This window comes from Leishmania mexicana, chromosome 30 (assembly GCF_000234665.1).
Source record: "Leishmania mexicana MHOM/GT/2001/U1103 complete genome, chromosome 30".
NCBI classification, from domain to species: Eukaryota; Euglenozoa; class Kinetoplastea; order Trypanosomatida; family Trypanosomatidae; genus Leishmania; species Leishmania mexicana.
In genome coordinates this window covers 1,180,577-1,246,486 of record NC_018334.1, presented here as the reverse complement: position 1 = coordinate 1,246,486, position 65,910 = coordinate 1,180,577, and the positions used below count along the sequence as shown (strand labels likewise).

General features: G+C 59.5%; 20 protein-coding genes and 2 pseudogenes across 20 annotated transcripts, besides 2 other annotated features; all 22 read left to right on the top strand.

The window, feature by feature from the left end:
• Positions 1–748: 748 nt before the first annotated feature.
• LMXM_30_2650 (acetoin dehydrogenase e3 component-like protein) lies at positions 749–2,386 on the top strand (the record flags this gene model as incomplete). Its single annotated transcript, XM_003877734.1, has 1 exon — positions 749–2,386. One exon carries the CDS (start codon positions 749–751, stop codon positions 2,384–2,386), a length of 1,638 nt encoding a protein of 545 aa, XP_003877783.1.
• Positions 2,387–3,934: 1,548 nt separating this feature from the next.
• Positions 3,935–5,863, top strand: LMXM_30_2640 (2-oxoglutarate dehydrogenase, e3 component,lipoamidedehydrogenase-like protein; the record flags this gene model as incomplete). The annotated part of the gene is made up of 1 exon (XM_003877733.1): positions 3,935–5,863. One exon carries the CDS (start codon positions 3,935–3,937, stop codon positions 5,861–5,863), a length of 1,929 nt encoding a protein of 642 aa, XP_003877782.1.
• An 888-nt stretch (positions 5,864–6,751) lies between these two features.
• LMXM_30_2630 (serine/threonine protein phosphatase pp1(5.9),putative) lies at positions 6,752–7,849 on the top strand (the record flags this gene model as incomplete). Its single annotated transcript, XM_003877732.1, has 1 exon — positions 6,752–7,849. One exon carries the CDS (start codon positions 6,752–6,754, stop codon positions 7,847–7,849), a length of 1,098 nt encoding a protein of 365 aa, XP_003877781.1.
• Positions 7,850–10,213: 2,364 nt separating this feature from the next.
• On the top strand, positions 10,214–10,981 carry LMXM_30_2620 (conserved hypothetical protein; the record flags this gene model as incomplete). Its single annotated transcript, XM_003877731.1, has 1 exon — positions 10,214–10,981. The coding sequence occupies one exon, from the start codon at positions 10,214–10,216 to the stop codon at positions 10,979–10,981; it is 768 nt and encodes a 255-aa protein (XP_003877780.1).
• Positions 10,982–11,916: 935 nt separating this feature from the next.
• LMXM_30_2610 (RNA polymerase ii largest subunit) lies at positions 11,917–16,905 on the top strand (the record flags this gene model as incomplete). Its single annotated transcript, XM_003877730.1, has 1 exon — positions 11,917–16,905. One exon carries the CDS (start codon positions 11,917–11,919, stop codon positions 16,903–16,905), a length of 4,989 nt encoding a protein of 1,662 aa, XP_003877779.1.
• Positions 16,906–17,963: 1,058 nt separating this feature from the next.
• On the top strand, positions 17,964–19,154 carry LMXM_30_2600 (putative calreticulin; the record flags this gene model as incomplete). Its single annotated transcript, XM_003877729.1, has 1 exon — positions 17,964–19,154. One exon carries the CDS (start codon positions 17,964–17,966, stop codon positions 19,152–19,154), a length of 1,191 nt encoding a protein of 396 aa, XP_003877778.1.
• A 1,741-nt stretch (positions 19,155–20,895) lies between these two features.
• On the top strand, positions 20,896–23,679 carry LMXM_30_2590 (conserved hypothetical protein; the record flags this gene model as incomplete). Its single annotated transcript, XM_003877728.1, has 1 exon — positions 20,896–23,679. One exon carries the CDS (start codon positions 20,896–20,898, stop codon positions 23,677–23,679), a length of 2,784 nt encoding a protein of 927 aa, XP_003877777.1.
• Positions 23,680–24,593: 914 nt separating this feature from the next.
• Positions 24,594–25,001, top strand: LMXM_30_2580 (ubiquinol-cytochrome-c reductase-like protein; the record flags this gene model as incomplete). The annotated part of the gene is made up of 1 exon (XM_003877727.1): positions 24,594–25,001. One exon carries the CDS (start codon positions 24,594–24,596, stop codon positions 24,999–25,001), a length of 408 nt encoding a protein of 135 aa, XP_003877776.1.
• Positions 25,002–26,799: 1,798 nt separating this feature from the next.
• Positions 26,800–30,135, top strand: LMXM_30_2570 (hypothetical protein, unknown function; the record flags this gene model as incomplete). Its single annotated transcript, XM_003877726.1, has 1 exon — positions 26,800–30,135. The coding sequence occupies one exon, from the start codon at positions 26,800–26,802 to the stop codon at positions 30,133–30,135; it is 3,336 nt and encodes a 1,111-aa protein (XP_003877775.1).
• Positions 30,136–31,849: 1,714 nt separating this feature from the next.
• On the top strand, positions 31,850–34,945 carry LMXM_30_2560 (conserved hypothetical protein; the record flags this gene model as incomplete). Its single annotated transcript, XM_003877725.1, has 1 exon — positions 31,850–34,945. One exon carries the CDS (start codon positions 31,850–31,852, stop codon positions 34,943–34,945), a length of 3,096 nt encoding a protein of 1,031 aa, XP_003877774.1.
• Positions 34,946–37,284: 2,339 nt separating this feature from the next.
• LMXM_30_2550 (hypothetical protein, unknown function) lies at positions 37,285–39,651 on the top strand (the record flags this gene model as incomplete). The annotated part of the gene is made up of 1 exon (XM_003877724.1): positions 37,285–39,651. The coding sequence occupies one exon, from the start codon at positions 37,285–37,287 to the stop codon at positions 39,649–39,651; it is 2,367 nt and encodes a 788-aa protein (XP_003877773.1).
• Positions 39,652–41,004: 1,353 nt separating this feature from the next.
• Positions 41,005–43,476, top strand: LMXM_30_2530 (conserved hypothetical protein; the record flags this gene model as incomplete). Its single annotated transcript, XM_003877723.1, has 1 exon — positions 41,005–43,476. The coding sequence occupies one exon, from the start codon at positions 41,005–41,007 to the stop codon at positions 43,474–43,476; it is 2,472 nt and encodes an 823-aa protein (XP_003877772.1).
• Positions 43,477–45,156: 1,680 nt separating this feature from the next.
• Positions 45,157–47,631, top strand: LMXM_30_2520 (conserved hypothetical protein; the record flags this gene model as incomplete). The annotated part of the gene is made up of 1 exon (XM_003877722.1): positions 45,157–47,631. The coding sequence occupies one exon, from the start codon at positions 45,157–45,159 to the stop codon at positions 47,629–47,631; it is 2,475 nt and encodes an 824-aa protein (XP_003877771.1).
• A 1,908-nt stretch (positions 47,632–49,539) lies between these two features.
• On the top strand, positions 49,540–50,088 carry LMXM_30_2510 (ferredoxin, 2fe-2s-like protein; the record flags this gene model as incomplete). Its single annotated transcript, XM_003877721.1, has 1 exon — positions 49,540–50,088. One exon carries the CDS (start codon positions 49,540–49,542, stop codon positions 50,086–50,088), a length of 549 nt encoding a protein of 182 aa, XP_003877770.1.
• Positions 50,089–50,953: 865 nt separating this feature from the next.
• LMXM_30_2500 (adrenodoxin-like protein) lies at positions 50,954–51,379 on the top strand (the record flags this gene model as incomplete). Its single annotated transcript, XM_003877720.1, has 1 exon — positions 50,954–51,379. One exon carries the CDS (start codon positions 50,954–50,956, stop codon positions 51,377–51,379), a length of 426 nt encoding a protein of 141 aa, XP_003877769.1.
• A 774-nt stretch (positions 51,380–52,153) lies between these two features.
• On the top strand, positions 52,154–52,591 carry LMXM_30_2490 (adrenodoxin-like protein; the record flags this gene model as incomplete). Its single annotated transcript, XM_003877719.1, has 1 exon — positions 52,154–52,591. The coding sequence occupies one exon, from the start codon at positions 52,154–52,156 to the stop codon at positions 52,589–52,591; it is 438 nt and encodes a 145-aa protein (XP_003877768.1).
• A 697-nt stretch (positions 52,592–53,288) lies between these two features.
• On the top strand, positions 53,289–53,771 carry LMXM_30_2480 (ferredoxin 2fe-2s-like protein; the record flags this gene model as incomplete). The annotated part of the gene is made up of 1 exon (XM_003877718.1): positions 53,289–53,771. The coding sequence occupies one exon, from the start codon at positions 53,289–53,291 to the stop codon at positions 53,769–53,771; it is 483 nt and encodes a 160-aa protein (XP_003877767.1).
• A 300-nt stretch (positions 53,772–54,071) lies between these two features.
• Positions 54,072–54,890, top strand: LMXM_30_2470 (annotated as a pseudogene).
• Positions 54,072–54,890: a sequence feature.
• Positions 54,891–56,076: 1,186 nt separating this feature from the next.
• Positions 56,077–57,414, top strand: LMXM_30_2465 (annotated as a pseudogene).
• Positions 56,077–57,414: a sequence feature.
• A 2,422-nt stretch (positions 57,415–59,836) lies between these two features.
• LMXM_30_2460 (putative lipase) lies at positions 59,837–60,928 on the top strand (the record flags this gene model as incomplete). The annotated part of the gene is made up of 1 exon (XM_003877717.1): positions 59,837–60,928. The coding sequence occupies one exon, from the start codon at positions 59,837–59,839 to the stop codon at positions 60,926–60,928; it is 1,092 nt and encodes a 363-aa protein (XP_003877766.1).
• A 1,000-nt stretch (positions 60,929–61,928) lies between these two features.
• Positions 61,929–62,516, top strand: LMXM_30_2450 (hypothetical protein, unknown function; the record flags this gene model as incomplete). Its single annotated transcript, XM_003877716.1, has 1 exon — positions 61,929–62,516. The coding sequence occupies one exon, from the start codon at positions 61,929–61,931 to the stop codon at positions 62,514–62,516; it is 588 nt and encodes a 195-aa protein (XP_003877765.1).
• Positions 62,517–63,878: 1,362 nt separating this feature from the next.
• Positions 63,879–64,538, top strand: LMXM_30_2440 (hypothetical protein, unknown function; the record flags this gene model as incomplete). Its single annotated transcript, XM_003877715.1, has 1 exon — positions 63,879–64,538. One exon carries the CDS (start codon positions 63,879–63,881, stop codon positions 64,536–64,538), a length of 660 nt encoding a protein of 219 aa, XP_003877764.1.
• Between the last annotated feature and the right edge of the window lie 1,372 nt (positions 64,539–65,910).

The following is a 65,910-nucleotide window of genomic DNA, read 5'->3' as shown; positions in this document are numbered from 1 at the left end:
GCGTGCGTGTGACGGACGTGCTCGTGGGATTCCCTTTGGCTCGCGGCCACGCGCACTAGAGAAGAGCAACAAGTGATCTTCATCGACGTACTGTCCCCCCACTTCTCCATCTCCGCAGCTGCACTTTGGAGCTTGTGTATGAGCGCTTGTCCTTTGCAGAGTCCGAAGGAGGGTTTCTGTGTTGTTTTCCGGCAGCAACAGGAATCACACAAGAGCATCGATTCGCATCTGCACTGACCGGGCATAACTCGGTCGCGCTAGAGTCATGCCCCCATAACTCCTCTACCCACGTCATTGTCCCTGGCTGCCCGCTTCGACCTCGTGACGCGTCTCTTTTGCATCTGTAAAACCACAGGAAGGCCAACGTCTATACGGACGGTCTTCGTTCTCTTCGTCCAGTTCGGCGGAGCCCCGCTAGTGCAGCTCCTCACGCACGCATCGTCACCTCCTCCGCCCTCTCGTTTTATGGGTTATTCCACCACGGACAGCACCACGTACTCTGTAGACCGAGGCGTCGACACATCCCTCTTCCACCCCCCTCTCTGCCGCGGCGGATGCCGTTGCCACTGTGTTTAGGGCTCACCTCCCCGGAACATGCAAAGTGTCCTCGTCTTGCTTGCCTCTTGCTTCTCTCTCTTCGCTCGTGTGTGACCGCTGTGGCTTCCTCTCGCTCTCCATCATCTTCTCCCGTTTCTGAATCTCCCCTCTCACGTCCTTCTCCGTACTAGTCCGCTCTCCATCTGTCGTGATGCTGCGCCGCACACTATACACTCTCACCCGCCCTCGCAACTTGGCCGCTGCGTCGCGGGACAAGGCGCACTTCGACGTGTGTGTCATCGGCGGTGGCCCTGCCGGGATTGCGGCAGCACTGCGGGCGGCCGATTATAACAAGCGCGTCTGCATCGTTGAGAAGGCGCGGCTTGGAGGCAATGACTTGTGGGACGGCGCACTGCAGTCGAAGACCATGTGGGAGTGCTCGTCTATCATGGCCAAGATGCGCGGCGATGCAGCCATGCGCCTCTACGGCGAGAGCCTCGATCGCTACCTCGAGATCGACGAGGTCAAGATGCGGCAGTCAATGGAACAAGTGAGCCGCATCCGCGAGGAGCAGATCCAGGCAGCACTCAACGCCTCGCCGAACGTAGAACTCGTGTTTGGCAGGGCGACCTTTAGCAGCAATCACGAGATCCAGTGCCATAACAAGCGGACGAAGGAGTTCCGAAGCATCACGGCGGACTATTTCATCGTCGCCACCGGGTCGAAGCCACGGAAGCACCCTTTCGTGGCAACGGACGGGCGGTTGGTCATGACCTCTGACCACGTCATGCGAGCCCCGCTGCCGAAGAGCTTGGTGATCGTGGGCGCTGGCGTGATTGGCTGCGAGCTTGCCAGCATCATCGGCCGCCTCGGCAAAACGAAAGTCTCCATCATCGACAAAGCGCCGCACATCCTGCCGCGGGAGGACCCCGACATTGTTCGCGTGATCGAGGGCGGTATGGATCGCGCCGGGATCGTTGTCCACCACAACTCCGACCTCTATGATATGCAGCCGTGGGAGGAGACGGAGGAGGAGGCGAAGGCGCGGCACCCGGCCGACCCCGCGCCGCAGTCTGGCGTGCAGTACACTGTAATGGATCGAACCACGCGGAAACTGACAACGTTCCAGGTGGAGCGTGCCCTCATCTCGATCGGCCGCGTGCCGGACTACTCCCGCCTCGGTATCGAGAACACCACTCTCAAGACGCGTGGCAGCCAGCTGCACGTGAACGAGTTTGGCCAGTGCGTTGACACGCCACACATCTTCGCCGTCGGCGACGCCGCTACGCACATGCAGCTCGTCAGCATGGGCGAGGCCCAGGCGAAGCTCGCCGTGGACTATATCTACGGCACGGAGCCAAAGGTAGTGCCGAACTTGATGGAGACCATGTCCAGCGTTGCCTTCTTGACCCGCGCCGTCGCCTCCGTCGGGTACAACGAGTCGCAATGCCAGGAGAAGGGCATTGCCTACATTGCTGCGCGGTACAGCTACGAGGTCGTCAGCCGCGCGGTGGCTGCTGCCAACACGAAGGGCTTCGTGAAAATCATCTGTGCCGACGACCCGGAGCGGCGCATCCTCGGCGTGCGGGCGTTGGGCATGAACGCGAGCACACTCGTAGATATTGGTGCACTGGCCATTCAAAACGGCCAGAGCGTGTTCGACCTCGCGGGTCGCCTGACTGCGTATCCAGCCGTCTCGCAGGCCTTCCAGGAGTGTCTGCGGTCCATCCTAGACCTCCCAGCACAGCTAAATGCAGATCCGGCGCGCGGCGTTAAGCTGACGAAGTGGACGCCATCTGACATGAACAGGGGGGTGGCTTACAAGGGAAAGACGGCGGCGTCGGACTAGAGCGGTCCCAGGCAAAGAGGCTGGGCGAGTCACTAGCGCAGCGCTGTGGGGCATCACCCGCTTGGGCGGAGGCTACCAGCAGTGCGACCCGCCACACAGACAGCGGTGTTCCTTCCGGGGAACGCAACCCCGGCACCTTCTTTGGTCGGTGAACAGGCTACCTTGAGTGCCAGTGGAGCGGAGACTAGCCGGCGTAAGGTATAGGTGTTGCTGGTGAGAGGTAAATGCGGGCGCAAGGGCTGTGCACGCCGTAACACGTCTCTTGCGGTCCTCCTCTCCTCAGTCGCGCCGCTCTATACGGCAGGTCAGATTGTGTGCGCGTCGAAGTCGGTCCAGAGCCGCCCGCCGCGCCTCAGCTCGGCTTCTGTCGTTGTTTTGAAATCGAGAGTGGCCACCTCTGCCTGTGTGCCCTTGGATGGGCAGAGGAAGAGGAGGCGTCTGTTGTGTGTGTGCGTGTGTATATCGCGCGGCCCTTATTCGCCACTCCACCCCCTCTTCGCTGAATGAATCAGAACGAAACGCACGACGACGACACGTGCATGCGGAGTTTGCCGGCTGTATCTCAACTCTCTCTTTATGTAGGTACGCAGACGCGTCGCAGAAGACTCTGTCAAGGTTGTCGACGTCTTCATGCGAGAGCTGCGGCGTGCGAGCACTCGGTGCGCGTAGTGTAGCGATTCAAGGAGGTGCCCTCCCCCTCCCCCACCGGCACACCGTTTGAGTCGCTGAACTGCGCTTGTGCTCTTCTCTTACACCTCTTCTTCGCCCCTCCTTTTGGTTGCATACACGCCACTCGTGGTCGACAGAGCACACAGCAGCCGTGCATGGATGCACAAGCACACGTGTCCACGCCTGACGGACACCGCGCTCGAGCAAGCCTAATCGTTTCACCAGCAGCTCCTCATGCCTTGCGCTCTCCCTCTGATGTAGTTGGACTTCCACTGATGCACGAACGCTCACGTCCAGCCTTCGTAGCGTCATCTCCTCCTCTCTCCTCGCCCTTCCTCATGGGCGCGATCATTTCTCTTTCGGTGTCTCTGTGCACCCCGATGGCGAGAGGACACACACCTCTCAGCGCGTGGTGTCTCAGGGTTCTGTACACCCCCCTCCCCCACCCCTCCCTCGTCGCTCTGTGAGGGGAGGTCAAGCAGCCTCCCTCTATAACGCTGCCAAATGCCGCACCACTTCCTGTAGTGACAAGGCCAAGCACCTACGACGTCGAGGGAAGGTAAGATCTTTTTATCGCTGCTGCTGCTGTCGGCGGTCAGGTTGTGGGTGGCGTTGCATCGGACCACATCTGCGGCCGTGAACACGCTTGCAGTGTCCGTATGATGAGGCAAAGTGTCAAGACCACTCGAGCGCATCTCACGCAAGCCTCGCACTGCCTCCTAGTTAGGGAGCCTGCGTGCCACCCCGAGGGATGCAGTACGGCGCCACCTGCGAAGCAGGGAGTGGGTAGGTAGCGTTCGCGTCAGATGCCATGCTCTCCAATGACCGAGTCCGCGCATTTCTGTACCGCGTGTGTCTACCACGGCACTGCAGCACGCGATGGGGCCTGGTGACAGGGCTGCCCATAGCGTGGAGGCGACCGCATGCGCTCGGTGGCAGAGAATGGGCAGGTCGAGGCGAAAACGTCTCGAGGGACCTCAAAAGCCTCGCCAGCACTCTTGTAGAACTGACCGCACTTTTTTCCCCCGCTCTCCGTCTCAGCCCACGCACACCGTTGGTGCCACCGTTGCTCTCGGTCCCTCTCTGCCTTTCTTCACCAAGCAACTCGCCGCGGTGGGGAGAGAGCCAGAGCCGGCCAATTCGTCTTTGATCCTTACCTGGTACCAGTTACCAGCCTCGTCTTGTCCGCCTCGCTGCACCTCCCCCGCCGTCGCGTCATCCTTATCTTTTTCTCCTCTCTCAAGAGTGAAGATGTTGTTCCGCTCTTCTGTTCCGCGTAATGTGCCGTTCCCTGTGCTCCGCAGCGCTGGGGCCTTTCCTCGGGTGGACCTCTGCATCATTGGAGGCGGCCCCGGCGGCATCGCAGCTGCCATGCGCGCCATCGGCTATGGCAAATCGGTCTGTATCGTCGAGGCCGGCCGTGTCGGTGGCGCGGACTTATGGGGCGGGACTGTGCCGTCTAAAATGATGTATGAGATCGCCCACTTCGCGGCCTCCCTGACGGACCCGGAGTTTGTGCGGGACTTGGTGAGGTCGGATCAGATGCAGAGTATTGTCGACAGCATCCCCAGCGAGCGCATCACGCAGCTGCTGCAGAAGACGTGTGCGGAGAAGGAACGCGAGTATCGCGCATTCTTGGAGGCATCTGGGGTGCAGCTGATTGAAGGTAAGGCAACATTTGCCAATCCGAACGAAATCGACATCCACACGGAGGGCACGGGCGAGTATCGCTCTCTTCAAGCCGACAACATTGTCATCGCGACCGGTGCAATCCCGCGCAGCCACGCCTTTGCCAAGTGCGACCACAAGCACATCCTGAACTCCACTGACGTCTTTCAGCTGCCGATACCGGCGAGTATGGTGGTGATCGGCGCCGGGGCGATGGGGTGCGAGGTGGCGTCGATGTTCGCCAAGCTGGGGCGCACCAAAGTCCGCTTGGTCGACAAGGCCTCACGTATTCTTCCGAAAGAGGACGAGGACGTCGCGTCGTATGTACAGAGCCACCTCATCCGTCGTGGCGTCGTCATTCACCAGAGCTGCCGACTTTTCGACCTGGAGGCTGGCGAGGAGGACTGCCGGTACTCTTTGCGCGACATCTTCAGCGGAGACATCGAGACCTACCACGCCGAGCGCGTCATGGTGGCGGTGGGACGCAAGCCCAACCTTGAGGCACTGGGTCTGGAGAACACGAAGATGCGGGTCGAGAACGGGCAGCTCGACTGCGACGAGTACGGCCGCTGCAAACCGTACAAGCACATCTACTGCATCGGAGACGCTACAGGGAGGCAGAAGACGGTAAACGTTGCCCAAACGGCAGGTCAGGCAGTTGTGGACACCATGTTTGGCTGCTCCCCCAAACTGAGTGTGGGCAACAATGCACTCGCGAACATTGCGACCGACATGTTCCTGGAGGATGAGGTGGCAAGCATCGGCCTAAGCGAGAAGCAGTGTCGTGCGAGGGGCATTGGCTACATTGTGGCGAGGCTCGAGTACAAGCACCTCACCCGCTCCATCGTGATGGGCGCGAAGGACGGGTTTGTGAAGATGATCGTGACAAATGACCGCGAAAAGCGCGTGTTGGGTGTGCGTGCCGTGGGGCCGCATGCCGGCTCCGTCGTGGAGGTGGCCTCTTTGCCGATCCTCAAAAACGAGTCCGTGTACGCGATGCTCAAGCACAACCCCGCCTACCCGTCGCTGGTGTCAGGGGTGATAGAGTGCGCGGCGATGCTGGTCGGTCGCGGTGCGCGGTGCTCAAACGTGGTGGAGGGCATCTCCATAAAGAGCTGGACCCCTGCCGACAAGGCGTAACGCTGCATGCAGCAAGGGTAAGCGTGATCGCTCTGTGTGTCCTCTGCCTTTTGGCAACAGAGCTCTTTGTGCAATGCAGGCCCCCCCTCCGTGTGCGGCGGCGCGCCTCCTGAAATCACGGGAGGGAGTTGACGGCGCGCGGCAAGGGGGGTGCAATGATGCGGAGGGGAGACCAGCGCCTGCTGTGACACAGGCCATCGCATGCCACTCCTTGCGTGGCGGTTCTGTCAGAGCGGATTACGTATGGCTGCCTTCTCCTCTCTTTGTGTCGCATCTCGTGGGACGTTGTCGGATGCGGGCTCATATTTCGTTTACGGGTGCTCTGTGAAGCAGGATGGAGGCGGAGGAGGGTCGAGGCTTGTGCACGGGCGGCGAACGGACACCATGCCGAATTTTCCGCCGACGCACAAGCTCCGCCACAACTTTGCTCCTCTGTCTCGCACATACACACATACACATACACACGCATATATATATATAGAAGGACAAACAAATGATGTACGTTGCCGTGGCACTTTTCTGCCCACGTCGCTGCGGAGAGGAGGAAGATGCCAAGAAGTCGGTGCGACTTGACATGCGTCCCTTCCTGCTCCCCCCTTTCCCTTCCCTTGCGCACTCTTCTGCTGACGGTCATTAACACCCTCTGCTTCACCGCATTGTTTCTGCCCGGCTGCCTCACCATGCTGCACTCTGCCGTCAACGCTGCATGCGCACTCACCCGGTGCACGCATCGGTCCCCGTCACCCTTGTTGAGTGGGTGGCAATCACCTAATTCTCATTTTTTATCGCTTGGTAAGGTGCTGGTGGCGATTTGCGAGTTTTCGCACTCGTGCACGTGCAACATTGAGCAGCCTATAGGCGCCATAATTCTCGTTGCCCTGTGAGACAATGGGTGGGCTTTCAAAGGTAGAGGTCATTATCAGCAAGCTGCTGCTGAGCCCGACCCACAACACGGCCGCGCCGAAACGAGATGCGAATAGCCCTCCCTCGTCCTTTGCAAGACAGTCGCGGCTGCAGGCCTTCCAGGCAGAAACGGCAGCTGCAGCCGCGGCTGCGGCACCCAAGGCAGATTCGACCAATCGCACCGGTCACACTCGAGGCCGCAGCAGTAGCGGCATCTCCGACCCGCGGGAGTTCGCGACGGGGGAGATGACGGAGGAGGAGGTGGTGTACCTCGTGATGGAGTCGCGAAAGTTGTTCATGTCGCAGCCGATGCTGATTGAGATCGGGGCCCCGGTGAACGTGTGCGGCGATGTGCACGGACAATATCATGACCTGCTGCGCCTGTTCGAGCTTGGCGGCTACCCGCCGGATAGTAACTACATCTTCCTCGGCGACTACGTTGACCGTGGTGAGCAGTCGCTAGAAACCGTTTGTCTGCTGCTCGCCTACAAGCTGAACTTCCCCGACAACTTTTTCCTTCTCCGTGGCAACCACGAGAGCAGCAGCATCAATCGAATCTATGGCTTCTTCGACGAGTGCAAGCGGCGCTACAGCGTCAAGCTCTGGAAGCTTTTCACTGACACCTTCAACTGCATGCCGGTAGCCGGTCTCATCGACGGACGCATTTTGTGCATGCACGGCGGCCTTAGCCCGGAGCTGCACAGCCTAGATCAAATCCGTTGCATCCTGCGGCCATCTGATGTGCCGGATAGCGGCCTCATCTGCGACCTGCTCTGGTCGGACCCCGCCGATGACCCGATCACCGGCTTTGGCGAGAACGACCGCGGCGTGTCATGGACCTTTGGCGAGAACGTGGTGGAGAACATCACTCAGGCGCTGGACCTGGACCTGATCTGCCGTGCGCACCAAGTCGCAGAAGAGGGCTACAAGTTCTTCGCGAAGCGAAGACTCCTGACCGTCTTCTCGGCCCCCAACTACTGTGGCGAGTTCAACAACTACGGGGCCTTCCTGTGCGTCGATGAAAACCTCATGTGCAGCGTGAAGCAGCTCGTGCCGCTCTTCGAGATGGACGACTTCGAGTGAGAAGGGAGAAGACTGGATCCAGGTGAGGGGGTGATCGAGTCGTGCCCTGTTGTTACGCAGTTTCTTGCGGTAGGCTATGCCTCTTCTCTTCCTGTGGTTAGGTGATGCAGGGGCCCATATGTGTGCACGTGGCCGTCGACTGCTTGCCCTAGTGCTGATTTTCCCAATGATGGGTGTCTTGCCAGGCACCGATGCGGATGGGCGCTCTCCTTTGGGGCGTACCCTCTGCCCCATAGACCGCACGACCTCTCGATGCGACGACGCCGTGACAGAGATGCACACGTGTCTCTCGGTTGGTGTGCTCTTTGTGCGGATCGTGTTTCACATTGTTCCCTTTTCTGTTGTGTTCTCGCTTGAACTCTGTACCATCCCCTCTCCCTCCGTGTGTGTTTGTGTGTGCGTGTGCTACTTGCGTGGTGGCCTTTCCCCATGTGCTGCATCTCTCGTGCACGTGTGTGTGTTGGTTGGCGTGTTTCTTGCTTTCTCTCTCTCTCTGATGCGTGCGCGTGTTTCGAGTGTGCCCTCACCCTCACTGCCTCTTCTCTGTTCTTGCAATCGAGCGTAATGTGACACACAGTCGCCCTGCGGCCTCTCTGGTGGGCTTCTCTTTTTCTTGGGGGGACGGTGAAGGCCGCTTCTGGCACGTGATGGGATGTGCGCTCTCTGCCTTAACGCCACGTTTGCCGGTGGGGCCACGACAAGCACATGTTTGACGCCGTTGGCGCAGCTTTTAGCAGACGTCGCCCTCCCCCCTTCCGGGGACGTGCTGTCCACCTTCTCCTAGCATAACCGCCAATATGCACACTCAGAGACACTGGCCGGCAGCTCAAGTCTTTCTCTTTCGGCTGAAAGACGCACGTCACGAATTTGAATGGCGTCGGCGTGTTCCTTGCCCCTTGTTTTTGCTGCTGCTGCTGCTGCTGCCCTCTCTGGCGGGGTGAAAAGGGGGCGGAGGAGGCACATAGGATCATCGCACGTGTGCCTCACTCTTGTGTCTCTCCCCTGTATGCATCTTTGCTCTCCCCCTCGTCGCTGCGCCATGTGTGTGGACAGGTGTTGCTGTCGTGCGTGCGTTTTTTCTGTGACGGACTGTCCATGGTGTTGTTGTTGTCGTGCGTTTTGCGTCTTGTTGTATGTCTGGACAGCGAAGGTTCACGTTGGGCCTCTCTGCTGTCTCTGTGGCCCTTGGTGGGAGTGTCCATTCTGACGCGCGCGGGATGCTTTTGGGTGGGCTGCACCTCTTTTTTATGGGTAGAGGGGGGGGCGCAGCTGTCTGTGTTGTGACTCGTCGCACGTTTGTCGTGTCCGGCGCTCACGCCTTCGTAGCGTTGTGTCATCGTTGCTCGCCTTCCACCACAAGTACTGAAAACGCATCTTCGCCTTTACCGGAAAGCAGAGTGCTATTGGCACCCGATCCGTGTGCGCGCAGGAAGGCACAGGGGTCTTGTTGCCTTGCTGTTGATGCGGTGACTTGATCTTCGCTGCGTAGCGTATCTGCGAACGTATCAGCTCTCCGGGTCTTGCTTTGCGTCTGCCCCTCTTGTGCATGGCACTTCGACCCCCTCACCCTCTTCGTCCTTTTTTGTGTTGTGCTCACTCCTGTGCGTATCTCTCTCGCTCTCTCTCGCTTATCGTAACTTTCATCACCGGCGTGGAGAAGCTGCGTGGCCGGGCACATGCAGACCCTTCAGGGGTGCAGAGAATACAGCTCCGGTGCTTGGCTGCTTTTCCTTGTCTTGGGCCTCCCTCTCCCTCCCCCTCCCTCACCCCTTCTCGCCAACAGCTTGAGCTTTCACGTCTCTGCAGACATCCTCACAGGACGTAGCTGTGCAAACGGACATAGTTGCGCTTCAGCAGACGTGCACTCACAATACAGCGTGTTTTCATATCCTGTCCACAACACACTCTCGCCCACGTCTCTCCGGCGACGAGACGTGCATCGTTCCTCCTTTGAGTGAGCAGAAGCAGTCTGCGGCAACAAGGGGCGCGTCCCGATACGGTGAAGCCACTGAAGCAGGCGTTCCCGGCTGATGTGCCCCCGGTTGCGCACTCCCCCGCGGGTACGCCGGGTGGCCACAGCCCTGTCCTCTCTTTTCATGGGGGCGAGGAGCACAATGACACGGCAAGGCGAAACGAGCCGGCTAGCTACACATCGCCGTCTTCTCTGCCGCCAGCTCCCTTGGCGGTCACACCCTACACAGGTGACTGGCCTTCGTCTGCTCTGTTTCTCGCCTCTTGCTTGATCGTGGCCGCGGCGGGGCTCGGCGGAAATGGGACTCGTGTGGCGCTGCAGGAATGCCTTGAGAAGAGCCTTTTCTTTCCAAAGTACAAGTATATCGGGCCAACAGTCTGGGCACCTTCTTGATGGGCTTCTCGGTGACCGTCCTCCCACCCGAGGCCGCGCTGCCCTTGACCTATCGCGCCCTCTGCGTCGGCTTTTGCGGCAGCTTTACGACGTGCAGCTCGTGGATTGTTAAGGCGATGGTTCAGGACACTGTCGCAGAGACCTTTGAGCACCTGTTCATTGGTAGTGCAATGCCCCTTGTGCTCTTCCTCTGGGGCCGTGACTGCGGGTGTGGCGTGCGGTGGTGCGGCGAGCATATCATTGGCTCTCCGTGTGAGACATGGCCATTGCACCGCTCGCTGCTTCGTGCCGTTGATGCCGTCTTTTTGGTCCTTGTGTTTCTTGCATCGATCCTAGCGCCGGTTCTTGTGCAGGTGTACATCAACACGGGCGGCATCCGTGCCATCTCCACCGACTCCGTTCGCATGGTGGTGCTCGCCCCTGCAGGTGCGGTCACCCGCTTTGTGCTCTCGGTCTACCTAAACAAGAAGGCCTGCGCCGCTCAATTCCCACTAGGCACGCTAGCAGCTAACCTTCTAGGTGTGCTGCTCGCCATCATCATGTACAACATGGAGGTCAACCACGTTTCCTGCGAGTGGTGCATCGCTGTCCAGCATGGCATCTGCGAGGCACTCTCCACCGTCTCCTCCGCCGCGAGTGAGCTGGTTAGTTTCTACGGCAGCGGGCGCATCCTGCTAGCGTACGTCTACGCACTGGCGTCAGTTGGTTGCGGTGCCCTCATTGCCGGCGTTGGACGGCCTCAGCTTTACCATCGCGCTGTGAGCTGAGCAACTCCGGCGAATGCTGCAAAAGTGAGAGAGCGCGATGCAGCGGCAGTGACGAGGCGCAGTGCGTCCCGTAGGTCGAGCTCCTTGCTGGACTTCCTGCCACTGCCTTCCGCCTTACACTGCCCTCACCCCCACCCCTTTGTATATGTAGACTTATATGTGCTGTGTTGCGATGTGCTGTGTGTATGTGGGGGGGGGGCGCCCTGCTGTCCGTTTCATACGGTTGTGCGTGTTGTATCACAGATAGGAAACAATGGTGCGAAGTAAAAGCAGATTTCATGTCGACAAGAGATGATGAGGCCCCCGCTGCAGCGAGTACCTTGCTCGTTTCATCAGCAGCGCAAACCCTTTGCAGCGCGACGCACATTGAAAAAGCAGAGCAGGTAACACGTCCAAGCCCTCTGGTGAGCTGACGCGTAAAAAATACTCGAATGCCATTCTTCTCCCTCCCCTTCTCTCCCGCCCGCCCACGTCACTTCACCGCTGCCCCCGCACTTGTACGCCCGCTGCAGGTGTATGTGTGTGTTCCTCACATCTCACGCATCTCCGTCGTTTCTTTTTTGTCGTTGTTGTTGTTGGAAGGCCCCAGCCCCCACCGCTTGCCTTCTCCGTCGCAACACCGAAGGCGCACACAACCACAAACGCCGCATTGCTCGTGTGCCCTCTTCGAAGCCGTGCTTAGCAGCCGTAGGGCGGTGGAGGAGGAGGGGGTAGTCGCAACGGTTTCAGAAGGTGGTCTACGGTAAGTCAATTTGTTTGTTTGTTTTTATGGTCAGAGCGCTTGTGCGTGGTGCCTAGTGGCCTCGGAGTGACAGCGGATACGTGCAGACTCGCTCGCCGTAGTGCTTTCAACCGTCCCGCCCGGCCCCTCGCTCTCCCCTTTGTAGGGGGTTCTCTCACGCTCCCCTTCCCTTGACCGGACAGCTTCATAAAAGATGTCGGGTGGTGCGCCACTCCCGCCTTCGCAGATGGCGCTGCAGAAGGTGCATGAGGTTCAGTTTGAGGTGTTCAAGGAGGCGCAGATCAAGGCCTATGCCAAGTGCATCATCGAGCATGCCAAGTCCTACGAGCACGGCCAGCCGGTGCGGGGCGGCATCAACGACCTGCGGATGGGCACGACAGACTTCGAGTACAGCTGCGAGACCTGCGGGCTGAAGCATCCGGAATGCCCCGGCCACTTTGGCTACGTGGAGCTGGCCGAGCCGATCTTCAACATCAACGTATTTGACGTTGTGCTGATCGCGCTGAAGTGTGTCTGCAAGTACTGCGGCGCGCTGCTGATGGACACAAATGACCCGTCAGAGATGAAGAAGATCGCGCACCTGCAGGGCCTCAACCGCCTGCGCATGGTCGCCAAGCTCTGCGGCAGCGTGTGCAAGCGGACCAAGGACATCCAGGGCTGTGAGGGCAAGGGCCGCCAGCCGCGCATCGGCCGCTTCGTTGGTATCTACCCAGGTCTGCAGATCAAGGTTACTCAGGAGGAGCAGGATTATGTGTGGCATGCCGAGAACGCGCGGCAGGTGCTGGACCGCGTCTCGGACAGCGATGCCCTCATCATGGGCTTCGACCCGCGCTTCTGCCACCCGCGCGACCTGATCCTCACAGTGCTGCCGATCCCCCCGCCGCAGGTCCGCCCCGCCGTCGCCTTCGGCTCGGCTAAGTCGGATGATGAGCTCACCCACCAAATCATGTCCATTGTGAAGCGCAACATTCAACTGCGCAAGGACAAGGAGTCCGGCGTCAAAGCCGCCGTGGACCGCTCGCGTGCACTTCTGCAGGAGCACGTTGCCACTTTCTTCAACAATGCCTCCACCTACTACAAGCCCGCCAAGGTCGGCGACACCAAGAAGCTTAAGTCACTGACGGAGCGGCTGAAGGGGAAGTACGGCCGGCTGCGCGGCAACTTGATGGGCAAGCGTGTAGACTTTTCGGCCCGTACGGTCATCACCGGCGACCCAAACATCGATGTCGATGAAGTCGGCGTACCGTTCTCGGTCGCCATGACGCTGACCTTCCCGGAGCGGGTGAACGTGATTAACAGGAAGCGTCTGACGGAGTTTGTGCAGCGCACCGTTTACCCTTCCGCCAACTACATCATCCGGCCGAACGGCAACGTGACGAAGCTGGCCCTCGTGAAGGATCGCAGCGCCGTCCACCTCGATGTTGGCGACGTGGTCGAGCGCCACGTCATCGACGGCGACGTTGTGCTTTTCAACCGGCAGCCGACGCTGCACCGCATGAGTATGATGGGGCACCGTGTCCGCGTGCTCAACTACAACACCTTTCGCCTGAACCTGTCCTGCACGACGCCGTACAACGCCGATTTCGACGGCGATGAGATGAACCTGCATGTTCCGCAGTCGCTGCTCACTAAGGCGGAGCTGATTGAGATGATGATGGTACCCAAGAACTTCGTGTCGCCGAACAAGTCGGCGCCCTGCATGGGCATCGTGCAAGACAGCCTGCTCGGCAGCTACCGTCTTACCGACAAGGACACCTTTGTCGACAAGTACTTTATTCAGAGCGTGGCGCTCTGGCTGGATCTGTGGGAACTGCCGATCCCGGCCATCCTGAAGCCGCGTCCACTCTGGACCGGAAAGCAAATCTTCTCGCTCATCCTGCCGGAGGTCAATCACCCCGCCTCCCCGTACGACAAGCCGCCCTTCCCGCACAACGACAAGAAGATTATGATCCAGCGTGGCCAGCTGCTGGTTGGCGCCATCACGAAGGGCGTCGTCGGCGCCGCCCCGGGGTCGCTTATCCACGTCATCTTCAACGAGCGCGGCTCCGATGAGGTGGCCAAGTTCATCAACGGCGTGCAGCGGATCACGACGTACTTCAACTACTGCTTTGCCTTCTCGGTCGGCGTGCAGGACACCGTGGCCGATGCGACGACGCTGAAAGAGATGAATAACGTGCTGCACAAGACGCGCCAATCCGTCGAGAAGATCGGCGCCGCTGCGAACAACGGCAAGCTGACGCGCAAGGCTGGCATGTCGCTGCTGCAGTCCTTCGAGGCAGATGTGAACAGTGCCCTGAACAAGTGTCGTGAGGAGGCGGCGAAGAAGGCGCTGAGTAACGTCCGCCGCACAAACAGCTTCAAGGTCATGATCGAGGCCGGAAGCAAGGGTAGTGACCTGAATATTTGCCAGATCGCCGTGTTCGTCGGCCAGCAAAACGTCGCCGGTAGTCGCATCCCCTTCGGCTTCCGTCGACGCACGCTGCCGCACTTCATGTTGGACGACTACGGTGAGACGTCTCGTGGCATGGCGACGCGCGGGTACGTGGAAGGGCTGCAGCCGCACGAGTTTTACTTCCACACCATGGCAGGGCGCGAAGGGCTCATCGACACAGCCGTCAAGACGTCCGACACCGGATACCTGCAGCGCAAGCTCGTGAAGGCGCTGGAGGACGTGCACGCCTCCTACGACGGCACGGTGCGGAATGCGAACCAGGAGCTCATTCAGTTGGCGTACGGCGAAGACGGTCTGGACGGTGCCCGTATTGAGGGCAACCAGGCCTTCCCGATCCCGCACATGACGAACAGTGAGATGGCTGAGAAGTACCGCTACGAGTACAACGACGAGGGCAGCTTCTCCGAGAACATGGGCGGCCATTACATGGATCCGTTTGTGCGCGACTCGCTGCTGCGCGACCCGCAGAGTGTGTTGAAGTTGCAGGAGGAGTTTGACCAGCTGATGAAGGATCGCGCGATGTCGCGCCTCGTTATCGACATGGAGGACAAGAACAAGCTCAAGATGAACCTGCCCGTGAATGTCGCGCGGCTTATCCAGAACGCGCGCACGACGATGGGTAAACGCAGTCAGGTGTCCAATCTGAACCCGATAACTGTGATCAACCGCGTGCGGGAGCTGCAGGAGGACCTCGTGCAGCTGTTTCCATCCTACCACAAGGATTACAACGGCCGCTTCGTGAATGTGCTGAGCCAGCAGCGCGTGGCGCGGGCCCTAACGCTCTTTGGCATTCACCTGCGCCAGATCCTCGGCTCGAAGCGGGTGTTGAAGGAGTACAAGCTGAACGACAAGGCGTTTGAGTACCTGCTGAAGGAGATCCGCACGAAGTACCAGCAGTCCCTCATCACCCCTGGTGAGATCATTGGGGCCATTGCCGCGCAGTCGTGCGGCGAGCCCGCGACCCAGATGACGCTGAATACCTTCCACAACGCCGGGATTTCGTCCAAGAACGTGACCCTCGGCGTGCCGCGGCTGCTGGAGCTGCTGAATGTGAGCAAGAACCAGCGCAACGCCAGCGTGGCCGTCTGCCTGATCCGCGAGTACCAGAAACGCAACAAGGCGCAGGAGGCGCAGCAGTTTATCGAGTACTGCACGCTGGCGAATATAACAACAACAGTGCAGATCATATACGACCCCGACCCGCGCAACACCGTCGTGGCCGAGGACGAGGAGATGATCCGGTGGGAACAGGCGGTGATGAATGAGGAGGACGAGGAGCCGGACGCGGAGCAGCCGCCGTCGCCCTTCATTGCACGCCTCATCCTTGACAACGACCTCTTCAACGACAAGCGGCTTAACATGAAAGATGTGAAGAGCGCGGTCCGGCAGGTGGACGACACCTACATGGTGCAGGCGAACATGGAGAACGACGGCCAGCGCATTGTGCGGCTGCGTCCGCGCAAGTGCACCGGGGCGGACTCCGTACCAGCGCTCACGAAGGCGGTCGCGCAGCTGCTGCAGAGCGTGCACCTACGCGGTATCCCCGGCATCAAGAAGACGCTGCTGAAGGAAGGCAACACGTTCCGCGTCGACCCCGAGACGGGCGGGATCAAGAACGAATCGAGCTGGATGGTGGACACAGAGGGCACGGCGCTGCAGCGCATCTTCGTTGGCGTCGTGAACAGCGAGGGAAAGAACATCATCGACTTCTCCAAGACCAGTAGCAACAAGATCCCTGAGGTGGTGACGGTGCTGGGCATCGAGGCGGCGCGGCGCAAGCTGCTCTCCGAGCTGCGGGAGGCCTACCTCGCCTACGGGCTAAACATCAACTACCGCCACTACACCATCCTCGTCGACACCATGTGCCAGCGCGGTTACCTGATGGCCGTCAGCCGCACTGGCATCAACCGCAGCGAGACATCCGGGCCGCTGATGCGGTGCTCCTTCGAGGAAACTGTGAAGGTGCTCATGACAGCAGCCGCGTTTGGCGAGAAGGATCCGGTGCGTGGCGTGTCTGCGAACCTCGTGCTCGGAAATCAGGCCCGCATCGGCACCGGCTTGTTTGACCTTATGCTGGACATGAGCAAGCTGCAGCACGTGGTGCCGCTCGATAAGGCGACTGAGGCACGAACCTCCAACGTGTACCACACCGACGCATCCGTCGCACCGGGCTCCTCGACGCTGCAGGCGTCGCACGGCGAGCTGCCGCCGTCGACTGTGCACGAGAACAGCTCTCTTGCCGCCGGCGCCTCCTCCGTGTACCCGCGACATGAGAGGGCTGGCATGTACGGCGGCATCCCGATCGAGGCGAGCGAGGTGCAGTTCAGCAGTGCTCTGTCGACGGTGATGGGAACGGTCTTGGCTGCATCGAACACGACCGATTACCACAGCAGTCACCACCTCTCTGGTGCTTCGACGTACCTGGCGTCGTCGGCGCTGCCAAGCGCAAGCGCGCTTGATACCGAGCTGTCCTCCTACCACCTGCAGTCAGTCGCCCGCTCCACTGCGTACGGTTACGCACCCATGGCGGCCTCTGGAATGCGTATGCTCGGTAGTGCTCAGCTGTCCGTCGGTGAGGGCGGCAGCATGCCATACCCGTACGAAGCGTCGAACGGTGAGCGCTTCGGCTCCCTCGGTGGCGCGGCTAGCTCACGGGCGAGTGCGCCCTACGACCCCACCCAGCAGCCGTCTCAGGAATTCTCGCCAACCGAGGAGCAGGAGGAGCCGTGAAGCTGAAGAAAAGCGGCAACACGGAGCAGGAGAGGGCACTTGACCATCCTCCGCCCCACTGGCGACGCGTTTTGCGTTTTCGTAATGTGCATACTCGCTCTCTCTTACGTGGGTATCATGCGTGTTTCCGCAACAGGATCCGGTGTAGGCGCCTGTGGTGGATATGGCGGCGTTCTCTCTCCCAGGCGTTTCTGTTGGCTTGCCGTGGCGTGGCGGTCAAAGGATGCGTACGTCTGCGCCGCCTACGGTGTTGATCGAGGTGTGTCGCTTCCCCAGCACTTCGTCTCCCTCTGCGTGTGATTGGCTTCGACTGCAAGTGAGCGAAGGGCAACGGCCGCGGCGTGCCTAACGCGCTGCCGGTGGAGATAGAGATGGCGAAACGATTTCGCGCGTGTCTGCGTGTGCGCCTGCGCGCATCTGTTTGTTTGGCGGGGGGGAGGGGGCCTAGGCCGAGGCTGAGGCTGAGGATGCCCGGTGTTTGATGGAGGCGGTGGGGGGGTATGCGCCCGTGCAGGGAGTTGTATCTGAATTCCTCTTTAATGCTAGAAGCCACGAGAGCGAGTAGACACGTGTGTCGAGCTGACCTCTCTGAGAGGATCGCAGGAGGAAGAGGCGGCAGACGTGATGCCGTTGTGGAGCGGGAGCGGAGGGGAGGGGGCTTCTTGCGTGGCGCTGTCGTCCTACGTTTTTGTGAAACACTTTTCTTCCCGGGTGCTGCATGCGGTTTGTGCACCCGCAAGCCGTTGTATGATGCCGCTAACCTTCTTGCCCCCGCCCTTTCCGCGTGGCGTGACGTGCGGCATATGGTCCTCCACTCCTTCTCTGCCACTTTCCGCTCCTCTCGCTTGTCTCGCCCAATCCCGATGCGCGTCACGTGTGGCGCAGATCACGGCTGGCATAAATACCTCCTCCCCCACCTCCCCATACATACATACACACACACAAGCAATACTTTAGCGTTATCACTATTCTCTGCGACTACTCCGTCTAGTGCTTGCGATTTGTTTCCCTTTTGCGCACTGCGCTCTCTTTTATCTGTGCTTCGCCACGATCGAATCATGGCGCAGCGGGCGATGTTGGCCGCCATCGTTGGCGTGCTGGTTCTCTGCGTATACCTTGTGCAGGCGGAGATCTTCTTCCACGAGGAGTTCAACACCATAGATGGGTGGGTGCGGTCGGAGCACGTGAGCGACTACGGCGACGTCGGGCTCTCGGTGGGTGAGATTCACGTGGATGCGGAGAGGGAGCAGGGCTTGAAGCTCATGGAGGACGGCAAGTTCTACGCGGTCTCGAAGAAGCTGCCGAAAGCAGTTTCCAACGACGGCAAGCCGTTGGTTGTCTCCTTCTCCGTGAAGAGCGAGCAGAGGCTTACGTGCGGCGGCACCTACCTCAAGTTCTTCTCCGATCTGAACCAGAAGGACTTACACGGCGATTCTGCGTACTGGCTGATGTTCGGCCCCGACACCTGTGGCTCCAACAACCGTCTGCAGTTCATCTTGAACTACAACGGCACAAACCACCTGTGGAAGAGACTGTGGAGGCCGAAGAACGACAAGGCCACTCACGTCTACACGGTTGAGATCGCGCCAAACAACACGTACCAGTTGTACGTCGACGGCGTGCACATCCAGGAAGGGTCGTTGGCGGAGGAGTGGGACATGCTGCCGCCAAAGACCATCCCTGACCCGAAGGATGAGAAGCCGGCGGACTGGGTGGATGACATGATGATGGACGATCCGTCTGACACGAAGCCGGAGGACTGGGACAACGAGCCGGCCATCATCACCGACCCCGAGGCTGTGAAGCCGGCGGATTGGGACGATGAGGAGGACGGCGTGTGGGAGGCCCCGAAGATTCCGAACCCGAACTACCGCGGTGCGTGGAAGCCGCGCCGAATCAATAACCCCAACTACAAGGGCAAGTGGGTGGCGAAGCAGATCCCGAACCCGGTTTACCAGGAGGATCCGAACCTGTACAAGGCGCCGGCGCCGCTACAGTACGTCGGTATCGATGTCTGGCAGGTGGAGGGCGGCAGCATCTTCGATAACATAATCATTGGTGACAGCCTTGAGGAGGTGCTGGAGGTGGTGAAGAGCACGTACGGCGCCATGGCAGAGAAGGAGAGAGATCTCATCCAGGCGGAGGAGGCGAAGAAGGCAGCGGAGGCGGCAGACGAGAAGCCGAATGTGGACGAGCACGCTGACCACACGCCAGACGAAGGCGACAGCAAGGATGATGAGGACCTGTAATATGTGCATCTGCAGCGCGCGCGTGAGCGAGGAAGCGTTGTGGCAGTGAGTGCATGCGTGTGTGCGCATGTGCACGCGTCCTCCCCTCCTTCTCTCTCCCTCTCGCTTTCGCCATTTTCAATCTTCAGATCACTTTTGCCCACATCTTGTAGCAACATGAAATAGTGGAATGAGCGGAATTGGCAGGACAAGTCCGAAGGCGCGTCGTTGTCTCATGGGGCTCATTTTGGCATAAACGGATCAGCCCAGTCAGCATGGACGACACGGGCACAGAAGCACGGGCGAGAATGTGGCGTGACAGCTGCCGTGGAGGATTTATCTGGATGGCGTGCGTGTGCGTTCGGGTGTCCTGCACGAGGATGCTCGTGTTCGTGGTGTGGCAATCGTTGAGCTGGGTGCTCTCTGTCGCGCCTTTTATTTTTCTAGCGTTCCCGCATCTCTCTCCGTCCTTACTTCCGTGGTGGACTTCCCGAGTGTGTGAGGACCGTGTGTGCAGGTCAGACCTACCCCATACCGACAGTATTATTGGGCTTTTCATACGTGTCGACAGAGGAGGTGCTGCTGCTGCTGCTCACGCGAGAGCAGAAATAGAGGTGGGGTTGGGGTGCCGAGGAACGAGAACGCACGAGGGCCATGGACACCGCCGAGACTGAGAAGGCGTAGAACTTCCCATGCGTGCTGCGATCAAGTGGCATATCTGTCACCACCCCGTCTCGATCGCGTCTGTGAGCAAACGTTTCCTCACACACTATAACACACCAGGGCCTGGTACGTGACGGAGTGTCCGATGAGTACACCAGTTAGCCGTCTACCAACCTCCCTCTCGTTTTAGAATCTGGGAGAGGGAAGGGAAGGGTAGGTGTAGCTGTGTGTGCGGTTGTATCTGTGCTGCGCAAACCGCGTCCGCAACGAACACAAAAAAAATGGAACGGAAAACGCCATCCTATGGTGATTAAAACCAAAAGGGTGGCGAGTGCTTCAGCGCACCCTTCGATGAGCCGCTGGGTTCTCGAAGACCCCTCCCCTTTGCCACCTTCCCACCCCCCGGAGGAAAAAGGATTCGGTGCGACTGCACATGTCCTGCGCACCCGTGCGTGCGCTCGGCACAGCGGGTGGCGATACTTTTCTGCTGAACCGTCCGTTCGCAGTGCACGTGCAAAAAAAAAGGATGCGGTGGCTTGCCTTGAACTTCAACTTGCTTCACCCTCATCTCTTTTTCGGGGGGCTCTGCCGTCTCCTCGGCCGATCCCTGACTTGCTATATATTTGTCTCTCTGTTGATCTCTGAGGCCCGTCTACATCGACGCCTCGCACTCCCCGCATACTCGTCCACATGCTGAGTGCGTCGCAACGCCCAGCTCTTTTCACGAGTGGACGGCAGCGCCATTTTATTCTACCTCTAGTGCAACGGCGGCTGCTCCGTATCATTCAACTGCGCCTACACGCCCTCGACACGTGAGCTGCTCACGACCTCTCTATGTGTATGTGTGTGTGTGTGGGTCTTTTTCTCTCACGCGGTGTCCACCTTCACACGAGCACAGGCCCGACGCCGTATCGTCCAGACTTTGCCGCTTTGCTTTCCCTTCTGCTGACATCTTGTCGTGTTATCTTTCATCGACCACACCTGCGCTACTCGCCCCCGTTGAAGTCATTCATCTGCACCGCAGCGCCTACTTTTGGCTCTCTCCGTCGTCCTTCATTTTGTGCCGACGCCCGAAACCGCTCTCACGTAGGCCACACTCATGTCGTCCGCGGACGTGCGCCAGAAGGTGTTTCGCGTGCCGGGTAGCATCGTGCTATCGGTTGGGCTCTCGTGGGACTTCATCGGCGCCGACCCGGTCGACCTCGACCTTAGCGCTGTCTGCTTCACGAAGGAGGGCCGCTTTCTGGACGTTGTCTTCTTCAACCACCTCTTCCCAGAAGGCACCGATGAGACGGCGCTGCGGGCACACTACATGGTGGACCCCGAGCTGCTGCCTTACATGTTTCTGAGCGGCGACAGTACAGTCGGTGGCGAGAATGAGAATCAGCTACCTGGCCTCGCACTCGCCGCAGGGCGGCGTCACCAGCAGCTGCGGCGGAGAGGGAAGCATCAGGCGACGGCGCGTGGTGCCATGTTGGGCACACGCGACTACACCAACGCGGCAGCGAATGTGTTCAACCGCCTCTACGAGGAGGAGCAGCTTGCGGACGTGCAGCGCGCAGCGGATGAGGCGATTGGCTATGACAAGGATGACGGTGACGATGAGGTGGGTGCGGGCCAGCGACCCTTACGGCGTCACCAGTGCCGTCAACGCGAGCTTGCCGACGAGGTGCTCACGTTCGTCATGAGCAAGATACCGGGTGAGGCGGATGTCATCTTCATCACCGTGTCGAGCTACACTGGCCAGGACTTCACAGTGCTCTCGCGGGCGAAGTTGGTCGTCTACAACGAATCCACAGGTGAGCGCGTCGGCGTGATGGACATGAGGCAGACGACGGAAAATGGCACAGCGAACCTGGCTGCCATGCTGATTCGCCTGCCACCGTCGCAAGAGGAGGAGGTGTACGACGTGGACTGGGGCAGCGTGCACGGCGGTGCCGCAGCGCAGGAGTGGGATTTGCGGGAGCTCAACGTGCGCACGTTTGGCTACTCGTTTGCCGACACGTTGCCCCTCATGATGGACGTGCTTGGCGTGTCGCGCCGGTCACTGCTGGACGTCCTGCAGAACGTGCCGGACTACTCCTTGTCGAAGGCGAGGGCGGAGATCGCGTCGTGGACACTGTCTGATGTGCGCTTTGGCGTGGGCTGGAGCGGCGAGCACGATATCGATGCCTTCCTCGTCTTCCTCGACGAAAACCACAACTACGTCGACCACTTGTATCCAAAGAACGGAAAGCTGCGGTCGATCGCTCGGGACGCGGCTCGACACTCCGGCGACGCGCTTTGCGGCTCCCGCGCTGCCGGGGATGAGGAGTTCATAGACCTACTGACGTACCGTGTGCCGGGCAACGTGTGCAGCATCGTCGTCGGTGCCACCTGGATGGAGTCGTTCGGCCCCGAAAAGCGGACGTGCAAGTCCATCTTCGACGTGCCGGACCTGTACCTGCGCCTGCAAAACCGCACGGTGATGAATCCGCACTCCACGGAGGTCGATCGCTGGTCGCTCAACCGCGAAGCTCACGACCCGGAGACCAGGAAGCAGCTGCCGACCTCTTACAAGGACGCCGAGAACAAGGAACAGCCAGTGCGCGTGGTGGTGCTGGGCGCGCTGATGAAGACTGGCACGCAGCCCTTTGAAGCTCTCTTTCCCAACGGCCGCCGCATTGATCAGCACTTTCACAAGCGCGACCACCCTCTGTCGGTCAGCGGCGCTGGTCAGAGTCGTAGCGCCTCTGTGACGTCTCTCGCTGACGACGGCGACGGTGTGGCCGTGTCGGAGTGCGAGGCGGATGGCGAGGAGGAAGTCCCGCTGTTTCAGCTGGTACCCATCCACCAGTATGTCCCGGTCGACCCACGTGAGGGCCTGTCGCGCGTGATCCCGTACTTGCAGTGCATGATGGACTATGCTGCAACGATCGAGCGCCACACAATCGCGGCGGCGCGCCGTCGAGTCGCCGAAGCCGAGGCTACCCGTCTCGGTAACGCGACACCGTACTCCGGCCTGGAGAGCAGGGAGGCGGCTCGGCTGGACACGACGGCCGGTACCGCAGACACGCGTTTTCTGCTGAACCGCGAGAACAACATGGTGGGCTGGAACCCCACTACCAGCGCCTCCCTCCTGCGCGGTGGACGTGGCGAGACGACGGTCAAGGCTGCGCGAAAACAGGCTGCGCGAGAGCAGGCTGCGAGCGACACGGCAGAAACGACGGCACTGCGCGATCGTTATGAGGGCATGTGGTCCCAGATGAAGGACTACGACAACCGCACCGACCTTTTCGCGATTGCCGTGCAGTTCTTGGAAGTCGTGGAGGTGCAGCCGCAGATGCCGGATCGCTTCCAGTGCCACGGTGAGGCGTGGGTGTTTGGTCAGACCAACTGCATCGTCCCGGTGCACGGCAGCGTCTCCGTCTTTGACAACAAGCCGTACCGATCCCCGGTTCTCGTGGATCGCGAGAAGCTCGTGTGGGCAGATGCAAACAGCAGCAGCAGCTGCGGCTACTTCATTGTGCACAAGTATGACAGACTGCGCGTTATGCTCTTTGAGACGGCGTCCGTCGGCGTGGCAGACTTGGACCTACTTTCCATGGGCGCCTTGTGGGCCGGGAAGGACAACGTGCGAGACGGCACTCTCGCAGATCGATTCAACCCCGTTGAGTGCAATGTGCGACTTGAAGGCGGTGCCAACGACGCCGGCAGCGGCGGGGTGGTCTACAGTGCGGAGGTGCGGCTGCGCGTGTCGCGGGTGCCACTCAACGCGGCGATGAAGAAGCTGCAACAGCAGGCGGACAAGATCAACGCGCAGCGCAGGAATGTACAAAAGCTGGAGAATCGGTACGATGAGCGGTATTACAACAAGCAGTACAAGCCTTGCACCGTCATGTGAGGTGGAGAGCATCTCGTCTGTGTTTTGTGTGCAGAGACACCCGCACACACCTAAGCGTCACGGTCCTAGCACGCAAGCAGACAAGAGGACTCTGCGTGTGTTGTATCAGCACTTTCTCAGCCCCCCCCCCGTTCTCTCTCTCGTCCACCCCCTCCCCTCCCCTCCCGTGTCGCGGTGCGGTCGTATCATTGTATCATTGTTGTAGACGTGACCCAACACAGAGGTGTGGCGTCGCTCTTGCGCAGTGGGCACGCCGCGACCCGCGGCGTCTGCTTCGCCTCTCTGTGTAGCGCCGTTGCATGTGTTGTCTCACGCATTCCTGGAAACGGTGCTGCAGCCTCTTCGCGTTACGCCCCCGCTCTCTTTGTTCTTTTGGTGTGGTTTCGTTTGTGCTTCTATCTAGAGATGCGCCCTGTGTGGGTGCGTTGTCGGTGTCGTGTCCGTGTGCGGCGGCCGTTTTCGCCTGGCACGATGATTCGCGCCCTGTGCATGTACTGGAGTCCAAAAGCCTAAGGAGAGAGACAGCAGCGGATGCAATCGGAGCGCAGGCGTACCTCGGTGGCTCTCTCGGCGAGGTGATGCGCTGCGGCAGATTGTCATTGTGGGCAGTAGAGCGCACCGGCACGGGAAACGAAATGCCAGCTGCTTCTTTAAGCTAGTTGCTTGCCCCACGCCAGCGCGGGTGTGGCAGACCCCTCTGTGTCGAGGAAGGGGTGTATATCACAACGCGAGGAGCGAGACAAGATGCATTGCTGACGCACAACTCTGTACTGTCGTCATCGTCTCTGTTACCCTCACCTGAGCGAGAGGTGCAGCGAAGGCCCATTCTGCACGCATTGCTCAGGAGAGGGCGCGCTCCTTGGGGGGCATTGCACGTTGCGCGTGGGACTGCCGAAGACGTAAAACGCCACCCGATGTACTCCAACCCCTCTTCCTCGCTCTCCCTCTCCATTTTCTCCGCTTCCCTCCACGCTAACAACCTGGGCGGCGGCGCACAAACGGGATACCTTCCCTGTCTCACGGCGATGGTTTCGAGGCAGCTCACGGCGCAGCTCTCTTTAATTCGTCCCATATTTCAGAAGTCCGCCAGCCTTTTCGACTGTCCCGCCATGGCGTCCGATCCGGTAGACATCAAGCTGGACCTCGAGAAGGAGTGCCTGGCGAACGAGTGTGCCAAGAAGGTGGTGGCGTACAACGCGTGCCTGGAACGCATCAAGACGGTCAGCCCCGAGAAGGAGCCGCACTGCTACAACCAGTACTTTGCCATCGTGCACTGCGTAGACGTGTGCGTCGACCCGAAGCTGTGGCCGACGCTCAAGTAAGTGAGGGGTGTAGCAAAGCAGTGAAGCTCGGAGAGGCAGTGGGTCGTGTCGTGCGAGCGGGTCCGACAGAAGTTTCACGCGCACTGTTGTGGGATAGCGGCTGCCTGGTCGTTGCATGATGCTGCCTTCTGCACAGTGGACAGAATCCCCCCCCCCCTCAGCTAGCCGCGACCGCTTCGCACGGCTTCCTTCGAGCTCTGGACAGGCTGACAGAGACTCACGAGATGGCGGCAGGGGCGTTGCGCTGTTGTTACGCTGACCCGTCGTCGGATGGGCACGATGACTTTTTAAACCTGTTATGTGGCGCCCACGTAGTACCGAAGTGAAAGCAGGACACTCACACATAGTACATTGCGTAGTCTATAGGGAGGAAGATGGCGTCCAGCGGAAGCGGGGTCTTTCACTTAACGCGGAAAAAAATAACGTGAAGCGAAAAACAAAACGCAGTGGCAGAAGTCCGCTGCCAACTCTTCTCGACCTTGAGAGCGTGTTTGTGTCATGTGCGCGGACGCACGACTCGCAGCGGTGTGGGGGTGCTCTCCTCACTTTTGGGGGGAGACTCTTTTCGAGTGCACCTCGAGAGTCAAATCTCGGATGTGGTTGCCGCACAGCGCTGATGCCGTCTCACGCGGTAGGGCCGATGACTCGCAGGCCGGACTTCTTTCTCCGTTCCTTTGGTGGTTGCTCACCGTGTTGAGCCTCGCCCCCTTCGCCGTTTTCTTTCTGCCGTCCCCCCCCCTGCGCTATCCACCCCACACCCTTCCCCTCTCCTGCTTCCCTCTCCTCTCCTCTTCTTTTGTTGTCGTGTTGCTGCGCAGTTCTCGTACACCAACCCCCTTCCCCCTCCCCCTCAGCGTCCATACACACACACACACAGTGACAGACACTTGCCATCACTGGCTGGATGCGAAAATACTCCCGAACCCTCTTACGTCACGCCGACAGACACACACACACACACGTACGTACAGGCGCTGCACCCATTTCTTTCCCTATCTAGGTTTTTTCTCCGTCTAACCTTTCCGATTTTTGTACTCGTATACAAAGACGTGTGAGTTTCGCGTGCGTGGTGGTGCGGTGTCAGTGAAGGAAAGGTGCCACTGCAACACACCGTACACACCTCAGCCTTCTCCCCTCTCGCGCGCGCGCGGAGCACGCAGTAGGTGGAGGGACGGAGAGAGAGGGAGGTGTGGTGGCATCCACTCGCACAGACGCACATCTGTCCGTTTTTCTTTGTTTTCTCTCTCGTTTTGGACTTCAGATCTTCTCTTCTAGTCAACTACGCTGACGTCTTATTTTGTTGCCGTGCACCCGTGTTGTGTCTCCCCTTCCCGCTGCTGCTCTCCCCACCACCACCACCACCACCACCACCGTCTCTCATGCCTCTACCCTGATCACCGGCTCCTGTTTTTGCCCTCGGCTTGCTTCGTGCACTTGTGCATGTTTCTCTGCTCACCTCAGCGTGAGTGTCCCCCCTCCCCACCTCCTCCTCCACACCACCCACACACACACACAAACGCATACGTACACACACCCGCACGCCTTCGTAAGTTACACTCGAAGAGGACCCGCACCACATTCCCGCCTGCCGATCTCTGTTTCCGCACGCCCCCCCCCTCACTCCCCCACTTTCAGGGTCTTTGCGCATTTCGGATGAGGGGCGCACCTGCCATCTTGCCCATCGTCCCTGTCGTTTACTTTTCTGTGTTGACTTCTCGCTGTTCCTGCTTCGCTTTGACGTGGTGTTCGTATCCTGCTCGTGCCCCCTCGCTTCGCCTTCCCGTGCACAGTACTGAAGATGCACTACTTCTTCTTGGAGAAGCAAAGCCCGCTCACACAGCGTTGGCAAGTGCGGCAGGTGGCCTTTGACAGTAAGTACCGATACCTCTACTACACAAAGTCGTTGAGCCGCACGGATATTGAGGAGGTCATGACGCGCTGCCACGACGGCGACCCCAGTTCCGGTGCATGTCCCAACTCCTCCGGCGGGGCTTCGAGTCGAAAAGTGAAGTGGAGTGGAAAGGTCAAGGTGACGCAGCTTCGATACGCAGCAGACGAGTACATTGTCGCGCCAGGCAGCAGCGACTTTGACGAGCGCATCTTGCTCACCCTCATCGTGGTCGGCTACGAGCGACCTTTGAGGAGCCACCGTAGCCGTGGCAAGCTGGCGAGCTCCAGTAACCGCAGCATCGGCGGAACGTCCGAGAAGAGTTTCTCCTTGTGGAGCTCCGTCTCGCGACACTACAGCGCATCTCGCCTCAGCTCTGTGCGTCTCGGCGACAGTGACGGCGATGCCGACGAGGATACCGCATCGAAGACTGCGGGTGTGACCCAGCCGCTGCTGACCGCCGAGAACGATGTGCCGGAGCCGGAGTCTCCGTCAGGGTTCCTGCACATGCCAAGCTACCCGGTGAACGAGTCTCTCGACGACGACTTTGAGGATGAGGACGAGAACATGTTTCGGGACATCGACCTCGTGCCGGATGACGAGGAGGACGAGGAGGAGACGTCCGTGGCGGCGTCAGAGGCGGAAACGGAGGAGGGCAGCGACGACTGCGACGCAGATGACGACGATGACGTGGCGTTCAACTCACCTCCGTCCACACCGACAGGCAGCACTCGGAGTAGTTACAGCTTCTTCAGTCGGCGCCAGCAAAGCACAAAAGGAGGAGGCAAGGCAAAGGACGAAAAGACGGTGCAGCTGCAGTTCCGCGCAGCCAACTACGATGTATTCCGCATTGTCAGCCTGCGCGTTCGCCAGGCGTTGGTGCGCCACGGTCTGTGCGGCCCGCTGCACGCGGGGCTCCCGCCCTACGACCCCCGCAACGGTATCGCACTCGCAACTGTCCCGCTGCACCTGCGCCACGCCTTCCGCCGCCTTAACGACGTCGTCTTTTACTCGCTCCAGATCGGCCACGTCGTCTACGTGCGGCAGCAGCGTGAGGTGCGCGGCATAGAGGGCTACCTTTGCATCACGCACGACTCTATCCTGCTGCTGCAGCTGGACGGCAAATGCCCTCGCTGGCTGGACCTGGAGGACATCGTTGGTGTGCAGTACGTGCTGCACAGCAACCACTCGTTCATCTCTATCCGGGCCGCGGAGCCGTACCCGGATTTTGTGTTCATCCCTATTATACCAAGCTACCCGCCTAACTCTACCTTCGACTCGGAGGAGTGCGTGGAGGGGATTGTGAGCATGGTGCGGCGCCTGCTCATGCAGCGCCTGCGCGCTGGTGAGGAGGTGGCGCTGACCCCAATCTCCAGCTGCGGTCTCTCTGTTCAAACGGCCGAGGACATTGAGGAGTACGATATTCTCTGCCATATTAGCGACCTGTCTAACACGTACACGGACGTGTTCAAGTATATCGCGCAGCAGCAGAGCACCGGTGCTGTTCCCCTGCGCTGGCGCTGGGACAACTCCAAGACACCGAGCCACTTCACCTTCAAGAGAGACCTCTACCACGCCTTGGAGCGCGAGGAGGGCGAGGACAGCGAGGACGAAGACGAGGCCGCCCTTTGTCGCTCGCAGTGCCGTCCGTCCGTGGCTTCTGCCGCTGCATCGCATGCGCACATGGTAGAGTCACTGGTGCCGTCGCGCCAGCAGCAGCACTTCAGCACCGGCAGAGGTGCAGTTGCCGTAGCCGTCTCTGTGGCAACCAGTCTCGGTGCCATCTGCGACCACGCAGCGGCGCGCAGATCACCGTGCAAGACGCCCTTCTGCGCTAACCAGCAGCCGTCGCGCCCTGCTCTGCCACCACAGGACTTGTTGTACTCCAATGCGAGTTTCATGCCAGCCACAATGACGCAGCTGATGGCGCCGCCATCGCGTGGCGCAGAGCTTCGGGCGAAGAGAAAGCTGCTCGTCACCCGCACAGATCGCCGCAATGCCGGCGTTGCGGAGGCTGCAAAGAATGCCACTGAGCACCATCAGCCCCCTCTGTCGCCGCCTCCTCAGACTGCAAGCGTGACTGCAGGAACGAATCTTGTGCTGACGCAAGAATCGGCAGCGGCTCCAGATATCATATTCACCACGGCGCCGGTTTCCAGCACACCTCCAGAGGGTGCCGCTCCGCCGACGCTTCCGTCGTGCCCCAGCACTGGCAGTTTAGCGGCCGCCATCGGTGCTCCACCTGCATCACCAGGTCCGCCGCCACAAAGAGATACTCCGCGGGCATTGCCTACACCTGTATCCACGCGCCCCGCCTCCTCCAAACCGAACACCTACGGTCTCGTCCCCTCTCACCATCACACGGACCCCGCGGCTCTTGACTTCTGGTTCTCGACGACGGCGCCTCCTGTTGCGCCGGTTGCCACCGCGCAGAAGGGTGTCCACCTAAGCGATATCCACTCATCCATACACCAAGGTCAGCCGGCAGCGCAGCAACCGTTGGCACCCCAGCCGACCAGCGCGGCGTCTGGCGGGCACGAACGCCTCGGTGTGGTATCAGCAGTCAACCAGCGCGGCGTTTCTGCCGCACCGGCGGCCCCAGCGGTGAAAGTGGTCTGTGGCGCTCCTGGAGCTTTTGGCAGCAGCCTCATGTCGGCAACAACACCGGTTGGCGCTGCCTCTGCCCCGTACTCCTTTGCCTCCAAACCGATCGCTGATGGCGCCTTTTCCAGCGGCCTGCCGCAGGCGCACTCGCCGTCTGCGGGCCACGTTGGCAGCCCTACGAACAGCAGCCGCTCCCCCAAGGAGGTGACACACACGACTGAGAACATGTCCAATAACAGTGCGGCTGACGAGGATGAGGAGAGCGACGAGGACTTTGACAGCGAGGACATGGAGGCCATGCTGCAGCGTCCTGAGGCTCGCGCACCACCCGCTGCTGCGGCAAGCACTACGGCACCCACTACTGCCGCTGCAGGTGCGTCAGGTGGGGCGGCCTTTGGCGCCGCCGGTGCCACGGCTGCGGAGAGGAAGGACGGTGTTGTGATGAGCAGCGACGGTGTGGCGTTTGTGCCCGTTGGCGACGGTGTGGTAACACCAGTGGTGTTGACGGCGGAGATGCTCCCTGGGTACGGCGGGCGCCGGGACGAGGACCACCGGAGTGATGCTGCATCTTCTCCCTCTCCGAGTCTGCAGGCCCGGCCTGAAATGGTGGCCTTCATCTCGTCGGTTGCCTTACCGCATTGAGAAGGCCGAAGGCGCCACGGTCGTGGTGGATGGCGCATCTGAGACCCTCCCTGAGCTTTCCCGATGGGCTGAGCGTGATGCCTGGGAATGGTGTCTCAGTGCCTGTAGACAGCGGCGTCTTCGTTGCCTTTGCTTTCGGTCATGGTAGTGCGACAGAACACAACGCGCTCGTGCCCCTGTGCCTCTTTACGATTGTTCTTCTTGTCTGTGTCGCCTTTCGGTGTGAAAGGCTGCAAGAAGTGTGTGAGGGTCTGTCGAGGTGCGTTGCCTCAGCTGACATCCGTGGTTTCTATGTGTATAGGTGGTGCAGCTCGCTTTGGTCCGTGTTGGCGTTGTTTGTTTCCCTCTGGCGAACCTGGCGCCACAATCTGCTCCACCATCTGTGGACTTGAAAGCAATCCAAAGAGGCACATGGCTCACATCGCTACGGCGCCGCGGGTAGTGGGGCGAATGTGGGCGAGCACATCGGCTGCTCGGCTTCCCGAGCGCCAATGCTCGCGCGGGATGCCGCCATCTCCATCCTCCTCATCCCTTTCGGTGTGTGTGTGTGCCTTTTTCTCGCATCTTTGTCTGATCTCCTTCTTGTACCTTCACGGTGCGCTCCACCTGTGCAGATTTTCCATTCACCTCACCCCCCCCCACTCCAAAGCACCCACATACGCCGCCATCCTTCTACACACGAAGTCATCTGCACGCTTTCGATATGTCGGTCACCCTCCGCAGCCACGTATCGCAGAACACTGACGCCACGCCCCGTCTCTGCGTGTCGTTGTCCGCTCGCCGCAGGGGCAGGAGGGCGTGCTGAGGTGACGACCTGTGCCCTACTCTGGTCTCTCTCTTTCCCTCACACGTTTACCGCACAGTCACACAACTGCCATCTAGTCTGCCCACCATCACACGCTCCGATTTCCTCGCGTGTATCTCCGCTGCTCTCCTTCTTGCTCGCTCTCGTTGTCGCTCGTCATCTCGTCCTGTCCCTTCCGTCTAACGCAGTGCAATCAGCGCTTTTCCTTCCCTCCTGGTGCTCAGCCACCACTTTCTTTTTCCTTGATGACGGGCGTAGAGGGGACCCACCGCCGTGCGCGGTGTCGCGGGGCCCGGTGCCCGCGACTCTGTCTTATGAGGCCAGGCAGCCCCTCACCACCCCCTCCCCCCACACCCCTGCCCGTGCAGAGCCTCATCTGGCGGTGGCAGCGTCCATGCCCCACTACGTGGGGAGGCCATCGCGCGAGCCCTCGCTGCCGATGTGGGCGGCCTGGGAGGCGGTGTGTGTGGGCAGGGCTTGAGACAGGGGCCATGCTGAGACGGCTGCGTCGGGGCACCCTGCTGTAGCGCGTGTGCCTACGGCTGCTGCGCACCAGGCGACGGGGCCTGTGGCAGGGCCAGGGGTAGATGTGCGGGTAACGCCTTGGGCATGGTGGACAGTGTACACGTTGCAAATCAGAAAAAGGTTAAGGGGGGATCGCAATCGGGTTCTAGAGGCGCGCCCTGTGTGTGCGCGTGCGCGTCTGTCTGCGCTTCGCTCCTGTTCCGTTGTCCGCCCACCGCTGGATCTCCTTCCGGCTGAACCGGCTTTTCGTCACAAAACTCTGCAAACAGCGTGTGGCGAGGTCACTGCGTGCGCTCCAGGTGAAGGCGGCGAGCAGCTGCTTGGGCTCTCTTTTGTCCTTCCCGTTGGCTTGCCTCCATTGTTTTCCTTATCGTTGGCCCCCCAATGAACGCGATCCTTGCTCTCTGTCTCTGTCTCTGTCTCTCTCGTGGTTCCCGCTCTGACCATTTCGACTTTACTTTACCCTTCGCCTCGCCTCGCCCCCCCCTCCTCCTACTGTGCATGTACGCCCTCAAGCGCACACGGCACCACTTGCGCGTACACATCTGTCGCCTCTCTCCGTTTGGCCGTTTGTTTTATTCTCAGTTTCGCCCGTTGCTGTGCTTGGCGTGCAGGAGGAGAATACACAGTGAGCGCCTCTCCCCCACGGGTTGGAGCCTTTGGACCCTCCGTGACTCGTGCGTAGCTGCGCCATCACCTCTTCCCTATCGGACATCCACTCAACATCGTGCTGGTCTCACTCACAGCACTTGCTCCCTTCCCCTACACCCACCGGCGCCTCCGATCCCGACGAGCGCATATCGATTTACCTACGACCCTCGAGTCAAGATGTTCTATACGTACGCAGAGAAGCAGGGCAGCGTCTTCTTCGACAGCTGGCAGATGCGGCAAATCGCCTTTGACACGCTGCGCCGCCATCTGTACTATTCCGACTGCGTCAGCCCAGAAAAAATCGCCTACCCGAATGCCAACGATAACCCGTTCCCCACTATCGACGCCTCGGATGACTCCTTCGAGGACGGGGAGGACTTGGACAGCGGTCTTGGCACTAGTGTTGAGAACCCCGCCGTTTCTCATCTGATCATGCGCCCCCCGGTGTCCCCAGTGAACCAGCGGCGTCACTTCGACGAGGCGCCGCCGCCGCCAAACAATCCCGATGGTGTGCAGTGGCGGAAAAAGATCAAGGTGGACATGATCGTGGCAGTTGGTAAGGAGCATGTGTTTCTGCTGGAAGACACACATCTCAAGGAGACAGACCTGTTTCAGATTGAAATTCACGGAGAGGTACGGCCAATGGCATCTGGCGAGACACCAGCCCCAGGTCCGCTGCTGTGCCCGTCCGCCGGGCTCTCCGGAATGCCAAATCGGTGCACCGTGGAGAATGACGAGTTCATTCGCGACCCGTTCTTCCTTCGTGAGCTCTATGAGGCGCTACGGTACCAGTTCTCGAATCTGCGGATGGAGAGAGAGCGTGCGGAGCTGGCCAGCGGCCAGCCGGTGGTATCAGCGAATGCGCGCAAAACGCAGACGCTGGAGTCGCCACGGTCGAAGGGTGGTGCCGTGTACCACGGCAGTCGCATCAAGATAGTCCTGCGCATGCGCACAGACTACGAGTTCCGCCGTTTTGTGTACGTTGTGCAGACCGTGCTTGGGTACGATAAGCTGAGTGCCCGACCGTATCGCGGTCTCCCACCCTACGACCCGCGGAACGGCCTCATCTTCTCCGTGATCCCGATGTGCGTCTGGCACACCTTTAAGTTACTCGACAAGGCGGTGTTCTACACCTTCCTGCGCGGCGACTTGGTCGGCCGCAACTCCAGCAATCAGCTTTATGTGGCACTGCGCGGCGCCTATCTCTGTGTCACCCACGACAGCGTCCTTGTGATGCGCAACACCGGCAACATCCCGCGGTGGATCAAGCTGCAGGAGGTGCGCGAGTTTTATTACAACGTGACGAGTAGTCGCCCGTTTGTTGCCTTTATCTCCGAGACCGGCTCCCCCGACATCATCTTTCTACCGCAGCCGCCCGTCTTTGGCGCCGAGGCGATACGCCGCTTCAGCCCGTCGCTAGAGGTACTGCGGCTGCGCCACGTCATTCACGAGACATGCTTTGCCTCGCTCGAGATTCGCCGAGTCATCAACATTAAGATTGCCGACATGTCCGTCCGCAGCTTCGTGGAGTGCTACGAGCGGGAGATGCAGCGCGTTCTCGACCTAGACACCGCGCGGTGCTACGCTGGGGTGCTAAGCTGTCCGCTACCGAAGGAGCAGCTTGCGCAGGTGTGGCGGGAAGTTCAGGGCATCTACGCCTCGCGGGACCAGAGCGTCATTAGTCACGCAGCTATTCCGCTCTATCAAAACAACACGAACGACACCGCGCTCACACGCGATCAGCTTGAAACGTTGTCCAGGCGCCTCGCTCGCGAGAGAGCGAGCAGGGACGACATTGTAGGGATGCCGTACGAGGAGGCGCAGCGCATCCAGGCACCAGCGAGACGGGACAGTCGTCTGCACAGCCGTCACAACCTAACGACATTACATTTGCATGAAACCACTACCACGCAGTCCACCAGTGATACCACATCGGCTCACTTGGACCCTCAATCTACTCATTCTTCGGCCAGTCCCGGCCGCGGCGAGACTCTAGCAGCGACCTCAAGCCACCCACGCGGCGGCCAGATGACGACCGTAGGGGGCCTGGTGCAGGTCCATGGCCAACGCAGTGCGGGCCATGATAGCGCCAACGACGGATCAGCCGGGTCGCCGCTCGAAGGCTCCGCGGTGTCCGCCATGTCATCTCCAAGGCGGCCGGTAATGCTTAGCGCGGCACCTCCCAATACATCTTCGTGGACGCCAGCGGAGGCGCCCGCTGGCGGGAATCCGCACCGTCTCTCTGATGTTGCTGCACTCAATCTCTCAGGCCATGCCGCGATGTGGAGCGGCCTAGGCGACCCGCTCACTCAAACGAACCCACGCCTTACACAACTACCGAACCACCGCTTGGAGACACCGCAACTATCCTCCAGCGTCGGCGGGGGCGCCCCCCGCTTCGGCGCGTCACCGGGGTTTGTAGATGCTAGCTTCGCGAGCAGCCAGTTTGGCGGCAACAGTGTGCAGTACCAGATTCCAGGAGCGCGTTACCTGAATGAGGATGAGATAAAGGGTGGCAGCTCCTGTGTTGCGGTGGATCATCACACGCTCTTGACGGGCAACACCCCGCTCGTTGCCGACGGCACCGTTACTGGCTTCCTCTCCAGCACGGAGCTGAACGTGTCGGAGATTGTCAACAAGAGCATCACGGCGATGCAGGCGGCGGCGCTGCCGCCCCTGAAGCGGTCCAACTCTGCCGAACTGCCGAAGGACACCCTCAAAAGGAATGAGTTCAACACGACCGATACGCCCCTCTCCTCCCCACCGACGCGAACGGGTAGGTACACTTCACAGACCATCAAAGATGACAACTCCTCCGTCGAAACATGAAAAAAAAGGAAGTCAGGAACCTGTCCGCCACGGGCGTACATGTGTGGGCGTGCGTGTGCGGGTGGGGGGGGGGCTGGAGCGTGTAGGATTCGAGCGGTACGCAGGCGCCGCGGCTTCGTGCGTTTTCCTGGTGAAGTGTGAGCCAGCGCTTGATATGGATGACCGTTTTTTTTTTGTTGTTGTTGCTTGCCGAGTGCGTTTTTCTTCTTCGTCAATCTTCTCGTCAGAAACTTCTTCCAGAGGACTTTCCATTTTGTTTTTCTCTCTCGGCCCTTTATTATCACGTGGCGACAAATCGATGCTGTCTACATCAGGTGTTGTGCTCGGACATAACATCTATATATTTATATATATATATATATTTACATATAACGGAGATGTAGGGTGAAGGCCGGTGTGCGGCTCTTCTGTGTATGGTCTCTCCCCTATCTCCCCTATCTGTGTGTGTGTGTGTCTTTTTCGTTTCTTCCGGATTCCTTGTTTCGTCTCTGCTCTGCTTCGTCATGTGCATTGATGTCGGCGGTCCGTCACGGGCGATGAAGGGTGCAGTGGACGCACCTGCGCTTCGGTGTCGTGTTAATCTCTTTGGCCGATGTCATCGCTGACACCGACACTCCTGCCTCTCTCTCTGTGTGTGTGTGCGTGCTGTTTGCGGATGCGCAGACGTGTTGTCAGTGCTTGTTTTTTCGCACGCGAATCCTCTCTCTTCTGCGTGTGTTGGCGTGGGTGTGGGTGTTCGCTTCGATGTACGTGTGCTTCGTGGTTTTGGCAGGAAGGTTGCTGTGACCGCTTCTCGCCTGTGCGCTACGCTCCTCTATAGAGTCTCTCTTCTTATGAAGGTAGAGAGGTGATACATATTTCGACTGTGCCGATGAGAGTGGGAGGCGCTGGGGCGAATAGGGAAGGAAAAGCAAGTAGCGAATAGCTTTGGGTGCACGTGCGTTCGTGGAACAGCATGCACTTGCTTCAGCCCCGTCTCCTGTGCGCGACGGCAGCGACGGGGAGGGGGTTCCCGCTCTTCAACATTTCTCTTGATCAACTCAGAATCAATTACTATTGTGCTCGTCTTTTGCCGTTGCCTATTTCTCCTGCTGGGCTGCACAAGATGCGTATGCCATGGCTTGGTCGTGATTGTATTTCGTGTTGCCTGCCGCCCCTCCCTCCCCCCCCACCACCACCGCCCCACCCACTCTCTGTTGTCTATTGCTGCTTCTCACCACCGAAGCTACTGTGCTCTTCTCTTCGTTTTTCTCTTTGGCTCTCTCTCTGGATCCACCACGTTGCTGCGTTGCCCGCCCTCCCCCTTCACCCTCTCCTTCCTCCCTCCGCCCCCCCCCCTTTTCCCTGTTGTTCATTTGCGCTTCCCTCACGCGTTACCCCCTCCCCTACCCCGTTTACATGGCTGGCCGCTAGCCGAGGACTCACCCTGGGCTCATCTTTCTGTGCGTGTCCAGCGTCTGCGCACCAGCGCCAATTCTTCAAACAGCCAAAGGAAATGCCACTCGGACGCAGTGCGCGCTAGCTGCGACGAAGCAGAGCGGATGCAAGGCCAACCTGTGCCACTACTGACATGCCCACGCCTTCTCTCAGACCTCGTCAGGAAGGAGGGGGGACAGAGTTGTTCAAGCACTCTCGCGTGGCATCCGGCACGTTCAAGTCTTTACCACATCTACTCGCCCTCTCCCGTCTCTGTGTCCTTCCCTCTGCCTCTGCGCCTCCCTCCTAGCAACGGAGCACTGTAGAGTACACTATGCGCCTCTCTGGGCTCTTGTTCGCTAAGCCGTTTAAGATAGAGTCGCAGCCTGCCCACATGCAAGCCGTTTCCTCTGCCGTTTTCTCTACTCTCTTGCGGACAGACGACTGACGGCCTGTCAGCGACCGACAAGGGAGGAGCAGAATCACTGCACACAACCCCCCCCGCTCCCTCCCTCCCCACACCCCCCTCCTCTCTTTACAAAAGGCCCACGCGTGCGCATATTCATTGCGGGCGTCTCTCATCTTCCTTCCCTTTTTCCTTTTGCTTCGGGATCAGTGATCAGCTCCCTCGCGTCCTTCTCCGCGGCCGTCTGCGTGTGTCTCGTGGCCTGCCTCCTTCGCCGTCTTGCACTCCCCATCGTCCTCACACCCGCGCCTCTCTTTTTTTTGTTGTTGTTTTATATTGCCTGCGCAATTCGTTTTCCGTGTCTTGCTTGCTGTAGCGTTTCCCCCTACCCCCACCCCCACCTCACCGGCCTTTTCCAGCGACGCCTCCGTGCTTCCTGCGCCGGGCCAACCCACCGGCCACCGCCATCCACTATTTTCGGACTCCGACCCCTTGCCCATCTGTCTCCTCACTCGGCATGTTCTATACCTATGCGGAGAAGCAGGGAGGCGGCTTCTTTGGTAGCTGGCAGATGCGCCAGGTCTCGTTTGACACATTGCGTCGGTACCTCTACTACTCCGAGGCAGTTAAGAACGAGTTGCCTGTCGCTCACAGCCACACCTCTGAGGCGGCGGACCCCACCACCACCTCTGGCGATAATCGCAGCAGCGGTAATGTTGCTGCGCAGCCTGCACACACAGATCAGGCCACGCCATCAAGCGCCTCCTTGGAGTGCGCAGTCAGTGAGGTTACAGTACCTCCGACAAGCTTCAAATGGCGGCGCAAGGTGAAGGTCACAGGAGTGCTACCGCTGGCCACAAGGCCGGAGTTCAGCGCCGTCCGCTGCCTCCATGAGCGTGACTTCTATCGGCTCGAGATCGAAGGCGAGTCTCGGCCGATGGCGCGCGGTGAGACGCCGCCAGCAGGCCCACTTCTTTGCCCTGCAGCCGGTCTCTCCCAGCATGAGCGGTCTCGCTGCAACTGGAGCAACGACGCCTACATCCGCGACCCCTTCTTTCTGAAGGAACTTTTCGACAGTCTCCGCGACCAATTTGAGTATCTGGAAGCGGAGCGGGCGCGAGCGGCGGCAGCGGCAGCGGACAGTGGCGACGGCGCCGCCGACCTCACCAGCAACTCTGTCGTTGGCGCAGGCGTGCAGACGCTGGTGAGTCCTCGCGGTCCCAAAGGTGAGCCGCTGCATGAGGGTGTCGTCGTTCCGGTTCGACTCATCTTTCGCTTTCGTGATGAGCGAGAGTTCCGTCGATTTTGGTATGTGCTGCAGTCGGTACTCGGCTACGACAAGCTCATTGTGCGACCGTACCGCGGGCTGCCTCCGTACGACCCGCGAAACGGTGTCGCCTTCGCCCATATTCCCATGTCCGTCTGGCATACGTTTCATTCGCTCGACAAGGCCGTCTTCTACACGTTCATGCGGGGCAACGTGTACACGTTGGAGGAGGCGTCCTGCGGTGGCACAGCGAGCAACATCGTAGCATTCCATGAGTCATCCATGTCGGGCAGTTTCGCAAGCACGCTGAGGCTGAAGCGCATATTAAAAGGTGCGTACCTCTGCGTCACACATGACTCGGTGCTGTGCATGCGTGACAGCGGTAGCATCCCTCGCTGGCTGCGCCTTGCGGAGGTGCAGGAGTTCCACTGGAACCTCGTTGCCCGCGATTCGGCCGCCAACGTGCTTGCCCCCTTCTGTGTGTTCATCTCAGACGAGCCAATCCCGGATTTGTTCTTTGAGCCATTGCCTCCGGTCCACGGCACGGATGCCATTGCCGCGTACACCCCGCTGGTCGATATTCGCCGTCTTGCCTGCGTCATTCACGACTCCTGCTTTGCCTCCCTCAGCACGCGACGAGTGATCCGCATGAGGGAGGTGCAGGACGCATCGATGGAGTCCTACGTTGCCCGCACTGTGCGGGAGGGCCAGCGGCGGCCTGTCTTGGAACGTGAGGCGGGCTACAACAGCACGCTAAGCTGTCCTCTGCCAAAGGAGCAGCTCGCCACGGTGTGGCAGCAGGTGCAGGCAGAGCTGCTGGAGCGAGGCAACATGGCAAATCGTGCTGCTATTCCCATCTACGCCAGTAACGCTAGAGATGTGGAGCTCTCCGAGGGCCAGCTTTCAGCGGTAGAGCGCGCGCTAGACGACACACGAGAGCGGCGTGACGACATCGTGGGCATGCCGCTCGAGCGTGCCAGGCAGCTGGAGCGGCATGACAGGGCAGCAGCAGCCGTCTTTACACCCGCAAACAGGCCTCGTCAGCGGCACCGAGACACCAGGGTCGGTGTGCATAGGGACCCAACCCCGATACGTGCCTCTGCGTCTGCTGCGCGTGAAGGGGCATCTGCTGCAACGCCATCCCCTACGACAACGGTAGCGCGAGTGATGCCTCTCACCATGGAACTGCTGCAGACGCCCCAAATCCAAGGTCACTTTGCGGCCGGCACTGCAAGCGGGCAGGCTGTGCAAGTGTCGGAGCGTGATCAGGGTGACGCGTCCAGCGTGCAGAGCAAGAGTTGCAGTGAATCCACCGTGGTGGCGAGCGAGTACTCGAGCTACTTGGTCCCTGGTGCACGCTACATATCCCCAGAGGAGTGGCAGAACGTGGCGTATGCAACCGCCGCCTCTGCGCTCTCCGCGGATTCCCCAGCGGACGTCCCTCGTCACTCAGCTGCGGCTCTTGGGGCAGATGGCGGCGCAGCCTCGACGGGCAAGACTTTTACTGCAGCAGCATCGCCGCCGTACGGTGAGGAGCGCACCCTGAATGAGATCATCGGTCGCAGTATGGCAGCCCTGGAGGAGAGCCGCACCGATCTCCATCACCTCGATCCGTGAGACCAGAAAAGACGGGAGGGAGGAGGCCGAACACTGGAAGCGGCTGTGGGTGAACAAGCGGAGGAGCATCCGAGGCAGGGCAAGAGACACTCCGTGATTCATCAGATCATGCCTCGAAAGGTTGCCTGCTTGTGTGCTTTTCCGTCGGAGATGCCACGTCTGTGCATCTTGCTTGCGTAATGTCGGAGTAGGACCGGATCCTCATAGGCATGTGCGTACACAAGACGCACGCCGTTCCCTCCAAACGCGCCAGCTCACACGTACACCGAATGGACGTCGTGCAACGTCCCATGGGAATCGACGTTCCACCGGCGCGCCAGGACGTGTTTCGGTCAATGTCTTGCGTCTGCCACGTTCCCCTCCGTCTCTCGCTCGCTCTCGTGCCCCTCTTCTGTTTTTCGTCGGCTTGCGCGGGTGCGCCCCCCTTCGCTCGCCTCTCATCCTCTACTCACGTTTTTTTCGCACCACCTCATGACCTGCGCGCAAGATGCCTCTTACACGTCACCACCAGGCCCCGTGACGGCAGGCTCGTGCTTCGTGCATTGTGATACTTTCCCTTCACCCTGCCCTCCACCACCGCGAAAGCTCGCCCTCTCTCCCGCGCACCCGTCCCCTATACAATGACTCCCCTCCCCCTGATAAGCAGCGGAACACGGCCGCCTCGCATGGCGCCACTTTCACCACCTCGCAGAGGTCGCTTTTCCTTCCCTCCTGGTGCTCAGCCACCACTTTCTTTTTCCTTGATGACGGGCGTAGAGGGGACCCACCGCCGTGCGCGGTGTCGCGGGGCCCGGTGCCCGTGACTCTGTCTTATGAGGCCAGGCAGCCCTTCACCACCCCCTCCCCCCACACCCCTGCCCGTGCAGAGCCTCATCTGGCGGTGGCAGCGTCCATGCCCCACTACGTGGGGAGGCCATCGCGCGAGCCCTGGCTGCTGATGCGGGCGGCCTGGGAGGCGGTGTGTGTGGGCAGGGCTTGAGACAGGGGCCATGCTGAGACGGCTGCGTCGGGGCACCCTGCTGTAGCGCGTGTGCCTACGGCTGCTGCGCACCAGGCGACGGGGCCTGTGGCAGGGCCAGCGGTAGATGTGCAGGTAACGCCTTGGGCATGGCGGACAGTGTACATGCTGAAACAACAACAAAAAGAAATGCTGTGCAGTTACTCTCACTAAGACTGCCTGTGCGCCTTTTCTTCCCTTTCTCATCTTTGGTCTTCTGCTAATGGTCTGTCGTCTACATCTCTCTTCGCACCTCCTCTCGCGGTTGCACATCTCTGCTATCTTCTACGTTGATATATCGGCTGGCGCGAACACACACACACACACACAGACACCGATCGTGTCCAGAAAAGAAAATGCATCCTGCCAGCTACCGCCGTGCAAATGTATTCTGTGGTTTGCGAAAGAATGATACGATGCCCATTAGGCTTCGCGGTCCTCACCGCGTCATGACTCTAGTTGTAGCGTCCTTGATACTCTTCATCACAGCGACAGCAGCCGCTGCCTTCATTGTGGAGTATACAGTCACCCAGGTGATTCAGTCGGACTTGTCAGGTCTACCATCGAGTCACTGGGCACACTACGCAACCATGTGTGACACGGCAAGCTCTGCACGAAAGATTAAACTCTCTGATTCGCTCAATCGAATCTTTGAGCGGGTCAACACCACGAATGTGCGCTTCCCTTTCTACGCCTGGAACAGCACCTCCTGGTATGTGAGCAGCATGGGCTTCCTCTCCCCTACACCGTATGGCATGTGCAGCAGCTACTGCCCGCCTCGCTTCTTTGCCGATCTCCGCGGAACGTACGCATTTTCTGACAACGCGACGGTGTTGTACGGCGGCGGTGGCGACTGGCCCATGATCGGCTTCTACACAATGCCATTCGTGATGACTGAAGTGAACGCATTGAAGAGTTTTGTTTTGGCTCTTGAATCCTCCGATGACAGTGGTGTACGCACCACTGTGGAGTACTGCAACGTGCCGATTCGTGGGGCAACAGGCTCTGCACAGACTCAGCTGACGGCACAGGTGGTGGTGTACGCCAACGGCACCATCATTATGCGGTACGCCTCGCTGCCAGACACCAGCATGCTGCCCGAATACATGCCGAGCACGGGGCTCGTCTACTCGAAGACGCTGCGCACGGTAGTGCCGACGCCGACGGCGGCGAACGGCATTGTCGCGTACCGCTTCGACCCCGTGCTTGACGCGTGTGCCGCACATGGCGATGCCTCGGTGTGCACGGCGGACACGGGGGGCGACTGCGTGTGGTGCTCCTCCACCTCCGCGTGTTGTGCGAGCACGTTGGCGTCGGAGGTGTGCCCACGCGGGCAGTGGGCAACACCTGCGAGGAGCACGGCTGCCTTCGCACCACAGAAATTCTACGACGTCACTGTGGACTTCGCCACCCCATTCGTGACAATGTCGAGCTTCAACTACGTCTCCACGCTGGAGAACGACTCCTTCCCGCTTCATCTGGAGTACCCTGAGCAGAACATCCCACTGTTCCACACGCCATCGGAGTCCATCATGAACTGCATCCCTGGCGCGTCGTGCCCCACGCAAGCCGACTCACACCCTTGCGGTGTTTATAGCAGCGTGTGCGTGAACGGTAATTACACGCTCGCAATCTTGGCACTTGAGTCATCGTTCTCTTTTAGACAGGCCGGGCTCTGGGTCGCACAGGTGCTACCCGAGCGGGCCCGCGGTGAGCAGCTCTGCGAAGAGGAAGAGGGCTGCGCAACAGGCTTGGTAGGCCATTTGACAGGGGTTTCCTTCAGAAATTCCTACTCTTTCATGCCGCTCTTCTCTGTGCAGCTGTACGCCGACGCAAACGGCGTAATTGACATCACGATCCAGTGCGCAAGCTGTGAACAAGGTGACCCGATGCTGGCGTACCCTCCCATGCGCGTTGGACTTGTCCGCTATGGTGTGGACGACGCATCATCGGTCATGATCCCGCAAGGCCTCCTGCGCAGTGGGCTGCACGTCCGCTTCGTGCCGCAGTCGAGCTGCAAGGACTGCGGGCTGAACGGCTGGTGTGACGAGTCCTCGGGTAGGTGCCAGTGTCAGCCGGGGTACTACGGCCGCAGCTGCCTGGCGTGCCCTGCGTGCTGGACGGGCAGCATGTGCGACGAGGGGATCATGGGCAGTGGGACGTGCCTGTGCAGCGGAGGGGCGTGCGAGGCAGCGTGTGCCAACACGAGCGGCGGGAGCGTGCCGTCGAGGAGCTGCGGCGGGTGCGACGCTGTTGGTGGGCGCTGCAACTGCGGCGTGTGCGAATGCCGGGATGGGTGGAGCGGCGCGGGCTGCAGCGAGGCTCCTGCTGACGCGTGCCGCGCGTACTCGTTCGACGGTTGCGAGGTGTGCGGACAGCACGAGGGGTGCGTGTTCTGCCATGACTCGACGTGCTTCAATCCTGCGCTGAGTGGGACGCGTGACGGGTACACATGCTCGTACAGCACCCCCGCCGCCGACAGGCAGGCGTGCGTGACCTACGGCAGCCGTGGCTTGAAGCCACATGTGTACAACGCCTTGGACTTCATCGCGATCATTAGTTTGGCCTTATCAGCACCCGTTATCTTTTCGATGCTCGTCATCGCCGCCGTAGTTCGCCGCAATCGTCAAACTCTGAATCCAATGGATGCATTTTCGGTGGTAGGAGCGCCGGGGTTTCGCAATTTGAGGAGGGAGCGGGAGGTAGTTCAGGGTGCCCTCACACGAGGTCGGGTGCCGCAGAGAGAGATCATGGGCATTCCGTTGAAGCAGGTATCCCTTCGACGGCTGTTCAAGCGGCGAAAGGAGGGCGTAATGAGCGCGCAGTGAGTGTGCTCTGAGGCCCCTGAGCTCGTCATGGCGATGACGGCATATGTTCATACGGTCGCGAGGTTCACCTACGATTGGTCGTTTGCACACGACGCTCTCGTATCCTCGGCTTTACCTTCGATGTAAATGGACAAGCGGAGATGGGGGCGTGCGCCCGGTCGCCGCATCGGTGCAACCGGGAGCAACACAGCAAGAACAACAAACGAAAAGCGGCAGCATGGCTAAGGAGGGGCCGAAGGGGAGGAGAGGGGGAGGGGGCGTATCCCTCTCTTGCCACCTCGGGCCTTTCTTTTTTAAGTTTCTCCTGGACTCGTACTCTTGCCCCTCTGTGCATGCCATGACGCACATCGGCCACGACGCGAGTGGTTTTGCGCGGCTCGTGTGACTGCACCGCTTCATCGACACCTTCCTGATGGGCGACACCGCCGTATCTCATGCATGCCTCTCCCTTCCTTCCTCCCTCCCTCCCACCCCCTCCCTCCTCTGCTTGCTCACCACACCGGCCCATCACGTGGCGCCCACATTCGTGCGGGTACATGGTAGACTGGGGAGCTCTGCACAATGCCAGCACCGTCTGTTCTCTTTTTGCACCCTTCCGTCTGAGAGCCTGTGCACCAGAAAAAAGGGCGCCGCCCCCGAGCGCAGCAAGGGGACCGATAAGGAGTGTCAGAGAAGAGCTTCACGGACGACACTAGAGGCAGCGGACGCCACGCATCATCAGCATCACGCCTTGACGCTCTCTCTCTCTCCCTCACCTGCAGCACCCGCCACGTTTTCATCGCGTTGCCTCTGCAGGAAGAGGGGTATCCACGACACCGCCGTCTCTTGACCGCGTCTCCTACCGGTGCGCTTGGTGGATATCGATTATCTCGGAGGCGCAGTCGAGGTGCGCGCGCCTCATGGCTGGCCTGTTGGCTCGGGTCTTCTCTCTAGGCTCCTCTGTCTTCTTCCACGACGCCGTTCTTCCTTGTCTGGGGTCGCTACCGGCTGCACACCAGCTTTGCCCTGCCACCATCCTTTTGGTTGCGGAGCACTTTTTCTTTGCTTGTCGTCCGCTGTGACCGGCGCTGTTTCGTGTCCTTCCCGCTCTCTCGCACTCCGCTGCCTGCGCGCATCGAGCGTTTTGTCTTCCCCCCCCCTCCCCACATACTCTCGTTCTTTTTCTTCGTTTGCGGGCTTCCGTTGACCTGTAGCCATTGCACCCCTCTCGGCGCCCATCGGCCCGGGCAAATCTCCTCCACGGCGACCGGTGGTCTTGCTTCCGCTGCTTCATGTTTTCCTGCCTACTCGTCTGCGCCACATCCCACTCAGCCGGTCATGGGCAAGAGAGCTGTTGCTGATTTCGTTGCCGTCCTCGGCCGCTTCCCGCCTCACCCACGCTCCGTCTGCGTGCGCGTGTGAACATCGCGTGAGGGAATCGTGTGGCTCATCGAGTTCGTCCTTATTGAGCGCAGCCACGAGCCCCTCTCTTGACCAGTAGAGGCGTCGTCGATTCCGTGACGAGCACAAGTGAGATTCCGCCCCCCTTCCTCTCGCCTTCGGCGTGTGGGCTTGGGCTAGCGAGAGGGTTTTCTTGCCTCGGGTTCGCCTCACAGCTATACGCGCACACGCACGCGCAAATATACAAGAGCACGTGCGCATCGACAATACGACAAGCACCAGACCGCCCCTGGGCGTGCAATGTGGCCCGCACTACGTAGGGCGGCCTTCTGGGGCTTATGGCTGACTTTTGCAGTCCTTTGTAGCAGCAGCGGATGGGCCAGCAGAGCTGGCATTGTAAACTACACCGTCACCTCAGTGACGCGAAGCCAACTGGCTGTCTTGTCGCGTAAGCACTGGGCCCAGTACCAAACCGTGTGCGGCTCACCCAACGCAACCCAAACCTGGGATGACACATCGTTAATGAGGTTTGTCTTCCCGCCCCTCTCGCGTGCCGGTGTGAGTGCTGCCTTCTACGCCTGGAACAGCACCTCCTGGTATGTGAGCGACATGGGGTTTCTGTCCCCTACACCGTATGGCATGTGCAAAGGCTTTTGCCAGAAAAATATCTACGCGACGCTGCAAGGCAACTATGCCTTCTCTGACAACATGTCGGTGCTGTACGACGGCGGTGGCGACTGGCCCATGATTTGCTTCTACGCAGCGCCCTTCGCGTTCAGCGGCGGATCTCCCTCCCATGCCAGCATCGTCACGAAGGACACCATAGCGGACGGAGCCGTTAGTTCTGCAGCTGGTGAACACAGGCCTGATAGCAGTCCGGTCTTTAGAAACTCAGGAGCCGACAAGGGGTACACAACGCTCGAGTACTGCAACGTGCCGATTCGTGGGGCAACAGGCTCTGCACAGACTCAGCTGACGGCACAGGTGGTGGTGTACGCCAACGGCACCATCATTATGCGGTACGCCTCGCTGCCAGACACCAGCATGCTGCCCGAATACATGCCGAGCACGGGGCTCGTCTACTCGAAGACGCTGCGCACGGTAGTGCCGACGCCGACGGCGGCGAACGGCATTGTCGCGTACCGCTTCGACCCCGTGCTTGACGCGTGTGCCGCACATGGCGATGCCTCGGTGTGCACGGCGGACACGGGGGGCGACTGCGTGTGGTGCTCCTCCACCTCCGCGTGTTGTGCGAGCACGTTGGCGTCGGAGGTGTGCCCACGCGGGCAGTGGACAACACCTGCGAGGAGCACGGCTGCCTTCGCACCACAGAAATTCTACGACGTCACTGTGGACTTCAACGGTGCCTTCCGTGATTTTAGCACCACGTACAGAAACCTGAGCGCAGTGCACGAGTTTACAGTGATAACCGGGTGGGAGGGTGTGCTGTTTGGGCGCCATAATTCGACGTTTCTTCAGTGCAGTCCTGGCCTTTCCTGCACCATTGCCCCCGATATGAACAGCTGCAACCCCATTCTGGGTACCTGCCCGAACGGCAACTACACACTGACCATCCTCTGTCTGCAGTCGCGCATTGTCTGGGGAACCGACGCCAAAGCGATCTCGACGTTGACGCCGACGCAGCCGGACGGAGCACCGCTTTGCACCCCGGAAGGGTGTGGTACGGGTTTCATGGTGAAAGTAACTGGCTCACGATTGCAGAACGGCAACATCGTCTCTCCAAAGTTTACTGTGCAGCTGTACCTGGACACAAACGGGATGGTGGACTTGGTCATTCAGGCGGACATGATCAGCGCTGGAACGCCGCTACTCGCGTACCCTCCCATGCGCGTTGGACTTGTCCGCTATGGTGTGGACGACGCATCATCGGTCATGATCCCGCAAGGCCTCCTGCGCAGTGGGCTGCACGTCCGCTTCGTGCCGCAGTCGAGCTGCAAGGACTGCGGGCTGAACGGCTGGTGTGACGAGTCCTCGGGTAGGTGCCAGTGTCAGCCGGGGTACTACGGCCGCAGCTGCGTGGCGTGCCCTGCGTGCTGGACGGGCAGCATGTGCGACGAGGGGATCATGGGCAGTGGGACGTGCCTGTGCAGCGGAGGGGCGTGCGAGGCAGCGTGTGCCAACACGAGCGGCGGGAGCGTGCCGTCGAGGAGCTGCGGCGGGTGCGACGCTGTTGGTGGGCGCTGCAACTGCGGCGTGTGCGAATGCCGGGATGGGTGGAGCGGCGCGGGCTGCAGCGAGGCTCCTGCTGACGCGTGCCGCGCGTACTCGTTCGACGGTTGCGAGGTGTGCGGACAGCACGAGGGGTGCGTGTTCTGCCATGACTCGACGTGCTTCAATCCTGCGCTGAGTGGGACGCGTGACGGGTACACATGCTCGTACAGCACCCCCGCCGCCGACAGGCAGGCGTGCGTGACCTACGGACAACTAGAAATGGTTTCACAGATGTGGAATGCGTATACGGTTCTGGTGATCAGCTGTTTAGTTACTGCGATGGCTGTGATAACGCTCATTTTGGTGCTTGTGCTCCACGTTCTCTTCTCGAACGCTAGAGGCCGTGACTTGATGGCTGTAGTGGCGGTTGACGGAACGCCCGACTTTGTGAATCGACAGCAGCAGCGGGAGGTAGTTCAGGGTGCCCTCACACGACGCCGGGTGCCAGAGAGAGAGACCATGGGCATTCCGCTGAAGCAGGTATCCCTTCGACGGCTGTTCAAGCGGCGCGCATCGGCTTTGACGCGTGACCCTGCGCAGTAAGAGAGCCGAGCGAGTCAGCTGTGTCCGCATCCTCCGACTGAACGGGAGAGGGGTTCGTGGAGGTCGAAATGTGCATTTGTGATGCCTTTGCTCACAGCGGATAGATGCGCGGCTGATTGATAAACGATGGTGCCCTGACTCGAAACGGCAGAGGGCGTTGTGCTCGGGCGCCGTTCTCTACCGCCCTTCCCCTGATCCACGGCGGTGGTGACTCCGTCGCCTCTCCGTCTTCTTTCCTCGTTTTCCTCACCGAACTCTCTGATGGCTGGTGAAGGGGGGGGGACCCACCGCCGTGCGCGGTGTCGCGGGGCCCGGTGCCCGTGACTCTGTCTTATGAGGCCAGGCAGCCCCTCACCACCCCCTCCCCCCACACCCCTGCCCGTGCAGAGCCTCATCTGGCGGTGGCAGCGTCCATGCCCCATTACGTGGGGAGGCCATCGCGCGAGCCCTCGCTGCCGATGTGGGCGGCCTGGGAGGCGGTGTGTGTGGGCAGGGCTTGAGACAGGGGCCATGCTGAGACGGCTGCGTCGGGGCACCCTGCTGTAGCGCGTCTGCCTACGGCTGCTGCGCACCAGGCGACGGGGCCTGTGGCAGGGCCAGGGGTAGATGTGCGGGTAACGCCTTGGGCATGGCGGACAGCGTACACGTTGCACAGGAGGAACAAGAACTCGATCTCCGCTTGTGTTGATGCCGCTGCTGCTGCTGTGTAAGCTCTCCTTGTGCGTGCAGGTTTGGTCTGCAGAATGCAGGCGCTAACGATGAAGGGCTTCGCCCCCCCCCCACTTGTCAAGAAAGTGATAGAGGGCACTTATGAATAAGTTCCAAATGTTTCTTCCTCCAGGTATTCCTGGCTGGGTCTGCAGGACACATCGTACGTACTCTTGCGGCGTGTGTGTGTGTGTGTGTCAAAGGACGTTTTTTGACCTCTCCCCTTTCCTCCCCCTCCCCCTCCTCTTTATACCCTTCCACTGTGCCTCCTCCACCCCGCTGGCGGATTGGTATACGTCTGTGTGTGTGTGTTCGTGTATTCGTGTACATGTCTACCGCCGCTATGAGCTCGGTGCGTAGGGGGGGGGTACTGTTGCCGATAACCCGTTGCGGCTTTCTTGCAAACAGTTTCTTTCCTTGTTTTTCTGTGCATGTATGTATGGAAGCGTGTGTGTGCGGATTGTTTCGTCTTCTGCTTATGATGTAGACAGGGTGGAGTGGTGTGTGGTTTGAGAGGACGTCGGGGGGGCGTCGACGGCTGTGGTGCTCCCCCTGCTGCCGCCTGCTGCTGCGGTCTACTGCTGTATTGCGCAAGGAAACTTGTTTTGCGTTTCATGTTTTACGTCCTTTGCCGCTAAGTGTGCATGCTTTATCCTGCGGTGCGTGTGTGCCTCTCAGTCACGCGTAAAGGTCATTCACAGAGGCGTTGGGGCGGTGGACCTCTGCTTCCCACGACGATGCAAAGTGGTTCGGCGTGAAAAGGGAGAAGAAGAGAATTGAGGGAGTCGGCGAGAGAGTGAGAGGCGCTGCTCTTGCACGCACCTAAGGCTCAGCGAAGGATGTGCACGGGTGCTCTGCCTGTGTGTGCCGTGTCAAACGGTAGTGTTGAGGGTTTTCGCCGTGTTGCTCATCTCCGTCCTCCTAACACCCTGGCTCAAGAAAACGGACCCTCGTGTATGAGGCGTCGAAGTTAGGCGAGGAGGACTTCCTCCTCTCGCCCATGATCATCATCCGCGCTTCCCTTGCTCTCGTGCTCATCACTTGTGGACCTCTACTCTCATCATCTGCTGTGTCCATCCTTCGTTGTCACTACGGCCTTGGCGTCAGCGGACGGCTCGTCGACTCCCTTGCGAGGGCAACTTGTATTTACTCTGCTCGACCGTGTGTGGTGCACATCTCTTCCTGTGGTTCTCCAGCTCCATGTTTCTCCGTCGCCGCAGCTTTTCTCTTGTGACCGTGCCGCCGCCCAGAAGTCCCAGTTGTGCGATGACACCCATCAAAGTGTCCAGGTCCTCCTGCAGCTCGGCAACTGGCTCCACTCCCCCCTCCGTGTCTTCAACGACGTCCTTCCGCGCTGCGACACCTGGAAAGGTTCTCGTGCGTATCCACGACCGTGACGGAACCGCGTACGAACGTATGTACAATGAGGGCGACAACTTGATGGAGGCAATCCGTGACGACACCACTCTCCCGGTGGGGGTGCCGGGGGCCTGCAACGGCACCTGTCAGTGTTCCACCTGCCATGTTCTCCTTCACTCTGCGGAGTGGGTGGCCAAGGTGGAGAGACTGTGTGCCGTCACGGACGTTGAACAAGACTGCCTTGATAAGGCGCCTGGTGTGTCGGATGCCTCACGGCTCAGCTGCCAGCTCACGTTGTCAGAGGAGCTCAATGGAATTGAGATCGACTTGCCAAAGAGCACGCTGGACGTGCGATGGCAGGCTGCCTATCAACGCTCCACCAAGAAGTGAGCCGATGAGCGACGGAGTCGGAAGAGGACCAATGTGTGCATTTCTGGTCCGTGCAGAGTTTGGTGCACGGGCGAATGCGATGCAGTGCCCTTTGTTGTGGCTCTGGACTTGTTGGGCTGACCGCATCCTTGGGGAAAGGGGTGTCTGCGCTTGCAAACCCACTCCATATGCTGCGCACGGAGCATGTCCCACTTATGGGGCAACATACGCCCTTGCGGAGAGGACAACTGCGCGATGTCGTCTTGCCTCTACGCAGCTGGTAAATGGATTCTCCATGGCCGCCCCTTCCCGCGTCTTCCCTGCAGAGATCCGGCCCGCATTTTATCGAACGGCTGAGCTGAGAGGTGCTTACACACACACACGCACACATATACAGGAAGCCTCGCATAGCGATGCGGCCGTCATCAGCACAAGACGATGGAGCGCCTTTGTCGTCGCCGGCAGCATCTCTTCTCGACAGCCGACAGTCCAATGCATCGTTGAGCGCCAGGCCCCTGAGTTGCCGACCTTGTCTATCATCTTCCTCCTCCTGTCTCCCTTGCCCCCTTTCCTGTCGTTGAACGCATGCTGCTTGTCGCCTCCTATCACGAAAACGTTAGACGTGCACGCCACAGTCTCGGGACAGAGACGCACGCACGAGCGAGGGAGACGAGCAGAGGAACGGAGGAGCACAGGCGTCTGTCGGCTCATCACCTTCCGTGTCGCATCCGAGAAGGGCGTACACAACACCCACTCTCACAGGTGTTGTCTTTGGTGGACTTCGCCTCTTGTGCGCTGGTGTACTGCTCACCGCTTCTCCTCTGAACATCAGAGTGGTCATGCCTTCTTTCGCGCAATCACACTTACCTCGTCACAGTGAACAAGGATGCGCCGAAGGTTTCCTGTTGGCCACCTACTCCCGCGCTGCATGCTGGCGTCGGTGCCGCTCAGTGCTTCGCGTGCGCTCAGCAGCACCCCAGGTAAAGTAGAGTTGCGCGTCAAGAAGCGAGACGGCACGCACTGCCACGTGTATGTGCCAGTGGGCATCTCTCTCATGCAGGCCCTCCGTGACGTCTCGAAGATGGATGTGGAGGGCGCCTGCAACGGGGCAATGGTCTGCGCCACGTGTCACGTCAAACTCTCGGCGGCGTCCTTCAAAAAGACGGAAGGACCCTCCGAGGGGGAAGAGGACGTTCTAGCCAGGGCTCTGGACGTGGAGGAGACGTCCCGGCTTGCGTGCCAGGTGGACCTGACCCCCGAGTTGGATGGCTTGGAGGTGGAGCTGCCCTCATACGAGATGGACCGCTCCTAGAGGGACGAAGTGGCCGCAACGTGTGTGCGTTTGGTGCGACGAAAGCGGCCACAGCGCCCCATCTGTAGTTTAGCGCGGAGTATGTCGTCTGGACGAGCGGTGCTCCTCTTTTGTGTGCATAGTATGGATGCTGTGGCGGATGTGTTTGGTGGCTCTGATAGCCTTCACGGGCTTGTGATTCTCCTCTCGATGTTTCAGCGGGGTGCTTCGCTACAAGAGCGAGGGCGTCGTTGGCGTCGAACAACGACGAGACGGTCTTCCCAGCACTAACTGTGCACTGGCCAACAGGGAGCACCACCATCGACAAATGGAAAGCACATCATGATCACCGACAACGCGTGCGAGGGAATGGCATCACGCATACACGGTAACTCGGCCCGCGTGGCGACGATGCGTTGGCCAGCGGCAACATTGGTAAGGGGACTCTTGCGCTTGTGTGCGTCGTCCTACTCCGAGCCTCTGCAAAATGCGAAGAGTGCACTGGATGTCAGAGGCACTCAGGTCTCATCGCCTACGCCTCCGGGTACCGCGTCGGCTTGCATCTACCCCTCTTCGCCATCCACTGTCGCCTCTTTCGTCTCACTGTTTCTTCTCCATTCCGTTCTGCGTGCGATCACTGCGCGAGAAGGACGGCTCACCCAGGGTTTCCAGCGGAGGAGCCGGCACGCCGCTTTATACCCGTTACGCCCCACTCCTGAACAGCGTGAAATTTGCGCGCGTCGTGCACCCACCACCCACGTTCTGCGGTTGAGACGACCATTGATCCCGGCTACGATGAGGAATTATTCTCCGCTGCTCGCCAGTGGCGTCTTGCTGAGGTCACCTATGGCCCTTGCCGGTGCTCTTTGCACCTCGCGTGCATTGTACAGCATACCTGGCAAGGTGAAGGTCTGTGTCAGGACACGGGATGGCGCTACGTGCGACTTCGAGGCGCCAGTCGGTATGTCTCTGATGCACGCGATTCGCGACGTGGCGAAGCTCGAGATGGATGGGGCCTGCGATGGCTGCGCGCAGTGCTCGACGTGTCACGTGTATCTTTCCGAGGCATCCGTCAAGAAGCTTGGGAGTCCGTCCGAGCGGGAACAAGACACCCTCGACAGAGCACTCGACCTCCAGGACACCTCCCGGCTCGCGTGTCAAATCACCATCACCCCGTCGATGAACGGCTTGGAGGTGGTGCTTCCAAAGAATGTCACGAACCTACTTATGTGATGGGTGAGCGGCAGCATTGGGCGGAGTGGGAGGAGGCCTCTCGTGAAGACTTGCTCAGCTGCTAAGGGTACACCCAGTGCTCTCACGCGTGTCCTTCTCCTCGCCTCCACTCTGTCTTTCTTCGCGTTGCTGGAGCGCTGTCCTTTATCATCGTGCACACTGCCACAGCATCACTTACGGTGCTTCAATGCGGACCTGCACCGCCGAGCGACGCACACACAAACAGCAGTGCATCTCGATGGATGATAAGCAAGCACCTACATGTGTGCTCTCAATCTGATGCGGAGACGGGGGTGGGAAGTGCAGACCTCTCATGACGTACCTTCGGTGTGGCCCATGCATTTTGTCGCTCGCCCGACTCGGTTCTCGAGGCGATCGGGAGCTTCACAGGACAGAAGAGCGAGTTTCCCCGCGGGGAACGAAAACGAAAACGGTCAAGCCAAGCCCCGCACACGTCACCATCCACTGGTTGCTTCCTCCCTCTCTGTGTGCGTGTCTCTCGCTGTATCTCATCAGCGACGCGATCCATGAAGGTCGCGCCCTTTACCGCCCTCGTCTATCTGCCCCAGTGCTTCGCAGGGGCTGGGCCACACTCCGCAGCCGTCACACCCGTCAAAGCCAACCACACAAGCTAATACAGTGCCAACGCTGCTCACGTCAGCGGCCTTCTCACGAAACTCTGCACAAACACTCCCGAATGCATCGTTTCGCGCTACCGAGGGTGGCATTTTCTGCGCGTCGCCCCGCCGCATCGGTGCCCCTCACCACCTCTTTAGGCGCGTCCCTCCGCTGGTGCTCCTCGCTACCTCCTTCTTCGTCATCGTCGACCACCCCAGGCAAGGTGAAGGTCCACATCAAGAGCGAGACGGAGGGGACGGAGAAGACGGTTGAGGCCACGCTGGGGCTCACCTTGATGGAGGTGATTCGCGATGTGGCCAAGATGGACATGGAAGCGGCGTGCGACGGGACGTGCGCGTGCAGCACCTGCCATGTCATCTTCACGGAGGCGTCCTACCAGAAGCTCCTCGACGCACCGAGTGAGGACGAGATGGACATGCTGGACCTGGCTCCGAAGGTCACAAAGACATCGAGGCTGTCGTGTCAGGTAAAGATCGCGCCGGAGCTGGACGAGATATCCGTGACGATTCCCAACGAGATGGAGAACCAAATGGGATACTGAAGCCCCTTTTCAAGGGGAAGATGAGACAGGCGCGCGCGTGTGTGTGGTTGAGTGCCCCCATCGGACGTTGCGCAGCTACTTATTCACAGGGGGGGGGTGCTGAGCTCTGTAGGAAGGGGAAGAGAAGTTGGTTGCCGTGAAGAAAAGGTGCGCCTTCCGACGTGTAAGCGGATTCTTCGCCTTCTGCTTCATGCGATCTCCGTCGGTGTCATCACAAAGGAGTGCATCCGTCTTCTGAAGCAGCCATCATCGTTTCTACCACTCGCAGGGGGACGTGAGCAGCGTTGTCGTCACAACTCCATGTTACTCTGCCATTATCCAGCCTCCGCTCCTCCCGCCTTCATACGTGCAGATCTCTGGAGAGTGCATACATGGACGCATCGCTACTTTTAACAGATAGTCACAGCCATGGTGTGTACCGTGCTCGCCATCTCCGGTGCCGCGGGTTCCGGCAAGTCGTCGCTGAGCAGGCGCATCGTATCGGGGCTCATCGGGGACTGCGGCCCCGCCCGCATCGGTATCTCTTGCGAAGAGTTCTACTACAGGGACAAGTCGAACACCCCTGAGAGTGAGCCCCTGTAAACCAACTACGATCACCCCAAGTCGCTCGAGCACAACCTGCGGACGGCGCACCTTTGCGAGCTGAAGGCGGGCAAGAGGGTGGAGATTGCCCCAGTACAACTAAGTGCACCGCACCCGCTCTGGCACCACGATCACAATGACGCCGAAGCGCATCATCGTTGTCGAGAGCATTCTCCTCTTCACAAACGGGGAGCTGTGAGAAGGGATAGGCTGCCTCATCCTCGTGGGCACACGACGGGACACCTGCCGGACCTGGCGCGCCGAGCGCGACACACAGGAGCGCGACCGCACCTTCGAGCCTGTAGTTTAGCAGTACGAGACGATGGTGTGTCCCATGTACTGTGCATAAACTGAGCCGTCCAAGGTACACGTCGACATCAGCGCACCTCGTTGGAAGGACAAGGGCGTGGCGTTCGGGGTTTGGAGGGTCAAGCGGAGCCACGGCCTTCCCCTCTCCCCCAAGAAACAAAATGTAATGCGGTGCCACAGGACTGTTGAATTCAATGGTGCGCTCGGGGTGTGAACCCTTTTCATTGAATCCGCTGATGAATACCCACATGCGGGAAGTGCTCTCCAGCTCGCTAGGCTTGGTACTTTTTTGTCTCTTGTCGATGGACTGCCTCTTTCTTTGAGAGTGTCGACACACACACACGCACACACACAAGCCCCCCCCCTCCCCCTCCCGCCGCCTGCAAACTGTGCAGCTGACTTCCTCCATACGAAGAATACTTAGCATTGGAGTACGTAGCTGCGGACCGTTCTCCGCGCCAACACTGGACTCGGCCGATAGCAGGTGAGAGCATCTTGCGCTGCACACGCCGTGCGCTAAATCCACAATTCGAGGCGCTGTTGTGGCTTTCATACCTCGCACGAAGAATTGAGGGCCGCATCTACTGTGCCAGTGAGGTGCACACTCAGGCAACACCGATATGGTGTCGCTTGGTGACAATGGTAGCGAGGTATGAGTGGGAACTGCACCTCGCCGGTTGTCTCACTTATCGCTTGCTTACTGTGTGCTCCCTCTTCATGCACCTCCCTATCTTTCCTTCACGATGTTCATCAACACATCGCAGCGGACACGCGCATACCTCACCCTCAGGGCTCTGAACATCCCCTTGTGCCACGGTATCTGCATTAATTCGTATCAGGCGTGCTGTGGTACACGAAAGCATCCCTAACCCCATACCCCCCCCCTCTATTCAAACCCTTTCAGTGCTGTGCAATACGCCTAAGCGAGACACGACGCGACGACTCTCCTTACACGGCTTGTCGCTTGGATCGGTTCGGTGTGTATGTACTCGCCGCACGGAACCGTGTGCGCCACCGCCCTCTTCTTGTCTGATAACAAGAGAAAACAAAGGGAACAAAAACGCCAGCACCGGCGCCGTGTCTGCGCCCATAACCGCGCCGGCCGCTTGCTCGCCGATCATTCCCTGCGTGGCGCTGCGTCGGTGCATTCTTCTCACACACACACACACACACGAACAGGTGTATATATATATATACATACATACAACACCTGTACGCGCCCAACACAGACGGACTTGTGCCCTCACCCCACCCCTCTTTTTTTTTCCGCCACACCGTCTGTGGAACCAGCAGTGATCGTGTGTGGTGAACGTGTTTGTCTCCCATCGCGCTCGTCCGCTCCCTCACAGGCACGTATCACACGGCGAGGCATCTACACCATAGCAGCTCTCCGGAACAGAACATCGACACACCAATGCTCGTCACGCCCGTTGAGAAGCAGTCCAAGTATGCTCAAAACTTGTCCTTGCGCTTTTTGTGCTTTGACCCGGCGACGCGGATGGCCTACCTGAGCGGCAGCGGAGCCAAGGTGTGGGAGTGGAAGCACCGCATGCGGGTCTACGCGATCATGCTCAAGTGCATGGAGGCAAGCCATGAGATGAACTACCGCGCGTTGAATTTCGAAGCGAGGGACTTGCTGATTATGACCATATCGGGTGTCGCCTACTCGCGACTGGACACCAGCGACCCTGGAAGCGAGGCTGAGCTGCAGCGGCTTCCCAATCTACTCAGTGGTAGGTATCAAACCAGCGACCCTACGAATGGCATCTGCGTGGAAGGGCAAGAGGCATCGTCGCACTCGGAGAGGTACGTCGGCAACGCAGATGACGAGAGCTTCTTCGGGAGAGGTCGGGAGGACTGGAAACTGCAGTGCTACTACTACAATGCTATGCACAGCGTCGTCACGCTGATTATTGACACGCTTGTCAGGGAGGGATTGCGCTTTCCCGTTCACGGTGGCCTCCGCAGCGAGGTCGACCCGCGCACTGGGCTTCGACTGGCAAGCTTTCCGCTCTACCTTCAGCTAGCTTTTCATCAGCTTGCCGGCGCCATGGTGTACACCTGCATTCATGGCAGGATGATGGGGTGCGACCTGGGCGGGCGCGTAGGGATCTGCATGAGCCACGTGTACCTGTGCATAACGGAGAAGGACATTCTCTTTGTGGCGGAAAACGGCGCAGTTGCCCACTCCCTGCCGCTTGCCTTGCTGGAGGCGGTGGAGTACAACGGATCACTAGCCAGTGATACCGCTGATACTGGCGCGGCTACCACCTCCATACCACTCGCCCCTACAGCACCGTCTATGCTGTATGCGGCGTTTCTCACGACTGGCGAGCCGACCGACGTACTCTTCAGCCCCTGCAGAGCCTTCCTGGCGGAGTGCCACGACTGTTCCGCCTCGATGGCAGCGGCGATGCCGCAGACCAATGTGGGCACGGAAATGACCAATGCGTTGCACGTCTTGCGCACGCTTTCGAGTAACAGCTTGCAGGGCTCCAACTCAAGTAGAGGGAGTGATAGTGGATGCTCTGCGACGAGGCACGAGGAGGATGACTGCAACAACTATCTCGATGGCTCTCCCAACTCGGTCTTCTTCGACCCTCCCGCCCCTGCTACTCCGCCCCGAAGTCAGATGGATTTTCCTTTGTCGCTCTGCCAAGTCAGAAAAGTCTGCAGGAGTACGTCGATGGGTTTGAGGCAACGCATGGGCGGGTGTTCAAGTGGCAGCCACTCCCTGCGTCTCAGAAACTGAAACCCACGTTGCAGTCCGCTGCGTCGGTGGCGCACTCGCTCGGGTTACGTGCACCTTCACGTCAGGCCATCACTTGCCGCACCGAATTCCTTCCGTTCTACTACGGCTCTGAAGTCGTTGCAAAGGCTGCGAGGAAGGCCGCAGAACCGTTGTAGGACGCCTAGCCAGCGAGGCGCGTAAGGGGAGGGTGCGAGGAACGCCCCACCCGTGCCGCTGGTTGTCGATCGCGTGCACACAGTATTTGTCTTCACACCAGCTGAAGCGGTGCCCCTGCGTCTCTGTGCTCATCAACATGGACAAGCGAGAGAAGGGCATCCGCCAGTGAGTACTCACGGGAGACCGAGGTAGGTCGTGAGCATCACAGGTGTGAGTAGGGAGACCTGTGCATGGACGTCGGACAGTCCTCCCTGCTGTTGTGTCGTGTCTCTGCCTGAGCACATGCTCTTTTCGCCTCAGCATGCGCGTGCGCCTCTGCGAGCCTCATCATCTCCCTGGTGCATGGGAGATGCCACATGCAAACCTTCTGTCTTTCGTGCCTTGCTCGCGCCTCTTGCGGGCAACATCGAATTCTATATTTCCGTAAAATGGTGAGAGAGAGGGGCCGACGCTGCGGTGGGCGTCTGCCAGTGCGCCTGATGCGGGAGAATGCAGAGGACGTGCGTCGCCGAGTCACCAACCGCATCTCTTGCCGTAATTCTGGCATCACGAACAGAAGGGCCGTTATGGTACATCTGAGGGAAAGGGGCGATTTCGGGGCAATCGTGCCTTGTTCTGTCTCGCACGATACTTGGCGCGCGTGACTCGGGACACAACGCCGTGAACAGCGAGAGCTAGAGGCGTTTGTGGTGTGCTGTATTCACCGCACATATTCGCATTTCCCCCCCCCTCCTCTCCACACTCGGGAGGGGACTCACCGTACTCTGCGTGCTCTTACTATTCAGCGCGAAGGACCGGCGGGCACGGCCCTTCGCAAGCGCTCTCTGGCGCCGACGCCCCTGCTGCTGGTGCGGGTCCATCTCTACCAATGCTGTACACACGCAGCAATCTTGGGTATCTGCCTGTCTCGCTAATCACACACGCTTTGCCCGGCGTGTACAGCTCGTACAGGAGAGGTGGCACGATTCCCTGCAATGCGCCATCAATGGCAGGTGGCAGGAACGTCTACAGCCTAAGCGCTCCCTACCATCAAGCCAGCTCAGCACCGACCGCGGGTACCGGTATGGGAGCGTACTTCGGCACTTATTCTCTCTCTCCTCCGGCATCTCGTCCGGGTGATCCGGCGTACCGCGACAAAAGACGGGACTCGAGGAACGCGTGAAGGTCCTTTCTTCGTTGACCAGTGAATGCGTGCCATGGCTGAGTCGTGCACTTCCCTCTTGTGCGTGCTGTCACGGCTGTTCCGTTTGACTTTTCTTATATTTTTGTGCTTTTCCCCGGAGACATTCCGCACGTGCGGTCGTTGTCAGCGTGGGGCGCTCCTGCCCTGTCAGCGCTTGATCGCTGCGTTTCCTTTGCATTTGTGAACCACTCTCTCTCTTCGTGGCTGCGTGTCTGCTCACCTCTTCTCACCGTTTTGATGTGCAGTCGTCGACGTCATTCTCTCCGTCCTCTCCTCCTGCGTTTTCCATGTGTTTCTTGTCTTGGCCTCCTGCCTCTTCGCTCCTTGATCCGTCACGCATCCGTCTTGTCGAAGCAACGTTCGGAGCGGGCGGCTCCCCCTTTCGCTGGGAACGTTTTGCTTGCATTTTCTCACGTGCTTGTGTGTGATACGACGCTCTTTCGGGCAAATGCCGGCGTCTTCCAAAGCTCTCCCCGCCTCTCTCTCTGTTCTGCTGTGTCTGATGCGCACGAACCGTCTGCTGCAACGCGAAGTCGCAAGAAATCCACTGGAGCGCTGCTGCTGTAAGGCGAGCAGCAGACACCGGCACTGGTGGTGCCTGGTAGCACGAGGTGCTCTGGGCAGCGTATCCAGCGCACCTCCACGACTCTACCTCTTCTGTGGCGGCGAGGTTGCATGGTCTTCACTAGCCGATCTGGACGGCAGCTTCTGGACGCTCAGCCAAGAATTACGTGGTTGCGCGCGTGTTCCATGTCCTCTTACCGATCTGCCTCGCTCTACACATACGCCCCGCCCCCGTCTTTTCAGCCGTCAAAAAGCAACGCAGAGCGCCGCAGATCTCTTCTCCATCTTGTATCTTCTACTGAGTTCACAGAACAAGAGCAGGTGTAGCGGGGCGCATCTCCGCATCGTTTGTTTGCTTGGCCTTCCATCTAGGCATTTTGTGTGGCGTGCACCAGCTCAGGTGCGCGCCACGGCCCGTTGCACCCCCGCAGGTGGGGGGGGATTTGTTTCTCTTCTTTGGACCCGGTGGTGACCCTTTCTTCTTCATACGCCCAAAATCTCATCCCCCTTGCGGGAAGAATGACGCACGTGTCCTCGTGCAAGCTGGTGTGCTTCAACACCGTTGTCGCTGGCCTGATCGTGTTTCTGACCCTCTACACCGTCTCCGCTCACCTGACGGAGGATAGTAAGCTGGCCATCGTTGGCGTGAACCGGGCGCGTTACAACACCACCGATGCATGGAAAGCGCTGTACTTTTCCAAGGCGGCATACTGCGAGGCAGAGAAGTTGACGCACTGGAGCTGCGGCGACACCTGCACCAACGCCACCCCTGAGTTTCGTCTCTTCAACGTCTACGACAACACCTCAACGGGCAACTTCGGATACAGCGGCGTTGACCATGTCGCGAAGCGGATTGTCGTGGCATTCCGCGGTACGTACAACACGGCGAACTGGCTTCAAAATTTGGACTTCATCTTCATGACGTACCCGCACCCCGACTGTGGAAAGTGCAAGGTGCACCGCGGCTTCTACACTGCTTACGCCAGCCTTCGCACACAGATGATCCAAGATGTTCTGTTGCTGCACGCGCGGTATCCCCTCTACACCCTCTTCGTCACCGGTCACTCCCTCGGTGGCGCAATAGCCATGCTCGCTGCTGTCGATTTGACAACGTGGGACATGTCGGAGGCGGAAGTGCTGGGCAAGGGCGTGCTGTCCCGTGGTGTGGTGTCCCCGCCATTGCACCTAACACCGATTACGCTCTACACGTTCGGTGAACCACGCGTGGGAAACGGGCACTTCTCGAACTGGTCTCTGTCTGTCTTGACCGGCAGGCAGACGTTTCGCCTCACCCACGCGAAGGATCCTGTGCCGCACGTGCCACCGCGCACACTCAGCTATGTGCACATGCCACGAGAGGTGTGGTACCCCAAGGACGACAAAAAGCACTATCTGTGCCGGGACAACGCCTTCTCCGAGGACCCGTACTGCAGCAACAGCGTGTTCGCGACACAGGTGCCGGACCATCTCATGTACCTCGGTGTTTGCACACGATGCGAGTGCACGGCGGCAGAGATGGAGGAGATCTACAGCTACGAGCTCCCACCCGAAATGTACAATATTCTCGCCCTCGATGACGCCATGGACAACCCTAACGTTACAAGGCGCTGAGCTCCCTAGCTCTCTTTCTCTCAGCACGGCAAGCGCGCGTGTGTGTGTGCGAGCTTGAGCTTTATTACGAATGCAAATAGGTTCCGATATGCCAAGTATACGAGGCGTATGTATTTTCCGGTCGCATGTTCTCGTGGCACGATGCGCGTCCGCGATCGCCCTTATGCCGTTCGTGTGTGTATCTGCTGACTCGACAGCGCCGATGATGACATCGTGTGTCCTTTCTTTCCTTTGGGCTGTTGCTTTCGCGGGAACCTCTACTGTGTTCTCTTGGGCCCCACACGACGTTGATGATTTTTGTCTTGCTTTTACAACTGACTTCGCAGTAGGCCTCCGTGCTTTTCGTTGACCGCATAGCACCGCACCTTCCTTGTTGCGCACGACTAGCGCCATACATGCAGTACCTGTGCGCTCTGAGAGGCGCTGCTTCGAGACATCGTATCACCAGCTCTCTTATTTCACTGTGCTTTGTTTTTTCGTATGTCTCCCCTCCCCCTCCTATTCATGGGAAGTTCCTCCTCTACTTCTGACGCATTCCTTAGCGGCCAAGAGGTATTTTCTGTACATACCTGCTCGAGCCCTCGCTCTTGGCGCTACCTCCATCGAGAAGCCTGCAACGCAAGCCGAACCTCAGTCAACACGCTCGCCAGAGCGTGTCCAAGACGCGGGGTCCGGGACAAGCTCTCAAAGGACTTGTGGCTTGGCAGTGGGAAAGCAAACAGAACCAGAGAGAGATGCATTCCTCCTCCGTGCTAAAGAAAAAAAAACGTACTCCTTGACCCTCGCTTGACGCAGGTGAGGAAGCACACGTGCAGCGGAGAGCGACTGGCCACCGCTCTCTCTCTCCCTCTGGCTCTGCTGACTTTTGTTCCGCCTCACAGCACAGCCGGCATGATCATCTCATGACACCACATTTCTCGTCGCCTCCCTCTGTCTGCTCACCCGCAGGTATTGCGCTCTGCATCCGTCCTACTCCAACACTCCCACAAAATTCGCTTCAATGGAGGAATTCACCGTGCACAAGCGGCGCAACCTCAAGGCACACAAGTGGACCAGGCGCATCCTTTCCCTTCACCCCAAGCTTGGCGTCGCCGCCATCACGGACCGTGGCAGGTCAGACGACAGGTTTCACGAGTGCATGCGCGTCTCCAGCGTGCTAATTTGGCCGCAGTACAATAAGAAGCACGTGAAGGAGAACTTCTCGTCGATGGAGGCGATGCTGACGGTGCGCGTGAAGGGAATTCCCGCAAAGATCGGGGTGCGTGAGAAGCCGAGTCCCACCGGTCCAGTAAGGGTCTACCGCTACACGATGAAGGGGCCCGAGGCGGAGAAGCACACATGGATGCTTCGCTTCAACAACTACGAAGACTTTGAAAAGGCCATGAAACTCGTTCAATCTATGCAGACGGCTGAGGAGAACTATCCTGTGGTCCGGTACGCTGAGGCTCAGCGCCTGGAGGAGGGATGCGAGAGCGTCACCGACGAGGTAGAGATGGAGGGGCTTCTTTCACGCCCGATCATCCACGGCAACTTGAAGGATGACCTTGTACCAATTCGCGCACAGTGGCAACAGATACGGCCCAAGTGAGGCGCGAAGCGCTTGCATCGACGAGAGGCCAACAAAGTGACGTGGGCGTCTGATCGGATTGTCCTTCGGCTATTGGGACGCGGGTCCTTTGCCTTTTCACGGTTTTTCCGGAGGCTCCTGCGTGTGGCGATGGCGCCCCACCCCTTCTTGCAGTGTGCTTGCGCTTGCCGTGCTGTGTCGGGTGATTGCTTGCACCCTTCGAGGGGAGCGAGTCGTGTTTGCTGTAGGGAGCCGACGGTTCTCAGGTCTCTGTCGACTCGTCATGTCATGCGCTCCGGCGGTGATTCACTTTGCGTATTGTCTTTTCTTTTTTTCTCTCGTTTCATTGCCGATTGTAGTCCATGTGGGGTGAGACACCAGCAACTGATACAGCGGCCCGCATCGCCCCCCCCCCACTCCTCACCCCTCACCTTTTTCTACTTTCTTGCACCAGCTCTCCTGGGAGAAAAGCGCAGGTGCGTTAGACGGCGGCCATCGTGCCTGCTCGTGTGCCTCGCTGTCTGTGTCCGTGTGAACAGGTGTGCGTCAGCCTCCCTTGCTGCTTCCTACCCTCTCTTGTGTTTTCTTTTCTCCTTTTTGCGTCTTCTCGAGTTAACTAACTTGAGGTGTTCTGCCCTCTCCAGCGCTCACGTTCTTTGTACGCTAGTGTCGAGTAGGCTTGCCTGCGAAGGACCTCTGCGCGTGCACCGACACGACTTTTTCTTTCTTTGAGCGCGAGTACGTGCGTGTCTGTATTCGGTCCCTGCCTTCACCTGCGACAGTGCGTGCTCCCTTCTGAGGGACCATCTCACTCGCTCTTCTCTTCATGCTGTAAAGTTCAGTTCTCCAAAGGTCTATGAAATTGACCAGACACGCATCGTGCTACGGTGGTGCTGACCGACTCGTGGCACTAAGCATCTGCGGTCTGCGGAACGGGCCCTACGCACTGGGCTTTTTATGCGGTACTTCTGCTGCCGTAGGGTATTTCCTCATCGCTTGTCTACACGGCGCGACGCCGGTACCGGTCTCTGCCCTCGCTCCTTCTCTCCGTCGTACTCTTCTGCCTCCCCCCTCCCTCGTGTACTCCGTCTTCATGCACTCACACATGAATCACGCCACCACCATTGCCTCATATCAAACTTTCCGCCATCTTTCTCTCTGCGCGCAGAAGCAGCCACCTTCTCAGCAGCCACACCAGTGTCGCCTTTCCCCGGCTCTCATTTTTCGTGGTTGTCTCTGCTCCAGCTGACGGCCCCACGGTACAGCGTTTTGTGTGGGCTATCCTCGCTGGGCTCTCTTCTGGTTCTCTAGCTTTTACATACGACGTCTGCCGACCACCTTCCCCGCTCCTCCCTCATCTCCTCGTACCCTACCACTCTCACCATGCCCAAAGCTGTGCAGTTTTCTGTGCTGAAGCAGGGATCCCTAGACGCAGGCAGCTGGACGGAGCGTGTCCTGACGATTGACACAAAGAGCGACACGGTGACCATCAGCCGCAAGCACCACCCGGAGCACGTCTTTTACCACTCCCTGGAGGTGGCGCATGCTCAGATGTGGCCGCGGTACAAGGCAAGCGAGATAAGTGGCCGTTTCAACTCCCTCAAAGCGAAGATGACGTTGCGCATCTTCGGCAAGCAGGTGCCCGTGCCGAAGATATCCGTGGAGGCGGTCACCACCGCGGAGGTGGCGGAGATGATTCGTGTGCCAAGCTTCCCCTCCAGCATCTCTCTGGATGCGTCGCTGAACATTGAGCGTCCGCCAGTGGCAGCGGCGATGCCTTCCCATAAGCTCAAAGAGCGTCATGCTGCAACGGCGACAAGCTCAAACGACGACCTGTGCGACAGCTGGATGATCCGCTTCACCTCGATCAACTCGTACGAGCTGACAGTGATGCTTCTCCGAAACATGCAGAACAAGGAGGGCAAGCGCAAGCGCTTGTTCGGCGACCACGTTCTCCAGGACCTCGAGCGCGTGAAGAAGGCATGGGATGAGGAGACCAAAGACGCAAAGTCTATCGGCGACGCTCTCAGGTCCGGAAGCTAACGGCGAAGCGCATCTTCCGGTATTTGCGCGTTGTGCAGCATGACTGTGCAAATACCCCCTTTGTGGGTGATGTGCACACGCTAGCGACAAGCGACCGCGACGTGCGACGCGTGTCGCGCGGTGTTCGTCTCAGCTTCGGTGTGCGTATGGTGGCGGTGCCTCATGCACCCCTTCCTTACAGCAGCAAAGTGTGTCGATTTTGCAGTCCCCTCTCACAGTGCTCTAGTCCCATTGCCGCTGCCGTGCGCCTCACCACCGTGATGTTTGCCAAAAGGATGTCTGCGATCTCAGCTTTCCCTCAAGCTTGTGCACGAGTGTTTTCGTGGCCTCTGCTGATGCTGATGCTGCTGCTGCTCTATGTTGTAGCGAACACCTCACCACCATCATCGCCTTTCCTTGCCTTGTTCCTTTTCGGTGCGTGTGCCCTGCAGAAATCGCCTCGATGCACTGATGTCGTGTAAAACGGGTCACCCCCTATCCATCGAGCACACTCTATCTGCTTACTGCCGCGTGTTTTTGTTGTCCCTCTCATCGTCCCCATTCGCGCTGCTGCACAGCGAATCACTTTATGCGTCTCAACTGCTGCTCATTTTTTTTTCTTCCCCTCATGTCATGTGCCCTACAACCTCTCTGTGTGACGAGCGCGGCGAGGATGGTGGCTTTCCCGTCTCCGTGTGGGATGGCGGCGAGTGGCGCGTTCCTTGTCACCGCCCAGTGCACGCGGCACCCCCTCCTCGCTATCCACCTCATCCTCCTCATGTACTGTACCGCACCTTCTCATTACGCCTCTCCTCTGTTTTACGTGGCGGTGCCTTTCGATTTATTTTCTACAGCGTGCTCTGCGCTTTTTTTCGGCGCACTCGCGTGCCGGTGAAACGTTGGCGGTGCTCACGGGTCACATGATCGCAGGTGCGTGCGCGCGCGCATGCTGTTCAAGTCGTTGTGTCTTCGTTACTCGGCTTGACTCTGGGCATTGGGCTCCCATGTTCCTCCTCCGCCTCGTTCTTTTTTGTGTGTTCCGTTGGTGCACAGCTGTGCGGCTAAGCCTTTGTGTCCGTCTGTGGCATATTCCCCCTCCCCCTCCCCCTCCCCCTTCCCTTCGCACATTGCACGCCGCCTTTCGGGCCCTCCTCAGCTTTTCCTTTTCTTCCATCACCACCACAGAGTCTCTCGGTATGTCGGGGCAGCGTTCCCTACGAAAAAGGGATGCATTCATCGTGTAGTCGTCTGTTCTCGTCCCTGCCCTTCCTTCGCATCCTGCACACAAACGCACACACACACACACACACACACGCCTTAAAAAAAGGGAAGCTGATGGCAGCCGCCTGATGTTTCTGCCCTCGTTTTCTCTGCCGTTCGTCCTCCTCGTCCT